Below are 72089 nucleotides of genomic sequence, written 5' to 3' on the forward strand. Positions count from 1 at the left end.
CCTACACACGCAATAATCCATGCTAAATGAGCTATGGATAATACCTTTAAATTCTAACTAACATTTTATTGAATACATGCATATTCTTTTTCTATAACCTAAATGCTAAAATTGATTTGCTGAGCTGGTGTTATTGTTAATTTCAAATATCATATTCTTTTTGCAAAGTAAAGCTAAAAAATAGGGCATGTTAGGATGGAGTTTTGCTCTCTCACCAGATCTGTCATTCTAAATTTTGTGTTTCGCTCTTAAAGTACAATTAGGGGCCCTGAGTGGTCGAGTGGTCTAGAGCGCTTGCCGTTACGGATTACTGCCATCTCACCTCGCTATGCCAGTGTGTGGCATGTGAGAAAGTTTGCCAGTAGCTTGCCATGTGTCGTTGGTTCTTTCTGGGGTTTTCCCGGGTTTTTCCTCCGCAGTTTATACTGGCCGACATGTATATCCTATATTGTGCTGAAAAATGGCCTTAAACCCTATGACAACTATAACAACAACAACGTATTATTATTAGTAGTAGTAGTAGTCGTAGTAGTAGTAGTACTATGTTCAATATTCATTTGATATAATATTGCATAACAGTATAAACTTTAGCTGTTAACTTACTCTAGCTTTGTGTGAAACTCGAGTACATTATGTAATATCTAAGGAATAAAAAGCCACTTGACAAAAAAAATGCACGAATAGAAATATACATTTTAGTAGTAAAGGTACCTTTTTATTTCTATCACGTTCATTTATATCGTTTAAATAATACGCGCTTGTAAAGATCTATATATTAACACCGAGGCGTGAATCTGTACCCTTCCTTGTCAAAACACCATAGATAAATGAGGAGAATAAATCAGAAACAATCAGATTCAATTGGTAATAACTTGGACATCCTACAAACATTATGATTGCAGGAATCGCAGAAAGTCTATTTAGCCGTTGGTTAGAAAGCATGATACAAATATACTTTTATGACCCGAGGTGAAACGGATTTCTAAAATATATTGCAGATTAGCTGATGGGTTTTGTGGCCTAATTCTGAGATTTGCTGTTGTGTATGGTTTAACGCTATTTTTCAGCACAAGATAGGCTATACAGGGCGACCAGTATAAATGGTGGAGTAAGAACCCGGGTAAACTCCAGAGAGAACCACCGACTCACGAGAAGTTACTGGCAAACTTTCTCACATACCCACATTGGCCGAACCCAAAACGCCAACCCACGCAGACAGAGATGAGATGGAAGTTATCCGTGACGGTTAGTGCTTTAGACCACTCGGCCACTCTGGGCCTCCATGCATTTTCTAATGCTCAATTAAAATAATGAAGACCACAAAGGTTGGATATACTTCTTTCCACGAGTTAGTAGTTTACAAAGAAATGATGAAATAGTGAGCATAATATATATTATATAATATGTAATGTCTATTTTAGGTGATCAGAAACAAAATATACAATCTCTAACCCAATCCAAATTGTATGTTCAAGACACATTTATAAACGTTGTAATATTAATTTTAGATGAAGAAGGGTTATGACACTAATGAAAACATTGTAATATAACGTTAACAATATATTTCACGATTTAAAAAAATTATACAACAATATTTAGTCACTGGTAACGATGTATAGTGGATACCCACTAATATGGCGATGAAAATGGATACTGTAGTAGGTGATGACAAATGTATTATATTAATTTTAAACTAGGAGCACATTTTTCTATGAATACCAACGTGGATACGAATAAATCAATACAAACTGATAAAAACTATGCTATAATCTGAAAAATGACCAATAGCAAAGATGATAAAATATCTATAATAATCCGCCAAAAGACAGAAAAATAAAAAACGTTTCTAACCATCCATTAGAAGACAGACAACAAAGATAATTATTTTAAAAAAACAATGCAATAACCCGCCAAAAGTCAGACATCAAAGATGATAAGTAAACAAAACTGTAATAATTCGCCAAAAGCCACATAACATGGATAATCAAATTAACAAGACAAGCGAACAGTGCCTACTGATATCGGATCCCGAAAAAAAAAAATTATTATTTATTTTGATCTATATGCTTGCCATTGCTGGTGCAGTTTATGAAATGCATTACCTAGCCAGTTAAACATTAATGCTATTCTCATTTGTTTTATCCTAGAAAAAAAAACAACAATTTTTCGTAATATTGCAGTGGTACATTACAATTAATGCAAGTGCTATCAAAATGACATTATGGGCTATTACAGAATAAAGAATTCCGGGCGATTTTAATTGTCAGAGTATTGCATAACTAATTTTAAGTGACAATACTGCTCCGGCGGCTGGGGGCCCCGAGTGGCCGAGTGGCCGAGTGGTCTATACTACTGGGGGGCCCCGAGTGGCCGAGTGGCCGAGTGGTCTAAAGCGCTCTTCGTTACGGATCACTGCCATCTCACCTCTGTCTGCGGCGGTTCGAGTCTAAGATTCAGCCAATGTGGGCATGTGAGAAAGCTTGCCAGTAGCTTCTCGTGGGTCGGTGGTTCTTTCCGGGGTTTTAACGGGTTCTTCCTCCACCATTAATGCTGGCCGCCATGCATAGCCGATCGTGCTGAAAAATGGCGTTAAAAGCCACAATAACAATAACAATGCTCCTGCTTTCTTTTGCTAACTTGAGCAAATAGTCGGCAATGTTTTTCATACCTTTTTAAATTTATCACTGAACTAACTTGCACCACTATTGCTGTCGCCACTTAAACTTACAACCGTTAGGTTTAGAGTACCTGTTATAATATATTTAGGTAAAACAAACAAAAGGAGATGCTGTACAACTTTCCTTCAACAGTTGTTTAACCATTCACCTAATGGTAACTTTAACTTTTGACTCAGTATCATTAATTCTTTATTTGAAGTTATTTTTTTTGTTTGTTCAATGGCCAACCATATATAGTAGTTTCCTAGAAGTTTTAGATTTTTTAGCAGCCAGGGTCTACCTTCTAAACCTCATAACTGTACCCATTTAGCACAAGGAATGCAACCGGAGTGAATTCCAGTGATTGACACAACACTAGTTTGGCGTGATGATCGCTCGTGGGTTGGCAGGCTCGTGCTCGACAAAGCTTATGGTCGCACTTCCTGGAAGTTGAGATCGATCGCTGGCATAATTTCAATCACTGGTAGTGGCATAAAGGTATTGTTCTTGTACGCATCAAACCACTGATTCTTATTTTCTTTTAATTCTTATTTTCCTTTAATTCTTCGTGCCTATAATTCTCAAAGAGCCATTCACACCTGTCCATTTTATACGACCTCCATCATTATTTTGGATAGTCATTGCACCATACATAATTATTGTGTTCGACAGTGACACGTCATGAATGACAATTCATAAATGGATTCGATTTCATATCGGCTACACGCGTTTACCAAGAAACGCTGTTGGGTTTGCACACGAGTTCTTCTGTCCTGTGCACCAAGTATCTGCGTTGCTCAGTTATACTCTTGATTGAGACATTTCACGTTCGAATCACTGTCGTAGAAAATTATATTTTTCTTGATTACTTAAAAATGAAAGTTAAATGTTACAAAAATCTTTCAGTGTTCGTTACTTTCCAGGTGTGCGTATTTCTTTGATAGGAATTGTTATCAACACTGCCAGAAGCCCTCGTTTGACTATAAGAAACAAGTCTACATCAGCCTCTAAGAGCGCAACTTTGCGGAAAGCTTCCCTGATATGGGGCTGCCAAGTTTTGTTTCTGAAGAAGTCAGTGCTAGTTTTCTACGAACAATCTTCATTCTTAAACTATCCACCGATTGGAGGTGATCCCAACTTGGACCACTCTTACCGGAGAGTTTTCCATATCTTTGTACATTTTAAACTGTAAATTATTTTGAAATACACAGTTCTTTGACTCCTTTGGAAAATTTCGTTTTCTTCGTTACCAGTCTTGAATGAACATAGTTTTTCCTTAAACCAATTAACTCTCTTGTTCGTACGGAATTAGCTTATCTTTGAGAAGGCATGATATCTTATTTATTTGTATGTTGTATATGAACCCAATGTCCATTGGACAGGAACTAGATAGACCTTGGAGAGGTCTAGGATAGCCTTTTGATAGACCTTGGATAGGCTTTGGATATACCCTTAATAGGTCTTATATAGGTCAAGAATAGGGTTTGGATATACCCTTAATAGGTCTTATATAGGCCAAGGATAGGGTTTGGATAGGCTTTGGATAGGCCTTGAGTAGACCTTTCATAGACTTTAGATATGCCTTGGTTAGACATCGGACAGACTCAAGGTCCATTTATATGACTATAGGTCTTGGATAGGCCTTGGATAGGATTTGGATAGGCTTTGAATAGACTTTGGATAGACCTTGGTTAAACCTTGGATATATCTGGAATAGGTCTTGGAAAGGCCTTGGATAGACTTTGGATAGGTTTTGGATAGACCTTGGTTAGACCTTGGAAAGGCCTTGGATTGGCCTTAAATATGTTTGGATAGACTTTGGATAGACCTTGGATAGGCCTTCCTTAGACCTTAATTAGACCTTGGATAGACATTGAATATGTCTTGGATAGGCATTGGTTATACCATGGATAGACCTTGGTGTTACTTTGGAATGAGCTTGGATAGGCCTTGGACAGGACTTGAATAGGCTTGTGAAAAACCTTGGATAGGCATTGGTTTTACCATGAATAGGCCTTGGAAAGGCAATAGTGTTATAAAGATCGATGCAGTCCTTCTCGAGCAGTTTTCTGTTTCAACATGAATGCACAATGAACCTGTGATGATTATAATTATTTTCATTTGTTAACAGCACCTGCTTTGCATCATCGTAAAGTATAATTAATACATCACCCAACTGAAATGCTATAACGCAGAATAACCACTATAGATATATGTGGTTGGTCTGAACATGTTGTTTTTCTTAATAATTAATACCAAGTAATCATCTTTTAGTGTCCTCCTTACAAACTAAATATATTTTTCACATTATTTCACATTATCTTTATTTATCCTCCGGATATAATTTTGCTGTGGTCTGTTTCATGAGATTTTCATCTGAACGCTGAATTATTCGTGAGTTTTACAGAACCATTTTCGAACTCTGTTTCCCTCCACCTGAAATGGCATCTTTTGTTTTGCTTGATTCAGATGTTGACATAAAAATACATCTTTGACTTTCATGTACAAGTAACCGTTAGTCAGATCGATTTAATCTTCGGTTGTCCATTGATTTCAAATTCAGTAGGTCCTGAAGTAGTTAGGGACGACATAAGATGGAACACTGTACATTGGGATTCTTGCATTGTCGTCATTGTTGATGTCATGGCAACCATATCAGGTCTCAACTTTAAACATTCGCAAGAATCTTCAAACACCTTCTTGTTAAGTAATACAGCTAAGTCCACTTTTTACTGCTGATGTGAGTTGTTATTCCGGACGCATTCATGGGATTTTAAGGGATTTTCATATTTCTTCTGTATTGTACTAGTTGTGACGTATAAGAGGAATCAACGCCTTGGAAAGGGGCGTATGCGAATTTATAGTTGTGTCTCAACGACTCAAGAGATTTCGTTGTACAACATGTTTGAATCAACACATTTGTTTTATTAACGTTTCTTTACGACTATGTTAGAGGGTGAGTACGTTTTGGCAACATTCTAATCCATGTTAGAGGGTGAGTACGTTTTTGGATACATTCTAATCTATGTTAGAGGGTGAGTACGTTTTGGATACATTCTAATCTATGTTAGAGGGTGAGTACGTTTTGGATACATTCTAATCCATGTTAGAGGGTGAGTACGTTTTTGGATACATTCTAATCTATGCTTCAATACGACATTTAAAAAAATGGGTGCTACCGTACCCAAAACAGATTTGAACATAACTAATAAACCATGTCCTCGTTTTCGAGCTACACTGTCATAAACAATTCATCCTATGCAAGCAAAAATTTTCAACTAAGATGGCGGCTGAATGTTAAATTCACGTTTGGGCCCTGTAAACGTTTTTACCCGGTTTAACGTTGGATCCCTCTTGTTTCGCCTCACTATGCATTCCTTGACATCATTATGTAAATGAGTTTAATTTCCCAAGACCTCCTTTAGGCTCCACCCTGTTTCATTAACATCACTACCTTCAAAATGTATCATTGTTTCCCCCATCTGAAGATTATTACCTAGATGTATTAGCGATTTTCTTTCACGCTTTGATTTGGGATCTTCCTAATACCAACCCTAAGTCTCACTGAATAAAATCATGTTGTAGGTTAAAGGTTAAACTTGTCAAAGGTTGAAGTTTTATATCTGATATCTTTACGACGGCATCATCAATTAATCCAGGTGCACGTGTAATAACGCCTTGAGTCATGTTTGTGGTTTTATATACTTCATTTCGGGACTCTTAATTAAACTTATCACTTAGAATTAGTATGTATGTATTCCTTGGATGTCACTGAGTATGTAAGGCGACACACCATTCGATGGAGCAAAATGAGGTTTTCTTATTTCGTGCTGATATAACGGATACACTTAATTCCTTTTGTACCAAAAAGAACAATAATATTTTTAATCTCATTGGAGTTTGGAATTTTTAAAATAATAAAATTCGAGGCCCATTCTGAACATTAAATGGTCGGTCCCACTGTCACTGGCAATCGTCCCTCTTCTTATGCTCAGAGTACACATGAAATAACCATCATGAATTTTCAAGCGATTACTTATTTTGATTAAGTTATACTATAACATTTGATAAGCTAAATTTGAATATGATCTTCTTCTTCTTCTTCTTCTCTCTCTCTCTCTCTCTCTCTCTCTCTCTCGTTCTAAATTAACCATCAGCACAATCATCACAGTTCACTGTTTTTTTCAGAACTTGAAACATACTTTCCATCAATGCATTCTCTCTAGCCAAGGTTATGATAAGCAACCAACCTTGGATGGCGAAGATGGCATGGTTAAGTTATCCGTCCAATGGGAGGTAAGCCATGAAGAGTAGACAGCAGCTGCAGTCAAGCGCCGACAAAAAAAAAAAAAAAAGTATAAACAGTTGTTTCCCCTGAAAGCTCTCTTGCGCAGGAAATAAGAAGCATTGCCACATTGACACCTCGTCAGAATATTTGGGTGTTGTGCCTACAAAAACTGCAAATATTTGGTAATATTTTATATATTTGTGTAGCTGACATCAAAATATGTGGAGGAAGATTGCTTAAATTAGAAAGAGTTACATTTATTATTAGGATTGGAGCGTTAAAACTGGAATTTGAAACATTTTGATACAAACGCTGGTACGGCATGCTCGCCCATTGCTTTTCGAGCAAATGTCGGAATACATGCCCTATCACGTGTTTGGTCTCACATGTTGACAGATAAAATTGTTTTGTTAAATTTGATAGTGTATCATTGATGTAAAACAAAATTAAGATACAAGTTGTTGTTCCATGGTTTGTTTGGGTTTTTTTTAGTTTTTTTTTGTAAAGCGCAGAAGTGTAAATGTACACCTTTGTTTGGAAATGTTATCTTCGCAACAAACGGGGCGTCATACCACATTGTCATTGCATGTGTAATTTAGACATATTTTTTCAGATGAGCAGAGTCAGAAACATACATTGTAATGAATTCTAAATGCCGCGTTGTACCAAGATTAAATTATAGTAATTGACAGTTGGTACAAATATTAAATAAACTTTCACTAGGTATTAAAGAAACTATCGTTAAAATGGCGATGTGAGGTTGAAGTCACTCACCCACAACATAAATAACCCATTTGGTGTGGATACATGACTGGGTTTCCTTTGCATTAGTTAGTTGCATTGAAATCGTTAGAATTTGGACTTTGTGGATTATTCTTAAGCATTTAGATATGACATGAAAAATAACAAATGTTTTGATTACTTAGCAATACAGCTTCCACATGTGCGGAATGTTGCACAAATTGTACAGAGTTGACAAAGATAATGCTGGATATCCTCATTGTGACTATATGTATGTGTATGTAGTCAGAAAGCTGCATGTAACTGCAGACCATTTAATATTTGCATTTAAAAGTAACATTAATTAAAAGGTTCTTCAAATCTTGAGAATTTACTTATTTCAAGTGAACATACAGTAATAGTTCTTGATTTTTAAGCCGAAAATATGAGTGGGGGTGTTGTTGGTATGTGAATTGCACAACTGTTTTAAAAATGTCATTCATATCTTAGTACAAACATTGCTTGGCATTTAGAATCTCTCTACATTTACTACAATTTCCCACTGTTGCAGAATATTCTTCTCATCTGTTACGGTGCTTTTTATTGAGGGTTTTTTCAACATGAAATATTTTAGCAGGAAGTGATGAACTCTCCCCATTGTTCAGTCCAGTAACTTCTAAAGTAAGAATTTTCCATTTACATTATATGTTACAGATTTGTTATTTATTCCTATGTTAATTATACAGTTATGTATTATAATAGTCAAGATGAAACTTTGTAGAGTAGACATAAGGCCTTGCTTATAAAGGCAGTGATTAGTATATTCTCAGCAGTTCTCTTTGCCTGGGACTTTTTTATATTTCTCATTGTGAACGAGTTTACAAAAGCTTTGTGGACCTTTTTATGATCTTGAGAGTTACTTCCAGTTGTAAGAAACAACAACAGAATACTTGACACATGTGTGAAGACCAAATTTTGATTGCAACATTGTTGAGCCTGTTCCTGTAAATGTCTGCATTTGTAGATCATCGTATATTATCTGTAGTGATACATGTTATAATGTACTATAGCTGATGCTTATTTCAATAACAAAAACCTGACATAGGGAAATAGACATTGGTAGAGATATTTAGATTACTTACCTTAATGTGTCATTTAAATATTGGTTCTGGACAGTTAAAATTTGGCCATTTTTGAGGGGAAAATGGGACAATTTTTAGCCTAAAATGCTGGCCACATGTAGCATTTGAGAGGTGGCCATCTACATTGGGTACTTTGGTACACTACATTAACTCATTGGTGCCAGAAAATAAGCTGTGTAGAGGATGTGGCAGCTGGGGAGGGGGAATGTATGAGAGGGGAACCACTGTATGCAGTTTATTTGTAGGGTCATAGTACTACAGGAAAATCTTCATGTATTTACCTGGCCGAATTTTCAACGCAGACATTTGAACAAAACAAAAACTTCCGTCTTTTTTTGATGATTCATTAATATTCAGATCCTCCAGATGAAATTGCCTTGATGGCTTTGCCACGGTTGGCATATAGAATAATAGGAAATAAGTCAGTAAGGAAACATGACTGAACTTGGAATTTTGTGGTAGCTCTTGCAGTTTGCATCATCTGCTGTTCCATGTAGGGAAATTATGCTGCAGATTTACAGTTTGCATCTATTTTAGAAAGGGGTTTTCTCAACAACAAAAAACATCATCCCATGCTTCTGACCTACATAGTTACATTTTTAGGTTAATTGTCCCTCAGAACATTTAGTCTTTTCTTTGTATGAATTGTACATTTTCCTTAATCTATTTGCCCAGTGATTCAAGAAAACAGACGACCTAAAGAAGCATCGGGCAATGTTTTTGTTTTTTTTTGTGGAATCCATTGAGTGCTATTAGGTCTGGGTTGTCTCTGACATCACTCATTTTTGTGAAAATATGAAAAAGCAGTGAATCAAATACTATTTAACAAGATGTTGCTACAAGTATATACACCAATAATATAACCATAAATTTGCAATCCTATAAATGAATTCTTAAAATGAAGCTAGAAAGTGAGTGGTTATATTTAGAAAACCCCTCTTTTTAAAAATAGATGCAGTCATGTCGTGTGTTGCACCATATTCTTGGCATTATTGATTCAGTTGGAAAGAAGGGCCTTGTTTTTATTCATATAAAGATTTGACTGCTTTAATGGCATTGTCTAAAAAAAAGTTATGTAATGTATTTTCAGCAATAATGATATGATGAAACTATGGTATGAAGACACTTGCATTTGCTCTCATGTACATGTTACAGGGATTATTTCAAACAAGTTTAGAATATCTTTCCAACTGTCAGTTTTCAGAAAGTAAAAGAAAAAAATTCTTGTTTAAGGCAGTTGAATAATCATTTTTTTCTAACTTGCAATTACAGTACTGTAATCAAGGTGCAGCAAAAATTAATTGCATTGTAAGTTTCTGCTGTTCTGTTTTAAAGCCATATGACCAAGTAGACTGCATTTTCTCTCCATCCAAACATACACTTTACAAGTACATACATATATTTTTGATACATGTTCACAGGGCTCTAATTTAACACAAATTTCTTTGTAGCCAGAAGGACTATTATATTGAGAAATTTACTAGTCCTGCCAGATCTTTTACTAGTCCTGTTCACAAAACAATGTCACACAGCTTTCATGTACGTTTACCAATTCAATTTTAAAGATCGAACAACCTGCAACAAAACTGGATGTTTTCTGTGTGCTTGTTTTTGCGAATTGCATACACCAGTTACACCACATAACGTTCCTTGTCTTCTGTCTGTTTCTTCTGAAATTTTCCATATGCTTTGCCCTATCATAAGAATTATTCCTCGTCATTCTCATTCAACTTTTGCTTTTTTTCTATCAAATGCCACATTTTGCCTGTCTTATAAGGAGGGAATTGTGCCTTGTTTTGAAATACAAGATGTTATAGTATAGCTGACGCGAATTATTTAAAGCAAGAAAAGGAATGGCACAGTGTCCTTTATATAATAAAGAGCAAGAAACACGTGTCTTTGTCCCCTCCTGCAATTAAATGGCCTCTTCATAACAAAGACTTAACTTCAGCGGATGTTCTGTATGATCAAAGCAGTGGCTATTGTAAACATTGTTTTAAAATATTTGCATCAGAAGATAGTGTTAGTTTCAGCTTGCAAAAAATGTGTTCCCATCAAACGAAGCTATCTGACACTTGGCACGTATTTAACAGCTCCAATTACAGTATCATAAGTCGTAAGATTGGTAATTGTTTCTAATTAATCGAACCTCAATGTATTGTTGAAATTAAAATTAATAATAAGGCGGAAAATTTTCAAATCTTAGATGCCCATGTTCAGAGATTTAAATTCCCAACAAATGTACGGCATTCTGCTTGGATATCTTCACGTGTATTCAATTATTTGTTCATTCTTGTAAGGGAAAAATATAAAAACTAATCTTATCATCATAGAAAAAGTAGTTGTATGTGAAAGGATGTGTCAATAACGTAATTGTAATAAATTGATCTAATTCTTATAATTATTTTGATGGAAATGTAAAATATGTAGTTTCCTGTTTGTGACTGCTGGAGCATTTAGGTAGCGAGCAACAAAAAAAAAGAACCTTAAACAAGAAACGTTTAAACTAATTTCTTTGAATAGTTTTTGCCCTGTTCTTTTGTGGTATGTCGCTTTGTAGTTTGTTACTGTGGTCGAGTGAATAAAGTGTGATACCACGTCATTTTTTGATTTAATTTGTTATCAGATTAATTAGGATCAATTACCAAACTTCCCTTGTTAATGACGGGACCATAATTTGCGCAGTTAAGTGAAATGCACAAAATCAGATTCTTGTTATAGAAACGCACCTTTCTGAGGCAGAAATTGACTTCTTCATCTTATGCTAATATTTTATGACTGTTTACAATGGCCACTGCTTTGATTCTTCAGAACATCTGCTAAGTCAAGTCTTTATTAGGGAATGGCGTACACAAATGCTGACTATTGATAACCGAAAGTTACTAGTCCGACAGGAAATCTGCTAGCCTCGGACTAGCAGACTACCGCTAATTTTGAGCCCTGTGTTCAGAATAAACATATAACACGGAAATTAAACATTGCTTAAATCCAGTGTTATATGCAGATATACATAATGAGAAACAGATAACATAATTCAAAAAAGAGAATGAACGCTAGCTAACACACACACACACACAGGTTCTCAGTTCTTCCATTTCTGTCCAAATTGAGAAGTCACTTAAAAATTCAAGTCAAGCTCAATCCATGTGATTGTCATTAACATTTGAGCTGAAATTGTGCCTGCCTTTACAGACAAGTATGGTAAATTGTAAATACTGAGTAACACCTGACCCTAGTGAAAAGTTGTTTAACTCCTATCTCTCATTGGATGTGAGTGTCATTTATCGGAGATTAATACTAGTTGGTGTAATGTGAGTGGGTTTTGACAATGTTTTTCACTGTTTTCTCTCAGTCGTATCAGATATGCATACTTCAATTGGAAGTCTTGAAAAAAAAGCCATTCATATTATTCCATGGGTACAGTCAAGAAAATAAAATTAATTAGAATCATAACATAAAACGAATAAAGTAAAATACAATTTTATTAAGATTAAATTAGGAACTAGACCTGTTACATTTGTTTGTTTTTTTTTTAATCCTATTTCTGCAGCACAAGTACCACAACGGTTCCCACCATCAAGCAAATGAATTGCTTTGACCATCTCCAAAATTAAAACAGTTGCCTTGCTTTTGAATTGGAGATATGGACAGCCTGTCTGGAATACTGTGGATATAAGCAAATAAAAATGTTTACACATTGGTTCGCATGACGTGCCGTTACAGTGGTCACCCTCTTGAACTGCCTACTGCTCCAGTAGCCTAGTAGTTACAGTATCCGTCTTGGGTGTGGGAGGTCGTGGGTTCCATCCCAGGCTGAGTCATACCAAAGACTTACAAAAATGGTACTGATGGCTTCCTCGCTAGGCACTCGGCATTAAGAGGCTAGTGTTAGGACTGGTCAGCCATGTGACTGGGTGGGACATCACTAAATGTCTGCGACATGATGCACCAGTGCTAGACATCACTATAAACTGCCACACTGCAGACATCATAGCGATAGGACTGAAAAAATGGTTAAAGCTACGTAAAATAAAAATTCCAAATCTTGAACAGCCCCCTGACCAGTGGCGACCTGCTTTTATGGCCAGAAACCCTTGGCACCGATAAGTTTGTATTCAAAAGTACCCCTCAAGAATGGCCACCCCTCCAGTGCAGCTAGCATAATTAGTATAAAAATGGAAAATGTTCCCCTGACCAGCAGCCACTTTTTTCTTCAGATGTATCCAAAACGAGTAATTAATTGATATTGTGACATGTGGTAAGTAATCAGATTATCTCTTGTCTATACACGTCTCCCAGTGTCAAGTTTCCATTGCTGTGCCAACTATGTTTTTATACCTAATTTGCGCAAGTATTTGTTGCACTGAATTAAAAGCTGACATTGTATTACCACGTTAATTATATTGTACCAAATAAAGGGAGTAGAATAAATGAAAACTTAAAGGCATGCCAATCCAACCATAGTGTGAGCTTGGGCCTCCAGTAGAATGTCAGATCAATTCTTTTCTAACACTTACGGTTTTGGTGTGAACATAATATAATTAAGCTACCTTAAATGAGTATGCTCATTTGCAGCTGTGATCAAAGATAGCAAGACAACTAAGCGAAATGAATACTTTATAACATAAAATTCTGATTCACACAGTTTATAGTTAATATGTAATTATGGAATTGACGCTCAGAGATTTCCTAATGGAAGAGAACAAGTTTCATTATTACTTACAGTGACATCATTGTGTCAGTATTTTACTAATAGAACAATTATAAAAAAATTGACTTTTGACAGTGATGGCTGTTTCACAAACTAAGTGAGCCATTTTTTTTAATAAAATGAATCATGTTTGTGAATTCAACTCAGTAAGTAGTCTGCTGCCCTAAATAGTATGTTCCTTAAGGCATTCCACTATAGTAGAGAGCAAAGCAGGTGTCATATGGATCATGGAACCAGACCATTCAACAAAAACATACGGCAGTTATGTATTACATATTTTAAACAAGTATTCAGCCAATAAACAAATGGGTTTGATTCCCCCCATCATGATTTTTATGTCCAGCAATAATGGCATCATTTCATATTGTTATGTATGTCCATCGATAACTTGCGCCCACACTTACAGTGCGGTCTTTGTTTTTAGACCCCATTTTGCAGGAGTTATCGAGGGAGATGGTAATAATAACCGCTTTAGTGGTCTAGTAGTTAGACCACCTCAGATGCAGGATTGAACCCTAGCCTAGTCATACCATGACATAAAAATATAATACTAGCAGCTGCCTTGCTTGGCAATCTACATTAACAGGTTAGTGGTTGGCCTGGTGTCGGGATAATGTGACTGGGTGGGACATAGTGCTTCATCACTCTAAACTATCACAATGCAGACATCCTAGCAGTAAGACTGAAAAACTGTTAAAGCTACATTAAAAACCCAAAACACGCACATGTTTATGGGTATTCAAAATGATATAAGCCTATTCCTGACTTGAAGGCTTGTTAGAGTCAAGGAATGGTGATTGCTGTTGTGTTTGGACCAGAGACCTTATATAAAATGACAAATTTGTCTTAACCCATTACCTCATGTAAGCACCTTTGGATGCCTCTACACCATTCTAATGGAAGCACCTTTTGGATGCCCACTGTAAACATCGGGGCCCCGAGTGGCCGAGTGGTCTAAAGCGCTCTTCGTTACGGATCACTGCCATCTCACCTCTGTCTGCGGCGGTTCGAGTCTAAGATTCAGCCAATGTGGGCATGTGAGAAAGCTTGCCAGTAGCTTCTCGTGGGTCGGTGGTTCTTTCCAGGGTTTTCTGGGTTCTTCCTCCACCATTAATACTGGCCGCCATGTATAGCCTATCGTGCTGAAAAATGGCGTTAAACCCCACAACAACAACAACAACTGTAAACATCAGTCATTTTGAATTGGTTTTGTTGCTCCACCTTCAGGGGAAATCACAGATACTACATTCATTCATTTGAATAACCATTACATCTGATCATGTGGTCACTATTTAAACTTAAATAGTAATGAGCTATTTAAAGTTATGGACTCGGATTCTCCACTCTCAAAAGGAGGCCTCAATTTTTGTTCAGTACTTTCCTGGAGTTGCTTAATTAGAATAAATACTACGAAGGTTCACTAACTTATAAAGGTTCTGATATTGATTTAGGCAACAGTTAGTTTTTATAATTTATCAAATGGAGTGATGTAGACGTAGACAAAGAAATTTAGAGTGTGAGAAAAGGCAGCAATGGTTGGTCACATGGCTTCTCTGGCTTGATGGTGAACGAGTTCTTTTAAGATTTTAAAGCACATAAATTTTTCTATGAAAAATAATTATATAGTTATAATGATCAGATTTTAATCCTCCAGATATATATAATAAATGTGTACAAAAATTGTCAAATGGTCATACTTGATGTTGAATATAACTTATACTGCTATAAAAGTCAACAGGCAGGCCTATGGTTTGATAATGAGATGAATGGATGCATACTGACGAGGTAATCTTGAAACTGGCTAACCTTATTACCACTCTGTAGACAATATTTCTAGTCAGATATTGATAAAAGGCAGGATGCATGCTTACTAATGTGGAGTGATCTTGCACTCATTTGGTGACTTGGTTAGTGCCCTGAAGGCTCATAAAATAGTATTTTGTGCTTTTATTATTGGGATCTTTGATGGTGTCGGTTACAGTGAGATACAATCATATAAATGGAATGATCATGCATCTGATCAGCTGAGCTTGTTACCATCTTGAATCCAATTTTATGATCCAGTTTTGATCAGTCATAAAATATTAGTTTTAAGAATAAAATATTGGATGGGTTTAATAATGAGCAAGATGTGCACACATCTGCATTCTCTCAAAATGGGTACACATGTTCTTGTGATTGTTTTGATATGATTTATTCAGTTTCATTATTATTTGTAAATTTCTCAAAAACTTCGCTTCATCCTGCAAGGATGGTCAGGATTAATTAAAAAATGTGAGTAATTTTGGTTTCCTGAGAGGGTGGTACACTTATTTTGCAGCATGCTAAATGTATATTTTCAAGTATTTTTTGGTGTATTTTCAGTAGCTTGACCAGCGCCTATTGCAGCCATGGCACCGACACAAAAAACTCCTGCAGAAGCAGTAAAGGAGATGGGTTCAGGTAAGTTTGATGCATTTCTCGAGTCTGCTGTCTTAACTATTCAGGTTTTAGAGTCTGACACTATATTTGATTAACCAAAGATTTTGGAGTCAAAAACAAAGTCACATAAACTTGTGAAACTATATTTTATCATGTAAATGACAGGAACAGGTGCTCAATAAAATGATACATTGCAGACTTGTGTATCTCGTATATGCATCAATGTATGTGCATGCACGATAAATATTTCTTGAGATTTAATAAACTTTCATGGAGTAAAATGAAAGATAATTCATCTTCTGGAGAACAGTTAACAAAAATACAGTAAATCATTAGGCATTGTATACGTGTTTTATGTAAAAGTGTTTATTTGGCAAGAGAGATATCAGCTGTGTACTTAACATACTTTTTGATTAGTCCGACCCAAGCCCTCTGTTTCTACAAAAGTTTGGCATAAATTTACTGGGAATATCTTTTCTGGTACTAGGACCAGGTTTGAGCGTCTCCTTGTCTCGTCATATAAGAAATTGTGCATTTGTTGACCAGGGAAGTGATTGATATGTTAGTGTTTCAGAAATGTGCATATGTTTGGTACTATACACAATCTTCATTAAAAATGATTGATGTAAAAAGAAAGAAATTCAAAATGAAATGAAAATAGTTACATTTTCTTGTGTGTTCATGGTTGTGCCTGGTGTGTCAGGCAAATTTTAATTCTTTGTATAATAAGAGCAAAATACTTAGTATATTCATTTAATTAGGTAGGGCCATTCTAAGATTTTTGTTAAGCCTTTTACAGGGTTCCCATGCTATTGGGGAAAAGTCGGGAGAAACGATATTTTTTTCCCCAGGGGTGAAAAGTCCTTGAGATTTTGCAAATATTGATGAACGTCTGGAATTTTCCTCCACAACTTAATGCCCGAAACAATTATGTAATAGTCATAACTGAACTGATCGTGAGTTAAATTTATCAAGTTCTAACCAGAATATAGTGTGACCCAGCTATAACACGGTAGCTGGGAGCCATAGAACCTGACCACGTTATAGACCAAACCGTGTTATAAGCAACCAGGCCAGTTAGCTGAAGAAAATTATGCATGTACCCACAAAAGAATTGCAGGGAGGGGGTGTAGGTAATAAATGCGGACTGTAAAATACATGCTTCATCAGCACATTTACCATCTTAAATCGATACATATTAAATGAGAATTACACCTGTAGTGAAAACAGAAGACATATAATAGTTTACTTTATTTAGAGAACCATGAATTGGTACATATACGTGAATCTTGGGGTTTGGGAAGTGTCATCTTATTGAAAATTGAGGTCTTTCTGACCTATATTTTATCCATCAGTGTCATAATTTAAATTTTGTTTAAAATGTATTTTTTGGGATCATATATATGTTCAATCAAGAAAGATGAGAATTGGATGCATCTGTGTTAGTACTACATCCTTACAACCAAACAAACAAATTGTAATGCTCAGGTATGCTATGCTGCTGTTGGTTGAATATTTGTCTTTAGCTCATGACCACACCAATTTGTCCTGATTTATACATCCTAACTACATGACTACTCCAGTGGCCTCTTGGCTTGAGCATCCTCCTTGGATGCAGGAGTTCTAACCCTGGGCGAGTCATACCAGAGACTTTGCAAAATGGTACTAACAACTGCTTGACATGGTGCTCAGCATTAAGAGGTTAGTGTTAGGACTGGCCGGCCTGGTGACAGGATAATGTGACTTGGTTGGACACCATGCTACATGTCTGCAGCGTGATGCCCCAGTGCTCGACATCACTGAAAACTTGTTAAAGCTACGTTAAAATTCCAGATCACTCATCCTAACTACACTAAGGCCCTTTCTAACCATTACAGTCAGAAGCAGGAACAGTTATGCTTGTTCAGTGGTAAACCTTAAGTATTAATGACTGTTCATAGTATATTGTCATGGTTTGCCCTCGGCAGGTTATATTTGAGTCGTGCATGTGAATGAGTGGAAGAGTGGACAGCAATATTTCATGCCATATTATGTCAGCAGTGGTAGCTAATCAAGTTAGATACTGATGCATGAACTAAGCTTCCCTTGTTGGACATGATAGCTGTCACTCAAAGATTTCTTGAAGCAGAATTTAAGAACACTGATTTTTTTATTTAAAAAAACAGGTGAAAACGAGAATGTCTAGATTTTATCAGCTCATTTTAGTACCTATACATTGATAAAAAATATTTTTTTGGGCTCTACAGGTCATAGACCATAAGAACTTGTGGGATGGTACATCAATCTTTCCATTAGCACAAGTTGAATATTGCTGCTAGTTCTAAACTGCTTTGATTTTTGCCATGAAATTTTATACTTGGCCTATGGCCTATTTGGTCCTAGACATTACATCTACAGTTACATTTCCTTATACATGTTTTATTACCGTTGCTAGTCTCTAGACATTTTGTATTAGTTACGTGTCTCTGAACATTATATGTTATATTGCAGTTACATGTACCTGCATGATAATATATTTGACAATATTTAACTATTTATATTTTTAAACTGTCTAGATGTTACCAAGTGGGATATAAGAGAGAGAGTATGGGACTATATGGAAGCAAACAACCTGGTGGTCTTTCCACGTCCCTGTCATAACCGCATTCCGAACTTTAAGGTATGATCTTTGCTTACTTTATTTTCCAAAAGGAAAATTAAAAAGGACTTCAGAAAATGTTGCCTGTTGATAGAGACCTTATAAAAATTTCAGCCTTGAAAGAAATCCTCAAAATTAATATCACCCACTTTGTGTGTGGGGCGGGGAGGAGGATGTGATACCCTCTGTTCATCCATCTTTCAATCCAGCCATCTGTCCTTTGGTAGCTATGATAGCTCAGTGGATGAGCATTGGATGTGTAATCTAAGAGTTGAAGATTTTGTTTGATGCCTATCGAGTAGAATTGCTTGATAATATCAAGTATTGGTATATTGTTGTATACAACCAGTAGCACAATAATAGTGATATAAATTTCTTATGGTTGGCATAGTACAGTGTTGACATGCATTTTGGTAAAAAGTTGCAGTGAAAATATTATTTTGATAAATAAATATTAGGAATATTTCACCACAAAAAATAGTTTGTGATTGGCAATGGCCTATTGAATTCCATACCTATACCTTTGTAAAATGCTTCAGTAACATTCAGATTTTGTTTAACGGGGAAAGTAAAAATACAGGTAATATGAAGTTACATAGATGTGAATCTTCTCTTTGAAGCTTTAATTTCTTTTTGTCAACAAATAAGCACCTTGCTCACATTGATGACTATCTGACGTTAACCAGAAGCAACAAGTGTTTCATTCATGGCTGAGTACAACTGGTGAAAAATTCAAAGCATGGTTGGCCATGTGGACTTGTTTGCTTTAAGAAAGAGTAAAATGGATGGGAAAATTTATAAGGCAATTGCTATATGCAGTGTATTTTAGTTTTGCGATGGCAGACTTTCCAATCTTTATGATTTTGCAATGAGTCTTGAAAAAATTACCCGTAAAATATGGGCTTATGGAATAAAAGCAAAAACAATGGAGTAAAGGCTATTTGCCATAAAATCTGGACAAATGGTTCATCCATGTTTGTTTTGGATCCAGGTTTCATATTGGATTTAGTCGGGGAACAAGAATAACTTTACAGCAGTACCTCAGACACTTCAAACTGCGCATATTTTTTCTTTTCATGCAAAGTGTCTGGAAGATCAAACTATTGATTATAGAACTTTTTTTTTATATGGCGTCTAGTAAATGGTGCACAGGGATGGTCCTGGCTTTTAAAAAGCTGTCGCCCAAAAAATCGCCAACCTCAATATTTTGTCGCCAATTTTCAAAAAGTGTCGCCAGAACAAGTAGTGTACATTCTTCCAAGTGTTAATTTAGTCTATTAATGTAACAGGCAATGAAAATTACAAAAGATGGGTTAGTTAATTCTTTAATTACAACAAGCATTAACAAAATGTTAGAAAGTGTTACATGAATATCCTTCGCAATTTTAGGGCTGCCCACTTGTTGAATGCAGTTTTCACATCTGTACATGCTGATTCTCATGAAATTCTCGAGAGATGAGATACAGAGTTTATTTCTGATGTCAGTTTTTATGAGGTTCATCTTACTGAATCCACGTTCACAGTCCACAGCACTGACAGGTGACACCAGTAGTCTATCAGCAGCCCCCCCCCCCCATGGCTAGCTTCACAAAGCTTGTAGTGAATTGCTTCCTAAATTCCAAGAATGATCACTGAATGCTGTATAAATTTTCTCAACAAACAAAATGGGATCTCCATTCCCACGAATGAAACTTGCATGAGTCAACACCTGGCAATATTGGACCGTATATATAAGCATAAATTCACACCCAATTTAGAGATTCTTTCACTCTTGTATTTTGAGAAATAAATAATTATAATTAATTATGCAAAACTGGTTGTTGTTTTTTTGTGCTATTTCTTGTTTCGGAGCTTAAGTCTCAGCAGCCATAACATGGATTGATGGCAAAAGGAAAAGATCAATGAGTAAAATGCTGCACTGGCGACAGACATAATTGTGATTGAGATTTTTTCCATTTGCTTTGTATTTATACACAGTAGTCGGTACTTCAAAGGTTATCAGTTTTCTATGAAGGTTCAGCAAAACTATTGTACTGGTATATGTAAAAAAAAAAAAAAAACCAACAGAAGATTTAGCCATTCAATTAATTGTATCTGTTCTATTCGCGTCTTCAGAAGTCGGTCAGTTGTAGGTATAGTTTGGTAGCATGATTGACTGTATCACAGCATACAGTACTCGGCCTAGATGTCAGCATAAGCAGATTATGATGTAACAATGCACTGTAAAGATGGGGTTGTCAATACGAACAAAGGATTGTTTGTGTAACAGATTGATTCCAGTGCATTGCTTAGTCAAGTTTGTGGCTTCCTTTCATTCTCCCTTTTAATTTATCCAGTCCAAATCTATGATTGTATGTACAAATTAAATAACCAAAAAAGTCTGTCGCCCAAAAAATCGCCAGATGGGCTATTTTTGTCGCCAATAAGGAAAAAAATCGCAATTTGCGACATTGGCGAAGCCCAGGACGATCCCTGGGTGCATGTTGAAGACTAAAGGAAAAATTAAGGCTTTTAAAAAGTGTTAACAATTAGCACAGAAGATTATAAATGAATAATCATATTCTTGTAAATGAAAGCAGGAAGGGACACAGAGTGAATCCTGGTCAGAACTGTTTGACGTATGTTGATGTGGTATTTGCAAAGAATTAATAGCCCACTCCTCTTGCACCCCCGGTTTTTTTTTTTGTTGGTATGCTTCACATAGTAAAACTCTGTCAACAAAGAGAATGATCAAGCTTTGCATTTTATATATGCAGTAAAATCTGACTTTAAAGAAATGTTGCTTCTGTTCACAAACTTATCAAAAATATAACACATGGCTTAAACATTATCATTCAAGGCAATATTATGATATAGCTTTTGTACTTGTACATGCACATAGTATCTCCTTATCAGTTTTTCACTTCCTGATCCTACCTTTGCAAGATATCACAATGGGCTGCAACATTCAAACATATCTCCCTAGCTATTGTCAGCCAGTTAAGTAATATGTGACATGGAGGTTTATATTTGACCTCTTTGTCTTTAATTGCAACTATTTAAACTGCCCAAAGGATAGTGCTACATCAGCTCCAATCATGACAGTTTACCATTTATACATGCTACACGTAACGGGTATATACTAAAAGTGGTGGCGCATTTTTTGGGGGAGGGGGTAATTAAGAATACTGAAAATTGCGCTTTCTTGAAACACGACCAAGTTAGGAGGTATGGGAGTACAAAATCATATTTTCAGCATGACATGTCATGCTTCAATTTGATTAAAATCAGATCTCAATTTCACGTAGTCACAGTGGTGATCTGATTTATATCACTGGCTCATTGCTGCTTACAATTTACCTATCATTCATTTATAAAGTATAAAAAAAGATACTATATACATGACTGACAGTTAAGCTGTAAACAACAATAAGAGCCCCTGTCATATAGATTGCAACATGTCAGGTATGTCAACATCGAGAAAATATATTTCGACATATCATCAGCACAATCTAAGTTTCTTCAGGCAATATAAAATTTTCTTTCAGCAAGCCCAACAGGCACCTCACTTGGAATACAGGACGGGCCTGATCCAAGATCAGTGTATCTCCCAGGGATGTAAAATTGAGGTTAAAAAAAAACAACCTTGGTGTCAGAACTGGGGGTCAAATACAAAATGTGGGGGGTCAAAAATGTACTGACACATTTTCATATGACTCATACTTTTTCAGCTTGAAATAGGATATTGCAACTTGCAGAACATACTCTCTATCTCTCTCTCTCTAAACATACAAATAAACCAACATACACAATTAACAAACAAATGCATTGTCCATTCAAAGAATAATTTTATTAGTTCATTTTTCTTTTAAAGTCATACTTTTAACAGTGTCCAATATGAAGCAATATTATAGCCCAACACATTACATACAAGCCAATACAAAAAGCCAAATAAATCTTTTTAATCAAACGGCAGTTAATTTACTGCCTTTCATAAAATGTCTACTATCATTGGTTTCATTGTACTTCGTCCTGGAACACATTTGTCCAAAACTCAAGGAGGCTAAAGATTCGTCTTCTTTCTAATAAATTACACTTGAGCTTTTAAGATCTTTCTTTTATTGCAGAAAAGTTAAAAACCAACAAAATCTGCAATGCCTCCTGACTTTGTAATCCAAATAATGCATTTGTCTCTGCAAGTTTACTGATTTCTTTGTTATGAAAGAATGTTGTGGGTTATAATGTGTTCTCCAGATATCTTGTGGCGAATGAGGGCAGATTTTTTAAATTTCTAAAACCCTGTCACGAAAGGATTAGTCACTTTTGCAGTCTTCGCAATCACCCTATCAGAAGTCACACTGGTAATCTTAATGGATGTGCTGTATTCATGTCAAGGGAATTATTTCCTCCATTCTTCATTTAAGTTAGATCCACAGTTACTCTTTTGTATCTGCTTCTTTCACTTTCTTCGTTAATGATTTCAAGTGCACGATATTTTAATCTGCAGATCACTTTCTAGTGCAACAAGGATTGAGGTTAAAGATCTAGATGACAGCTTGCTGAGCTTGATGGAAATCGCGTGAGAGCTCGCGAGATATTGGGAAGCTACTCCATCATAACATTGCCTATGCTAGTCTGGTTCATTGTTTCGTATGTTTCCTGCATTGCACTCTGCTGTACGAATAGAGGAGTGCAAAGCAGGGAGCAAACAAAGCGGGGAACCAGTCAGTGCCTATGCTCGAAGTATATATCATGTCATCCATCGTACAATAATTTGGGTATTAAATAAATCCTAATCAGTTATGAAAATCCTTTGCTTCAAAAAAATGCACAGCTACAAAATATGTGCATCGGTTCTCTCTAGCGTGCGTCCCTGATGCACAAATGTGTGTAAAGGGAAATGCTGAAGATTAAAGGGGTGTCAGGCCATCAGATTTTTTTATAACTGATATGTCTTGTGACAGGAGATATGATTGCCATTGTCGTGTGTAATGTAAAATAATAGTGAGAATTTTGTCAAGTTGAGAGATGGCAATAAGCCATTTAGCCGCATAGAGTTTGGAACTGAAGTTGGTGCAACTGTTCTATTGGTAATTAAGTTCACTGTGTATCTTCACTGCAGGTTTTGAATGCAAAACTTTTTAAAATATTTTTCATTTATGGGTGAGAAAATCAAAAATGTTACTGAGACAGCCTTGTCAGTTATGCATTGGAACCACAAATCTAAAGTACCATCATGGGAAAATTGCTTATTAGTTGGGTGAAAGCAGAAAGAGTTTGCATTCACTATTTTTCATGAAATTAATTTAAATCTGGTTCCTTTTATAAATCAAAATATTGCAATAATGTTGAAATAAAATATTGCAATATATCACATATGATTTTTAATTCAATACCCACCCTTACTGTCAAGGTGAGCTCAAGTCGGCTGCCTCATCATGTCCTTAGGAAATGGACTTGGCCTCTAATTCCACTGCATGTTCAACTAAAAATGTGTTCACAGTGAAATGGAGAAAACCACCTGTCCTTGACCATGTCTCAAAAACTAGCAAGTGGGAATTTGCCTAACTTTGTTCATGGTGTTCATCTGTAAGTAGATATGTACTGACTTTTCCCATGAGACCCATCTGATGTAGTTTATGTTCAAATACACACTGCTGTTTAAGTGATATTTTTTAACAAATTTTGGGCAGGATGTGGGGTGTGTGTATATATAATGAAAAAGATCAGTGTTTTTCCAAGTCAGAAAAGTAGCTCAAGTTTACGATAAGACATATATGAGAGGGAGAGAGAACAGTTTCTAGAAATTATGAAACAGTCATTTGTAGACATTTGTAGATTATTTGGGTGTAACCTTCAAAGACAAGTGTACTCTGTATTGAAGTATGTTACTGGTCATATTAGAGCTTATAAGATGGTCTCTTGTCTGTTGGCACAAGTTTGTCATTTCTATCTTTTTAAACTACTTGAAGGATTGCCATGAAACTTTCCATTCAATGACTTCTTGCTGAGCTCGATGGAAATCACATGAGAGCTTGCGAGATTAAGGGAAGCTACTCCATCATAACATTGCTTATGCTAGTCTGCAGCATGCATGTTTTGTATGCTCCCTGCATTGCACTACGCTATATGAATAGAGGAGTGAAATGCAGGGAGCATGCGAAGTAGGGAACCAGACTCTGTCTATGATGGAAGTATACATGATGCCATCCATCATCCAAAGCATTGGATATTAAATAAATCCTGATTGCATTATGCAAATCCTTTGCATAAAAGATGTACAGCAGCAAAATGTGCATCAATTTTCTGCATTGCATGTCGCACCAATGTGTGTAAAGGGAAACACTGCATTATCATATATAAACTGGCATTAATTGGTAAAAATGTGTATGTTTGAAAAATTGCTTCTTCAGTGAAACATGAAAATAAAAACGTTTGGTGTTGTGGGGTTTTCATACCATTTTTTTTTTCAGTAGAGGAGCATCCTGGGATGAACCAATGACCTACGGGAAGCTTTTGGCAAGTTTTCTCTCATAGCCATGTTGGCTGAGCAAACTGCTGAAACCCAGGCAGATAGAGGTGAAATGTCAGTTATTGATAAAGACAAGCACTTTGAATCACTTGGCCTCCTGGGACCCCAAATATTGATCTTGAAGTACATATGCATGCACACATGCATACACCTGCACAAACATAATAAATAACACACAAATTTGGGATTAATCTGTTAAACACTTGTTTTCAAAACTTCCAGTCACTCTAAAAATGCACATGTATATTCAACTGTAAATTTGTCGTTTTTAACTATATTAGTTAATAAATCACTCATATACTTTATATGGTATTTTTATTATTTTTATATCTTTTCAGGATTCGATATTAGCTGGAGACAAGTTGACATCAATAGAGGAGTTTAAAAAGGCCAAGGTTGTTAAGATCAATCCTGATAAACCACAGCAACATGCTCGCTTTCTCACGATGGAGGTCAGTTTTTGAAAAGACTTTCACTTTGTTTGTTTTCCCTTTTTAGCAGTTTTTATTAAAGGTGAAGTTTTCATATAGAAATGTTAAATATCGTTGTAAAGTGCAACACTGTTTATATGGACCCATTGGTAGAACATAAACTTATTCTGGTTTTAAAATTATGGGTGGTTGGTTTTTAGCTGATTTTTAGTCAGTGATTTTAATTTTATGGAGACATGAATGATCTATTCTAGAACTGAAAATTTAAGGTGTAAATTCTCATTCCAAATAAGAAAAGAAGGGAATATTTTTCTGAAAATAGGAACAATTTAATGAACAAATATATAAAGCACTTGAAAAAATTATCAGAGTGAATCCCAGTAATCACACATCCTAGAAGATACCCTGAACATGGTGGAGTTATGCAAGTGCCTTCAGAAACAATCATGAAATGAAATTAATTCAGTTAATGAGGAGATCATTTTATGCACGAGTCAAGAAATACCAACCAAAAACAACACATGCTAGCAACTGAATAAGGTAGATGGTGGAAGTGGCAGTTTTGATTCCCAGGTGCTCTCGAAGTTGTTCCATGCATAAAATCCTCAAATGATGGATTAGACTGCCGAAGCCATATAAACCTTTCACGTGGAAGAAAACAATGTGCCACCATGTTTTAAGTCTCAAATTCCACAACATTTTTATGGAATTCTACAGTCTAAGGTGTGTTTGGAATTAACAATGACACTGTAATCATGTCCCATTATAAAGCCACAACAACCATACTGTACATTTGCGTTTAGAGGTAATTAATTTTATATTTTCATATACTGTGAAATGTGGATATTTAGTTTATACACCAATCTTTTAAATTTTTGATGGTCATTATTGCTTTTTTTCTGCATGCTTATTGACAGTGAAATGTATTTTGACAGATTTTCTTGTGAATTTTGGGTGGATATTAAAGTATATTGATCAAAAATTCTATATATTATATAGATATGATTCAAAGGAGAAAGAAGAGGTAAAAAAGAGAAAAAAGGCAGTAACAATGCTGTGTAGTGTAAACATTTGGTGCTGATCATATCATATAGACATAGTTGAGTAAATTTTATGTCATAAGCATTGCTTTAATTCATCTGTCCTATATGCACCTACTTTTGCAACTGAAATATCCCAGGACTTGTGTGGTCATCCAGATTTTATAGTATTTTAGGGGCACTTGTTCTTGTCTGCCCTTTATACTGTCATTCATTTGTCTTTAGTGTTCAGTTTTAGTCCATCTGTTTATACAGTGGGTAATCTGGAGGTCAACTGACATGGATCCCATGTAACTTTTAAGTGTCAGCAGGCACAAAAATGGAATAAAACATAACAAATAAGATTTACATTATGAACGGTAATATGTGAAAATTAAGTTTATTCATTTATCTTGTGACATACAGCATATTTCTGAATAGTATCTCTCTTTTTCCAGCTTCAAAATTGCTGAAATAATTATCTGTTGTACTCTGCAGGCAAACAAGACTCTGCTAGTGCCCACTCCCAGGCTTAGAGAGGGACTCTTCAATAAGATGATCCCACCTAAAGGCAGCAACAAAGACACTCTTAGACGCTGCTCAACCTCTCAGGTAAAACCATCTACTCTGAACAAAGGTTCTGTGTGGCAGAACTTTCTTTGCAACAGTAATTCCATTTAGGGACTGTATCATGACCAGCACAGTTATGATAAGGCCCAGTAATATTTCAAAATGGCACTGGGTCATGTTTGTCCAAGGTCTGGTCATGCAATCCATTTTGTAACATTACCTTATTCTACAAAAGGACCTGGGTTGTTTTGTAATTGAGTAGTTTCCTCTTGATCTAGTACTACATTTGTTTGGTTGGTTGATTGGTTTTAATAGTACTTTAAGCACATTTTTGGCTAATCAGTAATTCACCTATTTCGACTACAAGACCAGACTTTATGACCAAATAATGTTTACTTCCTTAAATGTTGCCACTATGTTTTGTTTTGCAATTTCATGACATTTATTTTTCTAACATTATTGTTGTACATTTTTGTGTGTGCGATATCTAACATTGTAAAGTGCTTAGAGCTTCTAAAAAATTAGGCGCTGTATATATATGCCACATTATTATTATTATTATTATTATATTCTGCTGAAGAAATGGGGGTAAATTGTCTTTCTCGATGATAATCCAAGGCAGCCAACCTGGGCTGGGATTGGGCATGCAACCCATGATTATGAATTCAACTTTATACAACTCAAATACTATGGCTACAACACAATACATTTGGACTAATTATACTTAGTTAAATGGACAAGAGTGGATGGCGCATTGATGTAGTTTATATTACATATGAAATCATATCTGTTTGACTTTGACCTTCTGTTTTTCTTCAGTATTCACTGTGTTCTTAAAATTCCCACTTTAAGTGCTGTAAAATATTGATATCATGAGTTATCTTGATTTGATCATCTCTGTATGTCCATCCTTTTAAGCAGGAGAAATTACAAAAATTTGTGGACACATTTTTGACCTTTATATTTTTTATATTTATATTTTTCTTAACTCATTTTCATATGCAATTTTGTATTTGTAGATAAATTGCTTTGATTTGCAGACCAATATAGAAATTTTGCAAACGCAAACCGAGTTAGTACATTTCAGCAAACATTGCAAGAGATAGACAAATGAAATTCAACTATTTGTGTCAATGTTTATTTTTTTAGGGTTTGTTTTGGAGCATTCCCATTTTGTTGTACACTGGGGCAGTATGGGTCAAAATCAGGTTAAGGCATATTATTGTAATAATGAGTAAACACTGCATTATACCCGTTTCATAAGGGTTTATTATTACTTTATATTGTTTATATTTGTACACTTTTATTTATTTTTTACACCAGAAAAAGATACATTTGAATAGTAATCATAGTCGTTTTTTAAATATTATGGACTCTAGTAGTCCAAAGTAGTCCATAACCTAACTATTTAACTCATATAGTGTATATTCGAGTGTTATCATAGTAAGATGCATGAGGAGATTTACTAAACCAGTCTGCCAGTTAAAAATCTTAACTAATTTATTGTTTTTAATCAAAATATTTTGACCTTTTAATAAAAGTGCTGTCGCTGAATGTTGGAAATAGAAAAAATGAGTTAAAATTTGTGATGCAAAAATGTGTTCAGATGTTCTTTTTGCATGTCATTTACGACACTTATTTATGCTTGATTGTTGTAGGGGCTGAGAGAGTACAGTGTACCAACTGGGCTTATGGACAAGGTTGAAGTCGATGTTGTTGTACTTGGATCAGTGGCTGTTTCAAAAAATGGTAAGGTCATGTGATCCACACATACACCACAATGGTATGTTCCAAAACCCGAAATTTTGAGGTACCCAATTTATATCAGTGTTCTGGTGAACTATCAGAACAAAGGTTACTATTCAGTATTTTTAGAGATGCCAGATTTTTCAAGGGAGCCTTGTGGGTCTTAGAAACTGCCAATCCCAATGTTAAATTGGCTCAGAGCAATATGAAATGCAGAGGAATTTCTTTATTGAAGAAGTTAGTTATCAAATATTGTAGTTCTTATTAGGTTAGATGATGTCATTTAGAGGTCTCCATCCCTTTTTTTTTTTAACCAAGAAAAGATAAACAAAATATGGAAAGGCCAGCTGGTCAAGTCACAGAGACGGTTATCTACATGTCATTATATGCACACATCTCAAAACTTAATGTTCATATGTAGCTGGTTGAAAAATGTAACCCACCACCTGTCTGTCTGAATTTCATGTTCAGTGAGTAATTTTCTATCTTGTTTTTGGGTGAGATTCTTTTATTCTGTCAAATCCATTAGATATTCCTCATTTCCATTATCAACAACCACCATTGTGAAGTTAAAATGTGTTTGGTGTACTCTGTTAATTTTATTTTAATGGATATAGTTTTTAATAAAAAAAAGAATTCGGACAACAAATACTTGCCTTAGATAAAGTTTAAACATAAAATTGACCACATAAAGGAATTCAATGAGGAATTTCCTTTCATTCAGTCCAGATGGAAAGATGATACTTACGGTGTCCCAGATTCAGTTTTCATTTAGTTGGCAGGTCTGGATTATTGGTGTTGATCAGTTTTAATGGCTGCAGATTGTTATATTGTGACATACTATTAGACTGTTCCACATTAAATACTGGATCACAAGTCAGTGTCTACAGTATATACATACAACTTGACTAATTCGTGAACTGTATAGAATCAGATTTTCCATCACATAATATGCCATTTATGAAGACCTTGCTCAGACGAGCAAGATCCGTGCATATTATCATAATAAACTTGCATCAGATTAATTAACTTTCCAAACGTGCTGAGGGCATATATCAGAAATTTTTTTTCTCATCAAATTCATATGTGCTTTTATCATTAAGAATTTGTATTAGTTAATGAGGGAAATTCATGCATCCTGATAAGGTGATCTTGCATCTGGTTGATTATACTTGTTACCACTCTTAGGGGCTCATATTTTTTATTCATTTGTGATCAAAGCTGAGGTACGTGCTAATATCATTAAAATCTTGGATGAATTTGTTATTAAGCAATGAACATGATCAACTCGCATCGTCGATGTGGTCTTGCATTGGTTAAGCTTATCTTCTTGCCACTGTTGAAGCTATATTTTTTATCAGAGTTTGATCAAATTTCAAACTTCTCAATATTAATGCGGTACCTTGCACTTCATTTGACGAGCTTGTTAACCCATCTAGACCTAGATTTCTCGAGCAGTTTTTATAAAAATTGTTAAATGGGTTTATGTCATTAAGATCTTTACACTCTTCCAAGTAACGCTACAGTTTTCCTGTTATCCTTAATAGAAAAAGATGAAATCAAATGCAACCTTGTGATTTTCATGAGTTTTTCCTGCACCAAATATACTTACTATCACATATAGCCTATCTTGTTCTGAAAAAATGTCTTTGACCCATAACAGGGTGAAATATGCAGGTGTGATATGGCAAACTTAATTAACCAAATTTGCTGACATCTCATTCTATAGAAAACTTTAGACTAACTAATACCAGTATTTTCACAATGATAATTATGTGTAAGGACTTTTTAATTAATAATTAACAAAGTGTACCTGAATCACATCAGCAATTCAATCTGTTCAAACCAATGACCTGAAATGCTCAACTGTTAGGACAATATCATCAGTTCTATACCTTGGATTCAAAGGGTAGAGGACACTGTGTCCCCCTTTCCAATAGAATCTTGAGAAACACTTCAAATGGCCAAAGTAAAATACTAAATATTAATAAATGTTATGATTTTTCTTTTTAAATCTAATTACATTTCAAGTTTTTCTACCTTGACATTACAATCTGCATTCACTCTCATCTTTCCTTTGAAAATTTGCATTTTTGTAATATTTTCTGTGTTTGATGAAAATATTGTTTGAAAACCTAGTCCACCTGGGGAAAAAAATCTGCACTAAGGAATTCTCCATTCCAGATCATACTCTTATTTAACTTGTGTTCATTTATCTAATGGCATTTAACATTTTAAAAAGTTCCCATTTTTTTCTGAATTTTTTTTATATATAGACTAATAATTCATTAAATAAGTGCCAAACTTGTGTCAAAAAGTTTTTTACTCAAGAAATGTATGTTTAAAAATTCCATGTTTTTTTATAAATTATTTTCTTGTAGAAATTCAATAAGTGCCAAACTTATTTCCAAAATATTTTTGCTCCAGTAATGTACTATTGTTTGTCATTACTTCATCCTCAGAAATGTTAGACTAGCAGCTATCTGTGACTTTGCATTGCAACTTGGGAGACAGTAAGAAGTCACTAGTGTGATTATGTGCAACCATTTTTTTTTAATAGTGGATATTAGTTGCCATCAGAGGTGATTATTGCCTTGGCTAATTTTGGACACTGCAAACACCAGCTGTTTAGTTGTGTAATTGATTCTGATAATGCTGCTTGAACTTTATGCTGGTAAGTGATAAAACCTAAATTATAATGATACAGAAACAAAATTGCTCTGTTTTTATTAAATTCCATTGCATTAGTTTTCTTTTTGTTTTTGCTATAATTTCTTGTAGCAAGGTAGAGTTGGTGTTCTTGTGCAGTCTCTGAGTTTGAGAAAATTCATATTATCGTGTGCCAGGCAATAATAGGACTAGGATGAAGTTGGTCAGGATAAGACACTTGTCCAAAGTTGCTTGTCCTGGACAAGTACATATAAGAAAAAAAATTGTATTCATCTTGTTTCTCCATACAATTTTGGACAGAAGAAATCTGCTTTCATCCGATGTGAAAATGTTATATTCTCATTGATGCTATATATGTGCTCATTTACTTTCTTTTAAAATAAGCCAGAATATTTGTAACCTAAATCTTCATTTACAAACCTGTATTAAAAGTTGCATTGACTGGTAAACACTGTAATAGAGGCCAATTATTAGTATTTTGTCACAGGATTTTCTGTCACTGCTGCCCTCTGAATAGATCTGATGCATCTTCCATCATGTCATAAGAGGCAGCTAATGGAATCAACTTTTGTGTCCAAAGATATGTCCAATGACGACGTTATGATTGAAAGGTCTTGATAATTTTAATTAGTGAGGGTTTGGTTTACTATAAAAATTTGAATTTTATACTTAAAGAAATTTACTGTTTTTATCCGACTTTTTCTGTATTGTGTGGGCATTTTTTTAAATGCATAAACTTTCGCGGCTTATAGTAACGTTATTATGTAAAACCAATAAGAACAAAATCTCCTGAGATATTAATCTTACTTGAAATGAATTATGTATCTGGTATATTACAGTAAAAAATAGTGGCACATGGTGATCCAGAACTTACCAATTAAAATGGTAAGAGATCAGCTGACCATGCAGACAAAATCTTGGCATCAACACTGACCTCCACTAGTGAACATTGTTTTTAACTTGGTTTAAACTGAATAATTGTCATCAAAATATGCCAGGGTATATAATGAACATTATATAGGGACCTAAAATAATTTGTATCTTGTTGTGTTAACTATTGTGAGACCTAGATTTGAACTCTTTTAGTAGTATTGGCAATTTTGCATTAATTTGTAAATGTTTGAAAGTCCTAAAAAGTAAACCATGGGAGCAGAATTTGCAGGTGAGAAGTAGCATTCCATGAAATCCCTTTTGTCAAGTTACTGTAATTTTGTCACCATGCTTTCACAGAAGCACCAGGATATTGTGATGCAGACATTCTTTACACGTTTGATTTTTCTGACCCATTTCTACCATCATATTTAGATACATGAAACTTGGGTCAGTGATAGTTGGATGGGTATAGCTTGCATATACTGGAGGAATTTTGATCATGCTCATAGATTCAGTAATGTGGAGATAGAGGGTATGGGTACTCGCGAATTCTGTTAAATCAACCTGTGTGATCAATGACCAAAGTAGCAACAAATGCCAGACATCGACCCTTGGATGATGCCCTGGGTTACTTTCCGCTACCTTGATAATTCACTCCTGCATCTGAACTTAAAACGGTTGAAATCCTTACTCTATAATCATGTATACAGTTTGTAAGAATAAATTTTGTCCCCAGCTGAGCTCTTAACCCTTTGGGACCAGCTCAGGAAGTTCAAACTTTGGTATTGACATGAAAAAGGTGATGCTGATAGACACACAGACCAGCCAACCCTTACGTTTTTGCCAAAAGTCTTGGGAAACTTTACCCATAACCCTTTAACTCATGGGAGCGTCTTTGGACGCCTCTACTCCATTCACATGGAAGCGCCTTTGGACGCCTGCTGTAAACAACAGCCATTGTGAGCTGGTTTTTGTAGCGCCACCTTCAGGGAAAACCCCCCATTAGATACTACATTCATTTCTGCGAAATACAATTACGTCAGATCACGTGGTTGCCGTTTATGCACTGGGTATGGGAGAAAACTTGCCAGTAGCTTCTCGAGGGTCGGTGGTTCTTTCTGGGGATTTCCCAGGTCCATCCTCCACCATTAATACTGACCGCCATGTATAGCCTATTGTGTGCTGAAAAATGGCGTTAAACCCTACAACAGCAACATTTTCCAGCTTGACAGTAGCAGCTTATATTTTGTTACACCTTACTAAAATCTAGTCAATCCTATGGAGAAAAAAATCAACTACTTTACTGAGACAGACTTGTCAGGGTTGGCAGGTCTGGAAACATGTTTTACAAATACCTGATTATGGTGTACTTTTTGACAACTCCTCAACCTTTCATTGGTACCACAGAGTTACCACTTGCTCTTCATAAGATTCTGTCAAAAATAATCGAACCTCTTTTCTTTTTAATGATTAGGTTTCAGGATTGGAAAAGGGGAAGGATTTGCTGACCTTGAATATGCCATGATGTGTGCCATGGGAGCCATCCAGCCGGATACTGTTGTTGTGACAACCGTGGATAGTTGTCAGGTATTTGATATCCCAGAGCACTTGATCAAGGACCATGATGTGCACGTGGATTACATCCTTACGCCTACAGAGGTCATCAAGTGCAACCGTACCCGCAAGCAGCCTTCTGGAATCATCTGGTCAGCTCTGGATTTCAACAAGTTTAGACAGGTCCCAATCCTGCGTCAGCTGCGAGAAATGGATATAGAAGCAGGCCGAGACGTGACCTTGAAGGAGGGTGTGGAAGAAAAGCTGAAATTGGCAGATCAGAGGAGAGAAGAGATGAGACAGAGACGAGAGGAGCAACTTAATTCCCAGAATGAGGATGGTGATGGGGGAGACAGGGAGAGAAACTTGTACAGACGTCGCCGACCACGACAGTTCCGTAGAGACCGGCCCAGAAGACGACCAATGAGAACAGATGATCGGTCTGAATCAGAAACTGAGGGGACTAAAGAAAGTAATCAAGAGGAGAGTGACCGCAGAGCTAAAGGAGACAATTATGAAGCTGATGATAATAGGCGTAGGAGACCAATCCAGAGAAGGAGAAGGAGACAGCGACGCCCACCAACCATTTTTGTGGGTGGACTACCACGATCTCTACGTGTCAGCGAATTCAAAGCTAAGGTGAGGGAAAATTCAGTCCAACCTATACGAGTTATCTGGAGAGGCCCGAGTGGTCATGCATTCTTACAGTTTGAGACGGCCGATAAAATGGAAGCGGCATTAGAGGCTCTTGGAGATCTACATATTGATGACAAGAAGCTGAGAGTTGAGGAAAGCAAGCCACGTAGTGAGAGATTTAATGAAGATTCAGAGCAGTCTCAAGCTGTGAATGAAGTGAATGAGGAGGCTTCTTAAGCTCTTTTTCTTCTTTGCCATTTGATTGAAGAAAATAGTTATTTTCTTGAAAATTGTCAGGTCCGAGATCGGATAAATATGATTATAATAATTATTGCTTTAAAGTCCCACTGGAGCTGGTGATGTCAAGTCCAGTTTACATATTTTTTTGCATTTCAAAAGGAGACACACCAGACATGGGGACATGTTGGTTCCTTTCCTCACAGCAGAGAGCTTCATGTTAGGCTTGTTTGGCCAAAGGTTGCTTGGTATTTTCCATAGATGAAAAGGACACTTGAGACATTTGCATATGATGCAGTTTTCCTTGCAAACCCATCTTTATGGTGGCAGACATTCTAAATTTATAGTATCTCCCTTGATTTTGGAGGAGACGAGAATAGTCTCACCTTGACAGTGCATATTGTAATCTATTGAAATTCAAAAATGAAGAAGCGTTGTATATTAAACACAAGGCAGCAATATAGGAATGATAGGTATTACAGGGCAATGGTTTTTAGAATTGAGCATATGCTACTGTTAGCATCTTGCATAAAATGTTTCTTTATATGTCATTATACCTTTAGAGATATGTATTACGTGTAAGCGAGGAAGGAGTGTTTATTCATGTTTGTGATCAATTTTAGTTCAATCACTATATTTTGTATCAATACATACACAATTAAATTATTTAACCATACAAACAAAGATCATATTTATAAATTGCATAATAGACTATATTTAGGATCTGTGATGTGATATGGTCATTGAATAAGGTCACAAAGGAATGACTAAGAAAAAAAATATTGAAAGTTCAACTCCTATTAAAGAAAATACAGGAATTCACTTCTTTTTTTTCAGAGTAAATGTTCTGTAATTTCTTTTTACTGAATTCTTCCATTAGTTTTTCTAAAATACATGATCTTGGGATAATGATCCTGTATGTTTGATACATCTTTCCTTGACAACATAAATTTTATGTTGTTTTATCCATAACAGTTCAATATATGAATGCCAATTTTCATATTAAAATTACATATCGTTGTGAAATAATGCAATTTTTATAATTTACTGATGATTCCACTACAAAATATCTAACTACAAACAAGAATGGATCATTTTTATTTTTTATTTGGGGATCATTTGTCTGTTTTCTCATTATTTAGATAAAACTTTTTTCATTATGTTCAAGAAGTTTGAATTCAAAAAATTAAAATTGATTTTTAAAAAATGAAAAACTTTTTCTTTGACGGCTTTTAAAAATAGCAATGTTAACTGTTGAACTTCTAGACAATTGTTCTTCGAAGAAACTCACTTCAGACAGATAGTAAAAGAGCACTTGATTTTTTTGAAAATATTGCTTGCCTTTTTGAATGTGTGCCTGCAAAACAGGGTCTCCTTTATTTTCTTTGAATCGACAGAAGAACAAAAAATGTGGACCCTGTTATATTTGAGGGTTGTGGAATGGACGAGTGGACGAATTAAATAAGAGTAGATCTAGATCTGTTCTGTTTGCAGCTGGGTATGTATGATGCATGGCCAAAAAATGGTAAAAAGAAAATGAAACACTCCTTACCTAAACATGTTAATTGTACAAATCCACTATGACCATTTTATTTGTGTAAGAATTGATACTTGAAGTGCTATTCTAATGAAGAAAGCTCAATTCTGATGAAATCCTCAGGTTTATCAATCAACTTGAAGTGATATGAGCAGTATGATAGTACACATATGTAGCTCAGACAGAGCTCTTTTTTTTTTAAAGACTGCACTTTGCATTATGTATCTGACATGTTAGACGTGCTACAGAACATGGCATGCAGTTATTACACAAGTATCATTTTGCACCTGTGATTTGACTTCTTGTAGACCAATGCACATAGTCCTTGTGCTGTTTTGCTGATTTATCAATTGTTACATGCATTGGTCAATCACTTAACGTTTTTTGGTTGTTTTGAATTCTTTTCTTGTTGAAAACATTTAAAAGTTGTTATTTTTATATGTTCAATCCAATTTAACTGTCTTCTCCTGAACATGTATTTTCACACAACTTTATAGTGCTGAATTGGGATAGCTGTGACACTTGATCTATTGTAAAATAAAATTTACCAATATTATCACTTTGTCTTTCATATTGTACTTGCAGAGTAATAAGTAGTTTTGCATATCACTGGAATATGCAACATGTTAGCACAGAAATTATCTTGAATAGGTCACAAGTTTAAACTTAAACTAAAAGATCGATTGCAGAATTATAAATTGGTTATATTTGTCTCCAGAAATACAAGTTTCTGTGTAAATTCTGTGTTCTACTCGAGAAAAGTTTTTCATCACTTCTCTTTATCATGAGCTCTGAAAGTTTAATACATTAAAATTTTCCAAATATTTGCATTTAGTAATGTCAATGACATTATATAAAAAAGCTCTACCTGAAAAACATTGAATAAAAATTGTTTTTCTAGCAGAATGATGTGCACATTTTCCCAATATTACAATCAACAACAAATATTGAACTTGTGCCAACATAACCCAGAAATTGAGCGGTGATGCCATTTCTCATCAATAATACTGGTATCCATGTGACCAGGAAACGTTGTGACTATTAGTATTTTAAAAACCAGCGTGCCGTGTTGTCTCGGTTATCATTTGTTCCACTTTTTTGTCAATTTTCAAGAATGTTGATAAAATCTTCTGCTTCCTTTTTCTAAACTGATGGAAAGAAATTGATTGCACATAGAGGTTAATGCAGCTTCTCAGGTTCAAGAAGTGTTCTCTTTCCCCATGGTCGAGAAAATTAAATTATGTTGCTGTTGTGGGTTTTAACACCATTTAATGGTGGAGAAAGAACCTGGGAAAAACTACCGACCCAGGAGAAGCTACTGGCAATTAAATTTTGAAAAAAGGTGCATACATATGATGGCTTAAGTATAATCAATAGTTATTACTGGTATTTAGAGCCTAATGTGAAGTTGATTAGAGTTCGTGTCCATTTTCATTATGGTTTTTGCAAGAGAACATTGCTTGAAATCGTTAGAATTTCACCAAAATAGAGTGCAGCTACATGTACTTACAAAACAAAGAGTTCAATTTTCCAGTTGTTTATGCATTATCATCAAAAGTGTTTCTGGATCCTTATTGCCCATCTCTTAATTTCTATTCACATGGCATTTGACAGTTTTTAGACTGGTATTTTGAATGAATGAATTGAATTTTCTTTATGGCCTGTAATTTTTTGTCCTGTTTCCATGGCATTACGTTACCAAAGATTGTTCTATTTACGCCAGATTTGATATGTATCTTTATAATGAAAATGCTTTGAGTTTGATTTGCAGATTTTCACAAGACATGTACCTATCTTTACGGTCCTTGAATTCCCAATCTTAACTATTGAGGCATTGCCAAGTAAGATCGTCGTAAACGCCCATTTGTCCGAAAATTACTACGCCTAACAGTAAACACATTTCGGTCTGACACAGTGAGGCCAAATAGTGAATACCCTTAGATCTGACACGAGGAGACCTAATAGTAAACATCCTTAGGTCTGACACATTCAGTGAGGCCAAACATTAAACACCATTAGTTCTGACAAAATTAATGAGGCCAAATAGTATACCTAAAATTTTATATCGTGTGATCAAGACTTGAATTATGGACTTTTCACGTGCATGTACTTCACGCATTATGGATTCTTCTGCACAATTGTTGTCAGTGCACACGTGTATTTTACATAAGCTTGGTTTTCAATTAATCAAAATTTCCATTGTTTATTTTCTCTGTGTAAAATCCTACTCACTGATGACAGGTTACCTCTTGCAAAATTTGACTTCATTAACCACCCACACCCTGACCGCTCTGGTGGCCTAGTGGTTAGAGCGTCCGCCTCGGATGCGGGAGGTCGTGGGTTCGATCCCTAGTCGAGTCATACCAAAGACTTACAAAAATGGTACTAACAGCTGACTCGCTTTGGCGCTCAGCATTAAGAGGTTAGTGTTAGGACTGGTCGGTCTGGTGTCGGGATAATGTGACTGGATGGGACATCATGCTACATGTCTGTGGCATGATGCCCCAGTGCTAGACATCACTATAAACTGTCACACTGCAGACATCGTAGCGATATGACTGACATTTTTTGGGAAGCTATGTTAAAATCAAAATCACACACACACAACCCAGCACTTATCTCAGCATCCGCTTACGTTGACAATATTGCCTTGTTCACTGGGTTATTGAAATAAACTGGTAGTATTGTATTATAGAAACGGCGACAATTTTGAAACTGGGCGACAAAGTATTGAGGTTGACGATATTTTTTGGCCACAACTTTATTAATATCAGTGCCATCCCTGGACTACTAATTTTTGTTGTTATCGTTTTCATATGCATATAACGCAACATGTTATATATTTATAAGGAACAATCAATGACAGGGATTACCTTTTATTATAATAGTAGCCATGTGCATTCTGAGAGTGAACGGTGTAATAGATAGAGCAAAAACAATAGAATGCAAGTCACGGGTTAGCCTCCAGCAGCAGCAAGTGACATGTTATCCAGGTGATGTTAAATATTATGTGGAACACCAATGTGGTTATTCTTCCTAAATGTTTGTACAGTCTATTTCAAAAAGGTCACATTTCAACAATACCTTTAAAAACATCATGAACAATTTATACAGGTGTTTGTTCAAGAATAATTAAACTTTTATTTTGCTCAGAATTGTTTAAATATTGAAATTCTGCCGACATTAAAATTGTACTGCCTCCCAGTGGACTGCACGCTGGCTTTAGATCAGTTATATTGCCAGGAAGTCTACTCGAACAAAGAAACGGCGACTGCGGAAGTCATTATAGGTTAGAGTCCACTTGAATTTTACTGGCATCGTGCTGCGTCTGTGTGTCAAACATGTATTCTTTGTCAGATGGTTCTTCCTCCGCCATTAATACTGGCCGCCATGCATATCCTATCGTGTGCTGAAAAATGGCGTTAAACCCCACAACAACAACAACATCGACAGAAACATTTATCTACGGCTGTAGTACGGCCTAGGTTGTATTTTATCACCCATTTTATTTAATTTCTTTTTAATTTACTTCCAAACATGTCTGACCAGTATAGCATCATCGTCTTAGTCATCATCATCATGTTACAATGAGAAAATTAGTTTGAATTTTCATTCACACTATCAACAAAGATTCTGTCAGAGTGGCAATATGAGCTACCAAACGCTTTTCAAACTCGAGCGATATCAAACGACGCGGACTGGATTGGATGCCAGTGAACGCCATTTTGAACATTAATTTCGAAAGAAATGTATACTAAAATGAGTTGAAAATTATATTATGCAATATTTCCCTCAAACAAAATATGTTACCTAGACTGTTTAATTGTCTTATTGGTACTGTTTTACTCGTATACATTTATGGAAGTGTCAGAAGTCAGTGGAATCTTATAAGCGTACAAAATAGTACATTGTCAAACTGTATAAATTAAAGAATATTTGAAGTTTATTTTATAATTTTCCAATATATGAACATGCGTTTCTCCAATCACTAAACGCAACAAAATATCTTCTTTTTTTTCCTTTCACTTAATTCCTTTCTTAAAGAACGTAAAACCCGGCGTAGTTTAGCAAAATACACAATTCCGTTTGTGAATAACAGCAAACTTACATAAACTTGGAAGACTGTATAAAGGCTTGATAAATCTGTAAATAGATATGAAAATTAGCCATTTATGTGTATTATGAGAACAGTTTGGCAAAATAAAGAATTAGAGTGAAATCCATCCATACCCTAAACAGTATGTATAGAAGTCGTTGTCATATCCATCCTAAAAACTCGAACGAATTTATCACACATAATCGATTTTCAAAGACAAGTGTGAGCTCTTGATTGCAATTTTTCATTAACTAAACGCTTTTCACAAAGTATAAATCATAACTGAGAAAATAAACAAAGCTTAACTCTGATGGATATTGGGACATATTCCACGTACTACGAGTGCAATTCGAGCAGTTATTGTATCCTTAACAATCAAGGCTATACTCGATGAAAATTGCATACTTGCTCTGATTTTAGACTTTTATAAAATGACACATACATCTCCAAGAAAATACTCATTTTCTATGTAGAATTCTGTGCAAGTGCTTTGCATTCTATGTGCAATTCTGGGCAAGTGGTTCGCATTATGTGTACAATTCTGATCCGGTGATTCGCAATCTGTGTGCAAATCTGGGCAGGTAGCAGCACATTTTATACGCCCCACACAATTTTCTATATATCTTCGAATGACTGAATTTTGTCATGATCATTAGGAAAGCTATAATGATGCCCAATTTTTTTGTTGTCTCGTGCAAGTCTGCTCTATGCCGAAATAAATAAATCTTAATGACATTTCGCTTGGTTGTATTTAAACCACCGTTTTGTTTAGGTTTGGAGTGGGTGTTTTGGGTTTTCAGCTTGTTTAGTGGTTTTCTTTGTTTGTTTTTTTCCTCCAGGTTATTTAGAGGGTGGGCTAGTTTTAGCGGGTAGTGTGTAGAAGTTCATATTAAATACTAATTAAAGGCTTTGATTTAATAATGCAAGAGAATACCGACAAATCCTAACAGTTAGCTTGAAAATTAAGGTGATCGATAAATAAATATGACGAATTTAATTCGTCTTTGTTACTCCGCACTCCAACTCTCATCCTCATCATCCTGTCTCTTTTTCTTCACCTACCGCTTCGGTGGCCTAGTGGTTAGAGCGTCCGCCTCGGATGCAAGAGGTTGTGGGTTCTATCCCCGGCCGAGTCATACCAAAGACTTGCAAAAATGGTACTAACAGCTGCCTCTCTTGGCGCTCAGCATTAAGAGGTTAGTGTTAGGACTGGTCGGCCTGGTGTCAGGATAATGTGACTGGGTGGGACATCATGCAAACATGTTTGCGGCATAATGCCCCAGTGCTAGACATCACTATAAACTGTTACACTGCAGACTTCGTAGTGACTGAAAAATTGTTAAAGCTACGTTAAAAATCCAAGTCACAAAAAAAAAAACATTTTATTTACCACCTGCACCTCCTCGTCCTGTTTCTTTTTGTCGTCTTACCCTCATGACATGTGATCGCTTAATATTTCGTGAATAATTTGTGGAATTTTGTTATTTTCAGTGCTCAAAGAAATTGTTTTTAGGCACAGGTCCCGGACTGATAACTTAAATAAACTCACAAGCCCGGACTGAAATTGCACAAGCCCGGACAGTTTATATATATCAACTCTCAAATCGGGAAAAAAACCTCCCCATTTTGGAGGTATTTCCACACGTATCTCCCGATCTCATAATATCTCTTGATTTTGTTTGCAGAGAACTCCCAGTTATTTCATTATGTCTGTCAATCTTCATTTCTCACAACAAATACATAAATAGATATTTTCGTATGCAATCCACAGATGCCATATTATATTGTATCGCTTGTGAATACAGCTGTGAGGAAATTAATATCACATTACAAAGTTGTTTTTCTTCAGTAAATATAATGTTATTATTAAATATTATTCACGTAAATTTCAGATTTTTAAAAATCCCTACAACAGTACTATATTTACAACAAAAATATTGTCACCAATTAGTTTCAATCCCATGAATGATCACTGTGAATGTTGCGTACTTTTCTTTGCAAACATAATCACATCTCCATTTCCACCAAAGAAATTAAGCCAGTAAACACCTGACATTCCTCTACCGTATTTATAAACTTTAATTACCATGATTAAATTAAAAGAAGGAATTGAACAAAATATACCACACAGTGTATGTTCCCACAAAGAGCTAATTCGGAGTAAATATTTTATTTAGTAAACAGTGTTACCTGTCTTAAGAGTTTAACCTAAAGAAATAAGATGGGATATAAAACGTGAGAAAAACAATTGTAACATGTACGGTAACTTGTGGCTGCACATTTGAACTGTTAAAATGAAGTCCTAGGCTTCTTAAGTTATGAATGTGGCATCGTTTATTTGCCAATCAATTTCTGGTGCTTCACTGTTGCACATGGTGTCTTTGAATTATGTCTGAAGGGTAGTCCTTTTTACAAGACAAATGCAATGATAAGGATTGACTGCCCTTATGCTTGTGTACTTAAGTCTAACCTATAGCTATTATGCATTTTAGCCACAGCTGACCAGAATAGGAAAATGGGGGCTTGTCCTGAGAGAAAATAAGGCGTGTCACAGGGAGAAATGGCGCGTCCCATGGGCGCTCGCACATTGGGCAAGGGGTGGGGACAATAGTCGCCTCCCCCAATTTCACCTTTAAACATGTTTTGGCCTACATCCATAAAATTTCATGGCTGACCGCTACGTGTCCCCGACCGCATCCCCAAACAAAAATTGCAGCGGGCGCCCCTGACGCGTCCTTCGAGAATTTCACCCTTATTGGACTTGGAAAATCGGTCAATATTTATTGAAACCGGCGCTTAATAAATGCCGCGTAAAACCGTCTCTATTGTATGTCCCAATATCACCTTTTTATTTGCTTTTCCCCATGCTTGGCTTTTGAACGGTTAACAGGTATGCTGGACTCTAATATCCACAAGCCCAAAATGTACCCCTTTTTAATGTTGTGTAACGCAATGTTGCAATAGCTACAATTCGAATATAAATTTAATAAAAATGAATTACACTTGAACCCTATTCCCATAATTGAAATGACCATGATTTGCATTCTATCGGGGGTTGCAACGGAGTTACTGATCGTAGAGCCTAAAATTACCTCCCTTAGCTCCAATGCGCATGCCCACACAAAATTTCCAGTTCCGGATAGTTCACTGTTCTACACTTGGTTAGCGAAGTCAACAAAGGAAGGAATCTTAGCTGTAGTACAGATCATTATGGTGAAACCAATGAATAAATTATATATGTCAAACATCTTTTGTTCATACTAGGAGAATAATTATATACATTACATCAGATAATTAGATTCTGTGTCCATGCTTATATTATATCAGATAATTAAATAATATTTACTTTCCATACTTAAATGATATCAAATGATTAAATTAAATACACTGTCCATACCTGATAATATAGATTCATTATCCATAATTTCAGATACATTTGTAGGAACATTTCATTTTGCTCTCCGATTTTAAACATTTATTGCACATTTTTGGCTGCATAACTTTAACGAAAACAATCTCAACAATTTGCATTCTTCATATGTTGATATATCCTTCTTTCTCAGTTACTTTCGCAATGCTAATAGTTCGTTTATAGCACGAGTTAAGAAAGTTATAACACAAGTTCAATAAGAAAATTATAACACGAATTCGATACGTCAGCTGATTTGTAATGCAGAATATTTTAAACAAGAATTTTTAAAAATTTTTTTTTAAATGGAACACAGTATTTTAATGTATTCAGAGGAACTTAACAAAGCAATAATTACATTAGTTATCATAACAATAAAGGAGTGTAATTAATGCAGCCGGAATATTTATTCATATTTGGGTGTAAATATCGTACAAAATTCAGATTAAATAACATGCCCAATGCTGTTTTTGAAACATCAAGTATCGGACGGTACATGCAATAACTTTCAGCCTGATTTTTCTTTGCTTATGCGGACACGTAATAACTCTCAAATTTGCTGGGGTCTTTAGACAACATTTCTGATTACCACCAGCACATTCATCTAGAACTGCTTTCTTAAAATTAGTTTCATTCTGTTTAACTTTCCTTGCATCAGATATGTAAGTCTTAAAGATTCAATTATTTCACAGATTCCGTCCTATTACTTTGGTTCGCCTTTTAAATCAATATTGATCCACGTGACCGGATGTTAAATTGCAAACAGTATGCTTTTGCGAACACACATTCATTCGAGGATATACATACCCATGCACCAGTTGAAATGAGACAGACATATATACAGACAGACAGGCAGACTGGTGAGAGCCACAAATGTCCTATACATGCATAGTGTGTCTAACATTGATATTTCTCCAAATTGTATACTCTAAAATTTCCAACCGTTCAAGGAAATAAAATTAAAATAATCATCAAGGAGACTCGTAGGTGCGCCTGCCTGTTCAAGCGTGGTTGACATTTGTGCATTTTTGAAAAAACTCAAGTTATTACATGAAAAATATAATGAACATTAACAGAAAAACAACAGACTAAATCAACAATAAAAGAACCTTAAGAAGTTAGAATTTTATCTCGTTCTCGTTCAACCTGCTATGATTGAAGCTGTAAAAAATGAATATATTTTCATTATTCTTCAAGCGAGATAAATTGCAAGAACTTTTTACGCAGCGATACACTTTCGCACAATCAAATAATACAAACTAGAGCATAAGGTAGTAATGGAAAGATAATGAAGTTCTGAAATGGGCAGAGAATATTTATTGAAAGCTGGGAGCAGCGCAAGTTAGTGAGAAGGAATAAAAGATGTCAAAATTTTGGTCAAATATTGATAGAATTTCTTTTTAAGATAGTGAGATAATCGATCCTGCTTGCATAATGTGAGCAGTCTGTTAAATTTTCTTGATCTACATTTGCCATCTTAATTGATTGAACTATCCGGAAGTGAGTTGCACAGAGATGCCCTCTGGTGTTTTCAAGGAGAGATACTAACCGTTAAACCCCCTATATATGCAGTAAAATCCGACTTCAAAGAAGCATTGCTTGTCTTCACAAACTTGTCAAGCATATAATACATATGCATACTTTAAACATTCTCATTCAAAGCAATAATATGTAATAAATTTTGTTCTTGTACATGCATCTATCATCTCTTTGGTTTACCTATAGTGGGTTGCTTCACTTCTTGATCCTACCTATGCAAATTAGCACATTGGGTTCACCCACTCAAACCTTCAACACACTAGCTACTATCAGTCAGTTGATGTGAAACTTTGACTTTATACTACCTTTTTTCCTTTAATTGCTGCTATTTAAACTGCCCAAATGATAGTTTTGCACCAGCTCCAATCATTACAGTTTACCGTTTATACATACTACATATAACGGACATAGACTGAAAGGGTTTGATATTTTTTTCTAATTTATTGTTTTTGTTTTTAAGATTACTGAAAATTGTTTTTTTGAAGCAGGAATGTGTCAGGGGATTTGGGAGTACAAAATCATAGATTTAGAAAAGTTTCCATTTGATTAAACTCAGATCTCAATTTCACGTAGGACCGAGGTAATCTGATTTAGACTGCGCCGTGTTATGTCATGTATGTCAACATCTTGAAAGTACATCAACTCATTTCATAAGCGCGATCAAAGTTTCCTCAGGCAACCTATTTTCTTCTTGACAAACCCGACGGGTACCACACTTTAATACAGGACGGGCCCTAACTAAAATTGGAGGGGCCCCGGGTGTACGTCTATCGGAGTTTTTTTTTTTTTTTTTTTTTTTTTAACACAGATTTTATATATCAACTATATTGCAGCCAAAAGTGATTGCTGAATCAACGTTTTGTCTTAAGAAGAAAAGAAAAAAGCTGCATTGTATAGATCAAACGTGCTAAAATCAATAAATCCAAATATTAATTTTTAAATGCGTAAGATGCACGTCTTAAATTTTGTTAGATAAATCACAAGCAATTATTAATCTGCGTCAGTCAGCAAGATTTTTACACTCACATTTTAAAGTAGGTGTAGTTATGAGATTACACACTAAGGCATACAAGCTACTAGAAAGGGTTTTCTGGACTTTGCTTTATCCTGTCGTAAATTTTAAATTACAAAACAATATACGCATGTAGTATCATTGAATAAGATCGAAATATTTACTTTTATCACGGCAGCTGGGATTTATTGCCATGGCTTGAATCAAATACGGGAGAATTGGCACTTGGAAACAAGGGAGGCTACCAATGCGGAATATACTTACAACATTCGAATTAGTTATTTCCCTTAGAGCTGTTACTCCGTACACAATTATGCGCTAGAAGTGTGCTCGAGAAAACTCTTCAACGGCTACGTTTTAGTATATGACATTGGCCTGTGTGTCAATTTTAATATGCATGATATTTTAACCTCCCTCATCAGAATTTACTTTACTTACAAAACTCCACCGAGTTAGTTTTTTGTATGGCTAAATGTTCCTTCTTGCCTTAACTATTCCTATTTCTCTTCCCGTTGTTCAACAATAAATATATACTTGTTCATGTTTTAGCGATAAAGAGGTTATTACCTGCTACTATCACACTGTCTCAGCTATGATTCAGTTTCTTTATTATTATTATTATTTGTAGCTTTAATCAGCTGCATAAACGCGTTCTTCTAAGTAGATTCCAAAATCCCAAAAGAACTGATCAATTATGTGTGAGCATGTTTTAAAAAGTATTTTTTTCACTTAAGAGTTTGTGAAATAAGTTTATATGTCCCATTTTTCTTAATGTACTAATAAGTGGTCTGTTATTAGTTATTTTTAATCACCCTATGGTACTATTGAGTAAATGAGTAAAGTATTGAGTACATGTTGATAAGTTCTTGTGCCTTTTAATGTGATAAAAATAGAACAAACACGTGATTGAGTTTATCACTAATAGTTTCTTTTGTATGGATAATGTAAATAAAGAAGCGGTTGATTGTGTTGGATACAGCAGAACAATTTTTTTTAAACAGTAAGTTTATCAAAAGGTCTCAATTTAGTCTTTGACCATTGAAAACTTTTATTTCATCAATTTTGCCGTGATGCTTTAATTATGTAAGTTCTCTCACACTTTGTTTTAAATGTTATGCCACATAATGTGAAAACACTTCCCAGTTTAGTAAATGTTTCTGAGAAAAGTTACCTTTGCAATTCCTTTTTTTTTTATTCCAAGCTAAAGATATTGTTGCTGTAGGGTGGGTGGTGGTAATATTTTTCTAACGTTTTGCTGTAGGTGGGGGTAGGGGTAATATTTTTCTAACTTATTGTTGTAGGGTGGGGGTGGGGTAATATTTTTCAGTGTGCAAAATATATAATTATCAACCTACGACGTCATCTAGCTTGAAAGAAGTAAAATAAAACTTTAGCCGACATAAAGGATATCTTTTATATTCATTCCATCCCTTTCCTGAATATAATGATGTATAAGATGATTGTACGAATGAAGATTTAAATTAGAACAAAACATTATTTAGGAACATGTAGATTTCTGTCTGATCTTACCAGAAGTGTCACAAGATTTATAAAGAATCTGGTTTACCTTGGCGGATAGACGCAAGTTTCACAAATTATGTTACTTTCATTAAATTATAGACGGTTCTTCTCTGTTTCTTATTTTGCAGACCTCATACCACCATTAGTTGATGAGACAAACCTGTATAGAATAATTTTAATCGTGTTTATGCCAGATCAAAATAAGTAGAAACTCATTCCGATACTATTCTATTCATTTTCATAACTCACTCTCGGATTAAATAAAAAAGTGAAACTAGCTATTCTATCTTCAGAAGTAAATACGAGGCCAAGCCAATACAAGTGTCTGCACATGATTTCTTTGGTGATACAAGATTATCAGTTTTGCATAAAAGAATTAGCAAAAATGACTGTATTGATTAACATAATAATTTGTATTTCTAATCACTTGATCGATAACACACACACACACACACATATATGTGTGTGTGTGTGTGTGTGTGTGTGTGTGTGTGTTAACATGTATGGAAATAACTATGTTTAAGCGAAAACACTAATTTGGACCAATCCGATTGATATAAAGTGATATGTTAACGTGTTGACATAACAGAACCATTAAACCGCAAACTATATATGTAAAATGTACCAGTATTGTCATTTTGTCTTCGAATCTCAAAAACAAAATATATGGAGATAAGGAAACACCTTTTCTTCAACTTCATTCATGCGGAAATCACGGTGAAACAAGTATTTACCATGATACTTGATTTAATATCTTTATAAAATATTGATGTCCTTTACTATAAAATATGCTTGCATTATTTTGGAATAAAGGCAATTAGGAATTGTACGCGCAGCATTCAGTTTCTTAACTTCTGCTCTTTTAAAAACAATTTATCCACGTAGAAATAAACTTCTTCCCCTCGCAGTCTGAAGCTGTAGAAGAATATTTATATGCATCAGGTACGTCAGGGTATTTAGCGATGTTTGTTTTAAATTAAAATAAGGTATATTCATAAGCTAATAAAACAAATGAAGTATCAAATATACACACATTTGAAAAGTTTACATCGTACAAAAATTGCCATTGGAAAAATTAATGAGAGGTGAAAGGAAAGTAAAATCAATGTATACATCTCTGCATATACTATTTTTGTTATGAATCATTGCTTTAAGATCTAAATAAACAAGTGTTACCATGCCAGAAATATAACGAGACATTTTATCAGGATTGTTTGCTATATCAAGGATTATTGTATTTAAATAAATTAAGTACTAACATTATTAGCAATACGGAAGACAATACTAAATGCACAATTTATATATTCTCTCTCTCATCAAATACATCCGGTGTATTGTTTTGCTTCATTTATAAATGTCTAGCAAATAATCATACGTACATACATCTATCTGAAATGGTACACTGACCTACAGTTACATATGTTTAGAGCTCATTCAATAATTTTAAAAATGCGATGATGATGATGATGATGATGATAACAATGATGAAAACGATGAAGAAGATATGATTATTAAGGAAATACAAACAAGGTACAATACACTTTTGGAAAGATCAACTACATGTTTGTTTGTTTTTCGGTGGGGTATGGTAGGCTGATATTTAGAAGTTAAACGTTATTTAAAATGTTTATATGGCTTGAACGAAAGCGTTTAAAAAGAGCAGGTCGTCGGTTGACTTTTAAATGACAATGTATATCCACCAGTTGCTGGCTCTTCCTCAATGCAAAGATAACAAAACTATCTTTGTTTGAGAAATCCGGGGGCTTCGAGTCAAAACTACGTTTAAGGAACTAAGCTGTAAAAGCACCATCCAAAAGAAAACATTGCCACGTACTGAAAGGTAATAACGTGTAGAAATGCAAGTTTAATTACTGACTTATCATTTAATGAAAGCAATCAATTAAATTGTAATAAAGTACATATTAATTTTCTTTTTTACAATTAATTGTCAATAAAATTCAGTGGGAGAAATGGTCGTCCTAAGTTTGAGTGGAAACAGTGCTTCCCAACACCGATATCTGCTCATTTGCTTCTGTGTTCGCACAAGTTGTGCAAAATGTTTTAAAATGTTTTAATTTCATTATCTTCTGTGTCAGAAAACTGATCCTTTATACGGCTGAAATTGGAGACGTCATGCGGTATTTTGTCGCACAACTAATGAACTAATTACCGCGCCTGAACTGAGAAAAATAATACGCAAGTTACGGCTTTTATATTTCAAATTCAAAGACGGTGTCATTACAATTTTCAAACACATCATTTATTCCAATGAGATAAAATACCTTTGAGAAAAAGGTGTTTCGTTATATTTGTCCGTAGATAATCCGAACCTAGCCGTCATTCCGAATTCAATAAATGAAATGTCAATCCGTCACTGCGCTTTAAAATACTTTATTACATTATACGATAAACCTTTTTTGTACTCGACTTGTAGACAAACGCTTTTCCGTCTGCAATGTCAAATAAAAAATATCACATATCTGTGCTGTACAAATAGTTCAACTGTCTGCACTGAAAAATAATTTTTCAACTACTCTATACTGAAAAACAACTGTTGAACTGTTTGTACTGAAAAGCTATTCTTTAACTATATATAGTTTTTTTTTTTAAACTATTGTTCAGCTTTTGGTACTGAAAAACTCTTGTTCAACTATCTGTACCGAATAAAAAATATTTTTCGAATGTCTGTACTAAAAATACCTTTGTGCAACAGTCTGTACTGAAATATATATTGTTGAACAGTCTGTACTGGAAGAAAAAAAAACAATTGTTCAACTGTTTGTACTGAAAAAATACTTGTTCAGTTATATGTACAGAAAATTACTTGTTTCACTGTTTGTACTAAAAAAGCTATTGTTCATCTATCCGTACTGATTATGTTGCACAACATACTAAATGCTTGAAAAATGTTAGATGTTTCGACTAGCTGCCTATAAAATGACTGATGATGTTTCGACTAGTTGCCTATAAAATGACTGATGATGTTTCGACTAGTTGCCAACGTTCCCTCTAAGATGTGCGCTCGCGCGGCAGCGCAGCTGCTTAGATATCCCCACCCATCTGAATTGTTCTCCGCACAGCAGATCAAAATTACGAAATATTCAATCCAACATTAATCATAAAATCATCGTAATGCTTGCACAATGCAGCGCGCATATCGCGCACATCTACCATTCGCTTAGAGGGAACGCTGCTAGTTGCCTATAAATTGGCTGATGATGTTTCGACTAGTTGCCTATAAATTGACTGATGATGTTTCGCACTAGTTATATGGACCTTAAAGTCAAAACATCTAACATTTTCTAGCTTTATTCCAGCAAAAATAGTTATATACACTGTTGTAATATCAGGGCTTTTTGTGATTATTGCTTGTCTTGTTTCAGTTTTGTGCTTGCCATTAAAATAAAAAATAATTTAAGAAGACAAATCAGTTAGAGTCAAAAGCGCTCAGGCTAGTGAGAAACTCGTTTGCACTGTTCGTTTGTCAGTTTATTGTGTTGATCTTAATCCATCCCTGACACCCTTGCAGGATCCAGTGCATTTGAAAGGATTGTTGTTCGCTATATATATATATATATATATATATATATATATATATATATATATATATATATATATATATATATATATATATACTTAAGGTTATATAGGATACATTGGGCATTTCATTTCGACTGAGTGAATAATTATTTTATAACATCATATGTTTAATTACAAATAAAATAATCTTCAATGAGACGATTACTATTAAATCTCATTTTCTATTTTACAATCATTTATTTTTAAACAAAGTATATTGGAAACATATTTCTCTTTGGTTACAAAGCTCAAATAAAACTTTACGTTCAATAAAATACATATTACGATCTATATATTTAATTGTATCACAATTTTAGATATTTTGTTTATTTAGTTGACAAGTAAAGTTGTTTCTTCATGGAATCTTCATCAAGGTGACTTCGGTATATGTACACAGCACGATTAAGTTCTAAAACATGTTGACGTTAATAAATAACATTCAGAAGCACAAGAAGAAAGTAAAATCCTGTATGTATCCTGCAATCAGATCCCAGAAATGTTTTTTACAGACAAATGTCGAATGAAAAGAAAATATCAATAGTTCTTTTCATTATCCAAGACTTAACATTTGCCCTCATCGAGTTTTTGAGTAAGCTGTTTAATATGTTAATGAACCGCCATCAAGCGTCGATATTGGACAAATTGAAGAATCAACTTTTTCATTTTCACTGAACTTTTATCTGTTTGTATTTTGATACTAAAGTGGCAAAAGGAGATAAAAGTTAATAAATGCTTTGAATTTTGTGGTTAGTATAGAGCATAACATTTACGTTCAGACGACTGGAGCAAAAATATTATCAACACAGTTTATTATTACCAAATTAAATTCTGCTCTTACTGTTGTCTATATCATAATTTGGAATAATCTTTTGACGCTTGAAAGGGTCCATACTCAAACGTGCTAATTAAAGAAGCCGTATAGCTAGTCATTCTAGTAATTTAGCCAGTTCATAGTCGACTACCTAATGGCTTTTAGCTGGAAAAATGTTTAAACAGTAAATCGCATAGATTTTCAATGCGGACTACTTCGTTTTTGAATGATGATTACCTTCATTTAAAAAGCAAATACAGAAACATATAAAAACCGTCGTTAAAGGCGACATATTTCTAAAGCAAAAGACAACCTTTAGATGGATGATTTAGATAGAGACGTATAGAAAATAAAAATTGTGAAAAGCAGTAAGACTTTACAATAACAGTTGCAACAGTTGTATATAGATATGAGTAATGAAAGGAAACAAAATGATCAAGAAATTAAAACCATTATCAATGTTTGTTTCAAAAGTTTCTGTCTTGAATAGCCAAATAACATGTAGAAGAATGATTAATAGCCAAATAACATGTAGAAGAATGATTAATAGCCAAATAACATGTAGAAGAATGATTAATAGACAAATAACATGTAGAAGAATGATTAATACAGATACCTAAACGATAAATTAAAAGAGATATCCAAAAGATAGAGGACGATAAAAACAAAATAAATTTGAATGTACCCAAGATGGAAACAATGAAGACAACATACGATTTATCTATTACAGATTCGAAGGATAAGATTTAAACGATAACATAATGTATTGTTTTAGGTTTGAATAAGGGTTAACAGAAGATAGTAATGAGGAAATTTAACTAAAACTTAAAAATCGAAAACTGATTATAAACTAGACTTTACAGCGGATACCGATAACGGTAACGAATTGCATTAACTGATTAAATTTTGTACATGTAAAACCATAAGGAATGAGCAAAAGAACAATCAAAGCTGAATTAAATATGAAACTTTGTGTCTTATTTCATAGAACCAGAACATTAAATGTGGAAATCATTTACAGCAACAAGGTGATAAAGGACACTTGAACATTAAGCTCATGAACCTTAAATGTGGAAATCCTTAAAATCAAGAAGGTGTTCTGGCAGCCCGATAACATTAAATATGGAAATTTGTGTCTTATTTCATAGAACCAGAACATTAAATGTGGAAATCATTTACAGCAACAAGGTGATATAGGACACTTGAACATTAAGCTCATGAACCTTAAATGTGGAAATCCTTAAAATCAAGAAGGTGTTCTGGCAGCCCGATAACATTAAATATGGAAATTTGTGTCTTATTTCATAGAACCAGAACATTAAATGTGGAAATCATTTACAGCAACAAGGTGATATAGGACACTTGAACATTAAGCTCATGAACCTTAAATGTGGAAATCCTTAAAATCAAGGTTTTTCTGGCAGCCCGATAACATTAAATATGGAAATTTGTGTCTTATTTCATAGAACCAGAACATTAAATGTGGAAATCATTTACAGCAACAAGGTGATATAGGACACTTGAACATTAAGCTCATGAACCTTAAATGTGGAAATCCTTAGAGTCAAGAAGGTGTTCTAGCAGCCCGATAACATTAAATATGGAAATTAATAATAACAACAAGGTGTTCTGGCAGCTCGATAACATTAAATATGGAAATTAATAATAACAACAAGGTGTTTTGGCAGCCCGATAACATTAAATATGGAAATTAATAATAACAACAAGGTGTTCTGACAGCCCGATAACATTAAATATGGAAATTAATAATAACAACAAGGTGTTCTGGCAGCCCGATAACATTAAATATGGAAATTAATAATAACAACAAGGCGTTCTAGCAGCCCTATAACATTAAATATGGATATTAGTAATAACAACAAGGTGTTCTAGCAGCCCGATAACATTAAATATGGAAATTAATAATAACAACATGGTGTTCTAGCAGCCCGATAACATTTAATATGGAAATTAATATTAACAACAATGTGTTCTGGCAGACGGATACCATTAAATATGGAAATTAATATTAACAACAAGGTGTTCTGACAGCCCGATAACATTAAATATGGAAATTAATAATAACACCAAGGTGTTCTGAGAGCCCTATGGAAATTAATAATAGCAACACGGTATTCTGACAGCCCGATAACATTAAATGTGGAAATCCATAATAATAATAACAATGTGTTCTAAGAACCCTAGAATATTAAGTATGGAAATCCATAATAATAATAATAACAAGGTGTTCTAAGAACCATACAACCTTAAATGTGGAAATCTGTTATAACAACAAGTAATTCTGAGAGCTCTAGAACATTAAATTTGGAAATCCATTATAACAACAATGTGTTCTAAGAGCAGTAACACACGTAATTTGGATATTCATTATAACAACAAGGTGTTCTAAGAGCCATAGAGCCTTAAATATAGAAATTCTTAATAACAAGAAGTTATTCTAAGATCACTAGAACATTAAATGTGGAAATCCGTAATAACAAAATAGTGTTCAAAGAGCATTAAAACATTAAATGTGAAAATCTTTAGTAGCAAGGTATTCGAAGAGAAAATAAAACTAGTTCGAGTATTTCTATTGCTCAATATTTTTATCTTGGACAAATATAATACAATCCCCATCCCTATGTAATCAAACAAAGAATGATGATATAAAGAAGAAAAGCTTTGTTTGTTCAACAGGTGCTACTATCCTGCATCAACATACGAAAAAATAAAAATATTATACGTTATTAATTCTGAAACTAAAACACAATGATTAGGTAAATATATGGATGTTTCTATGATCCATCCAAGTATGGATATATCCATGGTCCAGCCATGTATGGATGTATCCATGGTCCATCCATGTATGGATGTTTCCATGGTCCATCTATGTATAGCTGTATCCATGGTGCATCCATATATGGATGTATCCATGGTTTATCCATGTATGGATGTATTTATGATTCATCCATGCATGGATACATCAATGGTACATCAATGTACGAATGTATCCATGGTAAATCCATGTTTGGATGCATCAATGATCGATCCATGTATGGATTTACCTATTGTCTATCAATGTGTGGATGTATCCATAACAGTAGGTATAGGGGATACCTTAGCGTCAATGGATATCCCAGTCAAACAAATATCGTGGGAACGTTTAACGTCAAGAATTTTCGGACATCCTCCGAACGTTTAGCGTCAAGGGGAATTGAATATGGGGAATACTGGGCTTATATGGCGACAAGGGAAAGTTGGTTTGTTTTATATGGACAATAGGTATGGAACAGGTGAGGTGACATCACGGTACTGGACATTGGTAACAATGTGGCAAGGGATTGATCTGAATACGCACTATTCTAGGGAGAGACAAATACAGTAGAGATATAGACCTAGACATAAACATATACAACACATAGACATATATTAATGAACACCAATATATCACACCTAAAATTGATTAAAACAATTTTAGGCAAAGAGATTAAATATCTTTTCAAGGCATATGAGTGGCAATGAAAAGAACCTTTTGGTTTTTTTCTTCTTGTTCGTTTAGTTTGTTCTTTTCCTCCACCATTTACTTAGTTTTATTACTGATGTTGTCTTCTTTTGTTTAAATGTTCCTCCTCCTGTTTTTTCTCTCTTCCTCTCTTCCTCTTCTTATTCTACTCTTTCTTTTATATATTTTCCTTCCATTCCCGCATTATTGTTTTATCCTCTTCATCCTCCATCTCCTCTTTTTTTTTAATCATTTCTTTAACATGTCATTAGATTTTATTAGATTATTGATTTCCATCTTGACTAGATGGGGACTGTAAGAATCAAAATCGTCATCCAGTTTGACTAACATTTATTCAATCATTCCCAAATTATCCAGAACGTCTTTCAGCTTCTACATTTTATCAAGGTGGTTACTTGCCATCATGGTTTATTCAATGTTGAATGACGCGAATGACAAACGCTCGACTTTATATTTGTCAGACACCGACGTGAAGGAAAACATTCCTTACACTACGTTCACATATTATCTACTATCCACACAAACTTACGCGAACGCATACAAACCCCAAATATACTATCAAAACAAACGTACGCGAACTCATATAATCACAATATATACTATAGCTTACACACACACTGGAACTATTACATAACGTTCATGGACCCTGGCGTCACCTCACCTGTCCCATTCCTTTTGTCCTTATAGAAAAACCAGCTTTCCCTTGTCACTATAAAGGCCAAACATTCCCCATGTTCAATTCCCCCTTAACGTTCCCAGAGGGGTCTGCAAAGTCTTGACGCTAAACGTTCTCACGACATTTATGACTGAGACTTCCATTGACGCTAAGGTATCCCCTTTAACATCAATGGTCGATCCATGTATGGATGTATCCATGGTACATCGATGTGTGGATGTATCCGTCGTCCATCACGCTTAATTGAATACAAGCTAATCAGAATGCAAATTTTACAAGAATATTCCTTTCAAATCAGAAAATAGGCTTATATATAGCTTGTTGATGTGTATCCTGTAACATTTGTTGGCTTTTAGGTACATTGCTTGTATTGAATTAGAAGCAAAGAACAACAAACACTCGTTGAACTCATTAGATGTCAAAAGACCTGACTGTTGGTTGCAGTATTTACAGAATTAAACAAACAGATACACACAATGTAAGAAACGAAATGGTTTACTGATGTCACTGGATTTAGATGTGAAACAAGCCAGCAGCATTGTCACAATTTGTTATTCATAAACATACTGACTTTTCGCTAGTCAAATAACGCAAATGCCTAACGGTGTCATTACCATGGATCTCAACAAAAATATCATCACTGAAAGGATAGGATGATGATATCATTTGAATTCGACAGCAACTTCTATTGCAAGGTCGTTATAGTTAAGCGCAGTAGTCATTATTGCCATAAGGGTTTTCTGAGAAATTTTAAATTGCGATTGGCAGTATTCATAGGAGAGAGAGACAGAGAGAGAGACAGAGAGAGATAGAGAGAAGTCGAAGATCCTAGACCGTTAATAGAAGGACAATCGCAAAGTCTGTCACCATGACACAATGCGACTAATCGAGATAGAGTTCAATATGGTCATTTTCATATGCAATTTCGGTTGAGCACATGCAATTTAAGAATTCATAGTAGTTACATAATTTTTTTAATTGAAATTGAGATTCCTACAGCTTTTGTCCACATAACCAGTAGAAAAATCTTTCAAGATCTAGACATAAATGGAAATGAAGTCTTTTCAAAGAGAGTGAGGATATATATGCACGCACACAAAGGGCTCTATAAGCATAAAGGTAATTAACGCGTCTGAGCAAGAAAAAATAATAAAATTACTGACTTCACTTTTGCGGGTCAAAGATATTATTATTATCTTTGCAAAGCTTCGTGTGTTTCTAATCAGACGGAAACCATTTGTGTTATTAAGTAAGAAAGTTGATTGTCTTGGGGAACTGATTTGAGGTTTTAAAAAAAGTAAGCATTCTTTCTTTGCTATGAATAACTCTTACACTGCCCATGGGGATACAATATCGCCTGATGTTTGCGTGTATTTCATTGCACTCAACAACCTGAGCCAATGTTTGCATGTCTATAAGCTGATTGATAGCAACCATAAGACTATTATGAATTCTTATATAACGCAATGGATTCCTCGTATGAAGAACGCCATCTAATAATCATATAATATTACATACCTCCCTTGTAGTAAATAGAACGATGTAGAGAAACACATTCATTTAATGAAATTAAAAGAATGTTATTAAGCGGTTATTTTGTATGTTATTCAATTTGCTCTCTCAACAATAACTCCGTTTTAGGAAACCGTATTGGGTATTAACCGACTAGTATTTTAAACTTGCACCATGATTTAATTTTCTTTTCGAAATTTACATGGACCAAATTTATTTAGACTGTCTAAATTAGAGGAAACCTTTGCTTGAACATCTGTACAGCGAACCACATCTGCGGATCTAGGCAATACGGTTCGTAGGCCTCGATTACAATTGAAGGCTACATGACCTCTTATCATTCCAGACTATGGATATCAATATTTTATAATGCCTGACTATGGATATCAATATTTTATAATGCCTGACTATGGATATCAATATTTTATAATGCCTGACTATGGATATCAATATTTTATAATGCCAGACTATGGATATCAATATTTTATAATGCCAGACTATGGATATCAATATTTTATAATGCCAGACTATGGATATCAATATTTTATAATGCCTGACTATGGATATCAATATTTTATAATGCCTGACTTTGGATATCAATATTTTATAATGCCTGACTATGGATATCAATATTTTATAATGCCTGACTATGGATATCAATATTTTATAATGCCTGACTATGGATATCAATATTTTATAATGCCTGACTATGGATATCAATATGTTATAATGCCTGACTATGGATATCAATATTTTATAATGCCAGACTATGGATATCAATATTTTATAATGCCAGACTATGGATATCAATATTTTATAATGCCAGACTATGGATATCAATATTTTATAATGCCAGACTATGGATATCAATATTTTATAATGCCAGACTATGGATATCAATATTTTATAATGCCAGACTATGGATATCAATATTATATAATGCCTGACTATGGATATCAATATCTTATAATGCCTTACTTATAATTATAAAAAAGTACGAATTAAAAATTCTCTAACCTGTTTGATAGCATTATTTGTATTAAATATTAATTCTGCCTATTATTATCAAGCATTCTTCTATAGGAATTCATGGAGCACTTTCTGTTCTGTCTGGTGTATATTTATAATTCTCCATAGTTAAGTCTGTATAACTTGAATTCTTTCATAGGAATCCGGAATGACTGTGTGAATAGATGAGAATTAATTACTGGGTCGTCCCTCGTGAGTGTCTGCTACACACGAGTGCATATAACATCGATTGAGTAACATCACTTTTGGTAATGTGTGCTTAGTCGTGAAGGAATAAGGGCTCGTGTGTGCAGCAAGGCGATGGGTGCCGTTTACAAGCGGACCTGGGTTCGAATCTCCGTACAGTACGAATCAACAATCCTCTAACCTGTATGATAGTATTACTTTATATATATATATATATATATATATATATATGGATAGCAATATTTAACCATAGCTAACTATATGATCACCATGGATATAAATATTGTACAATGTATGAACCTTGGATATAAATCTAGTACCATGTCTGACTGTATGACCACTTTGGATATCAGTTTTGTGTCTGATTGCATGATCATTAATGACATCAATCTTGTACCATGTACAACTGTATGACCGCCATGGATATCAATTTAGTACCATGTCTGACTGTATGACCACTGTGTATCTCAAGAAGAATCTCGTAACAGTAAGATAGTACGACAATTTCATTTGAATTCATACATCATTTCAATATAAAGCATTTTGCTTTTCTTACAGGGTCATTACAGGTTTTACTGTCCTTATTGTTCTGAGACAATTTAAAATATTATTGGAAGTAATCCGGAGAGAGTTAGAGGGGAAGCCAACATACTTTGGCAAATGCACGAATACAACCACCGAATCCACCCATTTTAAATTAAGGATGTAAATTTTACTGCACTTACAAACAAAATGTTTAAACATGTTGTTATTTCTCTCTTTCTTATCTTTTTGTAAAAGCATTTTCCTCTTTCTTTTCCTTTTAAATATCATTGTAAGTGAGATGTCGAAGATCCTCGGTCGATAATATAAGGACAATCGTACCGACCCTAACCTTAACGTACTGAGGGGATACACTGATAGCATATTTGAGCCTTACTTTGTGTACGTAAAAGAAACATAACATCATGGAAGAAAACAAAATAATTAAATATATTAACCATAACATATAGTCATGAGAGACATTTGTATGTAAAATGTTATACTACATATGATGGATAAAGACATAAATCAAAAATTAGTAGCAATCGTAACCAAACAGCTCGAAGATGTATATAACGAGGTTATGAATTTAAAAAAACATAAATTATGCATTGCTAAAAAATTAAGATGAAGCCATAGAAAATTAAATCTCTCTTGTAATTAAAGTAAAAATTTACTTAATAAATAATGCATAGAACTCATTTCAAGAACATTACATGCCTTAATTGACGCTGGTCATTACGTTCTCAAGTTTTACATGTAATGTACGTTTTGCCAGTTATCCATATATCATGTCTGAAATGAGAACAACATATAGCGAGTTATGAAATGTGTATATAGGTTTATCAAAAATGGTGCAATTGGAATTCACTCTTTTACATTTTTGCTGACACAAACATCGTTTCAAGGTATTAAGTGAATAAACATATTGGCATGGATTGTTGTTTTTACAAATGCTTCTGATTATACATAACGTTATGTCAGACTCTTATCTGTCTTGAAAGTGAGCTCAATTTTGATGTAAACACTTTCTTCAAACCGCTTCCCACGGCCCACCCACCCTCCAGCTCAAAGGAAAAAAAAAATCGCAAGTTTTGTCTGATACATTCAATGCTAGGGACAGTATATTAAGCATCTCGTGTGGAAATGTATAACTCGAGCAATTTTATGGCCTGCCATGCAGCGGGTAATCCCACCCCGGTACAATCCCCATTATCACGCAACAAATAATTTTCACGTGTATATCAATATATATATATATATATATATATATATATATATATATATATATATATATATATAACAACTCCTTCAAGATCTAGACATACATGGTAATGAAGTCTTTTTAAAGGCAGTGGGAGAAGTGACAGGATATATTGTTAGATTTTCTTATTTGTGCACAAATACGACTAGGTCTATTAGTAATATGTTAATTGTCGCGTCTTAGCAAGAAAAAATAACAAATTTGCTCTCTTTAAATTTGCTTTTGGAAGATATTATCAGTAAAATGGGCAAACCATAATGTGTTACTAATTACTTATTAGGTAACAAAAGACATTTATTAGGTAACAAAAGATATTTCTATGACCATAGAGTACTACCATGTTCAAATTGAACTTTGAGATAGCGTTCGTTTCTTGTTATGAGTAATTCCTACATTATCTATCAAAATGCACGTATCCCATGATGATTAGATAGGTGCGCTTTCTTACTCTCAGCACGCATGACCGTTTTTGCGTACATATACATTGATTGAAATCAACTATCATATATCTGGAACTATTCCATAACATACACTTTGTATAACAAAAGACATTATGAAAACCACAAAATATGCCTTACTAGCGTTAACATAAATGGAACGATATACAGAAAAAAAAAATGATTTAAAAAACATAAACATAATTTGTTATTCAGCGGTGCTTTTGATTGCATTATTTTAGTTCTAAACAACGACTTCGCTTTGGGAATCCATGTTGGGTATTAATAGGTTGTTTTAGCATGTTCTGCAGTTTAATCATAGTTTAAACTTATGTGAACATACATTTGCACTTTTTAAGTTAGCGTAAAACTTTTTTTTTAACCTCATTCCAATGAAGCCTGGACCTCAACAAGATGGCCCAATCATTTTGAATCATGCACGATAACTTTAGATTCCATGACAAATCTCTTTACTGCGCGATAGAACGATGGTCTCGTTTGTATTCAATCATGTATCTGAGTAACTTATTAGCTTATTTACATAATGTTTACCTTTATATCCAGAACTATATGTCTGTTTTAGAACTATATGTCTGTTTTCGGACACAAGGTTTTGCTCTTCTTTCATAGTCATTATAGGAAAAAAAGGGCAGAAATAATTACTGTCATTATTTTTCTGAGTAGATTTAAAACATGATTGGCGGTATTAGTAAAAGAGTGATGGGGAGGGAGCCAGATTAAAAGATGTTTCTGAAAGTCTTAGAAATGAAACCTCTGATACAGATTATTTTTGTTATCGTCCATTACAGATGAAAAAGCAAATACCTGTTGCTTCTTTCCGTCTTACCATTGTGGAATATTTCAAAACAATTTTGTAAATCTCATTGAAAGGGAGATTTCGAAAATCCCAGGCTGGAAATTTAAAACAATCGTACCGAGTCTCACTTGAAAAACCTCAACACAAAGAGATAGACAGAGAGTTTAGTTTGAGTCTTATTTTTGAAAAATAAGCAAGGACTAAAACGTGCAAAAAATCCAAATGAAATGTATCTCTGGCGTGTCAAATGTATCCACTGATAAACGTATAACTACTAAATGAATAACATATTGCCCAACTTTCAATATATGTACATGCGGTAATTGAACCTGATCAATATTTGCTGACAATGGAAATTTTACATGCATGTATTATCACTTAACCATGAATCACTTCTGAACATAGAAATGAACACTGACGCAAATTATGAACTGTGTAAATGGAATGGGTTTTTGTTGTGTTTCTAAAAACCAAATAAGTATAGTTTACGTCAAGTTAAACTTTCGTCCGCCTTGAAAGAGTGCGTAGGTTTGATGTAAATATTTTCTTCATATCCCGGCCCCACCTCTTGGTCCATGTGTCGGTTTTCAGGTTTATCCCTAATCACTTGAGTTCATGTCCCCAATCATACACTATCCATACTCCTAAGTATTTATATTTATTCAAAGACATCAAGGTTACAGCAAGATATGATGGACTTTTTTGCAAGGCATACACGATTCTAAGCTTTATAGCAAAGTCCGACGGAAATATAACACACCGAGAAAACCACAGTGTGTGTGTGTGTGTGTGTGTGTGTGTGTGTGTGTGTGTAAATATGATTTTTAACGTAGCTTTAACACTTTTTCAGTCATATCGTTACGATGTCTGCAGTGTGACAGTTTATAGTGATGTCTAGCATTAGGACATTATACCGCAGTTTTAAAAAAAAACAATATCATGATGTCCCACCCAGTCATATTATCCTGACACCGGGCCGACCAGCAATAACATTAAGCTCTTAATGCTGAGCGCCTAGTGTCACGTTTACCCCGACCCAGAGTAGCCCCAGTTTGAAACATGTATAATCAAGGTAATTCTGACAAGCCATTGTTTGATGTTAAACATTGCCGAAGGCTAGCACTAATCCATTACGTAAGATTGCCGTGGCTAGAAGTGGAGAGCCAGACCTAGGAGCTGCGAGGACGCCAGATAGCCAATTATCACCTAAATGTGGAAACGTTTGTCCAGATCAAAAGAAGTTGCACGAAGAAGTGGGAGTGTCTTAACTTTTTTCCCTGCAGACAGACAGCCAGGTTAAACTGGCCACTAAGACGATTGGACAGGGTCACAGCGCCACCCAATCAGAATCGTGATAGGGGAGAGACCCTGATTTGGGTAGAATGATATATCCGCGTCTTCCGGCAAGAATTAATTTGCTAAGAGAAATTACCCAGAGGAGGTTAGCGTAACTCCGAATAGCCATTCGTTATTGGCTGGAAAATCTTAGAACAGGAAATTCTAAGTACAGACAGCTTCAAATAAGGAAGCTTTGAGGGACAGACCAGTTCCTTTTTGGTCCCGTAGTCTCAGATAGAGAGACGGAGGAAAGGAGAAGAAAGGAGAGAAGTCAGGAGAAGCTGAAATCCAGGAGGAAAAGGGGAGAGAAGGGATGAAGAGGAAATTGGGAGCGGAATTGGAGGAGGAGATAGTCGAGAGGGAAACGGAGTCGAAGGAGGTGTTGGAGGAACGGAAGGAAAGAAGGAATTAGCGGGAAAGAAAGAGATGAGTAGACGCAAGGACAGGGGGAAAATCGAACTCACACTGTAAATCACGGGATGAATTAGGTTGTCACTTGGTCGAGGGAAAGACGGGTGATTGAAAGTTTATCGTTTTTAAATTATCGAATTTATTAAATTGTTATTGATTGAATTTCATCTTCGTGTTCTCTATAATTTAGCCGTCGGTATTGCTGACTGGGGGCTCAGAGCTGTACATCTACCTCGTCACTAATTTAACTTTCTAACCCCACGAGCCCGGATGGAACTTCCATCATAATTTAATTAATATATATTGGAAGAACCCCACCCCAATGCGTGCAACCGTCACACCTAGCGAGGCAGCTGTTAGTACCATTTTTGCACGACCTCCCATTTCTGAGAGGGACGCTCTAACCACTAAGCCTCTGGAACGGTCGAATTTGTGGATAGGCAAAAAAAATTCAGGAGTTAAACCGAGTAAAACATTTATAAATATAAAAGTAAAGGAATGATTTAGGCCATAGCTATTGGCACTAGTAATTTAAGCATCTTTTCAATATTCATTCAGTCGTTGAACTATTCTGTAAGGTGTAACAAATATTTGTTTCTGGCGCTGTTCTATAGACTGTGTTCATTATATTTGTTTTCTTTCGCAGACTTAAGGATCAGAACAAAAGTGGTCAGAGATGAGCAGTCTACACGTTATTAGTATTGCTAAGCCTGTAATATTTCAGAGATTTAATAGTTGGTATGTTTGATAAGATAAAATCGTCTCTAGAATTTGTTGTTTATTTGGGACTTGTGTAGCTTTCTTTTGGGGGTGGGGATTGAGTTCGGTTGAGGTTTGTCTGACCGTTGGATGCCCTACGTGTAATAGGGTCATTAATCGCATATTTTATTAGTTATTACACATGCAAATGGGGTTCACAATACATTACTCTCTGATCTCGTGCATGTACGTATAATCTCCGTACTTACAGCAATGCAAGTGAGTACGTATGTTAGCGATTACATCCGAATCAACCTTGTCTAGCATCGGAAACAGCCGAAAGAGGTCCGGATAGGTTCATTGGCAAATTTAAATTTTTCTCGTTTATGAAAACAGTGCCTCCGGGAGTTCGTGTACATGTCAGAAAGTCTATAAGAAAAAGCTTTAAAGAAAACGATGTTACAAAAGTTACAATGTTATTTGTAGATTTTTGTAGCACGTCTATTTCTAAAATTCATTATTTGGGTGGGCTTCATTTTATTACTTGGCTGTCAGTCCGTCTGTCTTGTTTTTCTACAGACAATATCGTACTTTTGTTTGCATGTTTTTGTTAGGGTATTTTAGATGGAAATCTTAACTTCCATTACGCTACTATAGATATAATGTTTGAGAGAGAGAGAGAGAGAGAGAGAGAAGAAAAAGATGAAAAGAGATGGGTAAAAGATACAGGTTTCTTCGTGATAATTCATATGCAATTTGTGCTTGACAATAAAGCCCATGACCTTGGGATCTTCATAAATGCAGATAACAATCATTTTGGTTAATGGTCTATTTATTCAAATCAGATCCCAGAACGAGGATAAGATAGATAGATGTGAAGATCCTAACAGATATGGATACATTAGTGTTTAAAAAAACGCAGATCAAGAAAATGATAATAGTTTTTGGAGGAACTGATGTCTTTCATTTTTAAGATAAATCAAAACACTCCATTCCATTATGTGTGTGTTTTTGTGTGTGCGTGCACAGGAGCACCGCGAGGAGGTGTTTGGGAGGAAGGAAGCAATTGATAACATGCGCCATCAGGAGTTATTCATGCATCTGAAATTTTCATAGTATTTCACCTTTATCTTAATGTAATGCGACAAATTCTTCAAAAACTATATTTTGGATGAGGGGAAGGGAGAGATAATGTTTAAATCTGTTCTATGTCGCTTAGTTTGGCGAAACTAGAGTACCTCCCCATTCCCCATCGGCGCCTTGAATCCTCGCGTCCCTACCCTGTGTGTGTGTGTGTGTGTGTGTGTGTTTATATCCGTCTCCATTTTCCAACTGTCATATCATGTGATGATTTTGAAGTACAAATATTACCATTTCACATATTTCTCTACAAATATGCCCACAGGCGAAAAACAGCTATTATATGTACACTGGCAACACTTGTCTTCAAATATCGTAATTCGCAAAACGCTAATATCATCCACGCATACCCCTACGAGGAACTGCAATATGTTTGAGACTCCCATAGCGCCTCCTATCAATGGGCTATTGTAATTTGATGACAATGACAAGATAATGATGAATCGACAATTTTCGTTTTACGAATGCTTAAATGGACATCGAGTGAGCACCACTTCGGGATATGCGGCTTGAAGAACCCCTGCTTAGTAGTAATTGAATATCTCCAGTTATAACAATTTGGACATGACAGAGGTTTCGTATTTCAGAGAGGGGTAGAGTAAGAGAAAGAAAAATGCACAGATTATAATTATGGATGAGAACAACTGTTCATCGACACAAATTACATACAAATCAGTATTTGTTTCACATAATATTTCTTACGCATCATCCAGGACAAACCCTGGATGAGTATTGTTTTCTTCTTCAAAATCCATATAGGGCACAAATGAACATAAACAAAACTAAACATGCCTTTACTTTTGTAAGGTCATAATCAGGCTACTTTAAACTTTTTTTCTCATATTTAGCCCATTTGCCCCCAAAAGTGATATTTTTTATTCTGTTGCCCTATTATTGTGCCTGATAAATTGTCAGCTCCATGGGTGGTGCCCAGTGATTTCAGCAACATGGTATATCCCAGTTAGTCCTTAGTCACCCTCCCTTGTGTCCCTCCCTTGTGTGTATCTTTCTTATATCCTTTGAACTCTCTGTGCTGTTTATACTTCCTGAGAGAGACCAACAGGGAATTGTTGAATAAACGGGCTTTACCTTTATATAAAAAGTGGCATTATATATATATATATATATATATATATATATATATATATATATATATATATATATATATAAAGAATACAAATCACATGGCGAATTGATTAAGATAAATGCAATAAATTGACAATGAACAGTGCGAAACTAGTATCTAGGTAGCATGAGCGCTTTCGACTCTTTAGTGAGTCTTTTTCAAAGGCAAATACAAAATATAGAAATGTATTGTACTTCAATACAAGTATTTTCCAGTATCAGCAACAAGCTGAAATAAACTAGCTGACACATAATAGAGCTAAAAGGTTGAATTCCTGTAGAAACAGCCATGTTAAATTTCGCAAACATAAACGTTTTTTTTAAAATTATTTTTATTTGTTTGTCTTGTCTATATTGTGTATTTGCCTTTGTCGATTTAAGTAAGGACAATATGATACGAGATGAACTGTTAATGACTTAGGCACGTAATTGTGAAACTGAGCTGATCAGTCACGAGATCCTAAACAGTGGCATGGCCTAAGAAAATTATTATTTCATAATAAGATGACTGCATTTGCTTGACGTGATCTTGCATTTATGATTCTTGCCATACCTTAGTCATTATGTACTTTTAAATATGGTGTTAAGTTTCTTCAATAACGTGCCATTTTTACATTGTCATCCACATAAGGGTCAATGGAGCATGTGTTTGTCTCATGATATGTTCCATATATCTTTACAGAGGTGATTTTGATGTGAAGATTTCTTTTCTTTCTTTTACATTACTGGAGCGTTGAAAATGACCCGACTACATACTTGTATAGCATATTATCTGCCTGGTTAACCATCTATCTACCAGCCTATTTATCAAGTTAACGAGTTAGCCGTGCGTCTGTCACCTGCTCGCTTGCCAACTTTCTGATCTTTTTACCTACTCGCAGACCGCTCAGGTGGCCTATTGGTTGGAGCGTCCGCCTCGGAAGCGGGAGGTCGTGGGTTTGAACCCCGGCCGAGGCATACCAAAGATTTACAAAAATGGTACTAACAGCGCCTCACTAGGCGCTCAGCATTAAGAGGTAAATGTTAGGACTGGTCGGCCTGGTGTCAGGATAATGTGACTGGGTGACATGATGCCCCAGTGCTAGACATCCCTATAATCTGCCACACTGCAGACATCGTAGAGATATGACTGGGAAATAGTTAAAGCTACTTTAAAACTGCAAATCACACACACACACACACACACACACACACACACCTGCATATTCCACAAGTGACCAATACACATATCAACCAACATAAATATTAACCTCGTGAATGACCACCTATTTACCTGCTAATTGTACAAGCGACAAATACGTACAACAAGCAACATAAAGGGAACCCCTTGTGAGCGAGTTGTCTATAGCGCTAGCCTTTACTGATCACTTCGATTTAACCTGCGTCAGCGTGTGTTCGATGCTCGGGAATGACTACATATGTGTCTTTCTACCTACCTAGCTACCTGTTTATAGCAAAGTAACTCCATTTTTGACAAATGTGAGTTCTGATCCTATTGACCGACTAAGTTTAAAATAATTCCCATCATGTCGTGCCAGTGTTGAAATGTTTTACTGATGCCATGAGGGAATCTTTGAAGCGGCTTTTATCACCACCTCAAGATTGCTTTCTCTCCTTTAGCTCATCGCATTAAATGTTTGGTTTTTTTTGGAAGTGCGCTTCGGACATCTTGCTAACGTTTCCTGCCCATGTCGTCGGTGATTTCACCAGCAGAGTGTGGATGCTTGGAATTCCTGCCCATGTGAGAGTATCAGTTTCTGATGGTCTAAATATGTTTGTAAGTACACCTTAAATTACGGACGTGCTGGAAGTGATAACTGACTAACATATTACTTTTGCTTTAAGCTAGAAATTACAGCAATGAATTTAACTGAATTGCTTTTAATTGGATTGGCTAAGATTAATGCAATGAAGATGACATATTCCTTTTCTAAATAACTTAAATTAAAACAAAATCTTTGGCTTGTATTATTTTTATACAAAGCTACATGCTTCTTGCGAATGTTACTTATCAACTTTCTGGGGGCCCCGAGTGGCCGAGTGGTCTAAAGCGCTCCTCGTTACGGATCACTGCCATCTCACCTCTGTCTGCGGCGGTTCGAGTCTAAGATTCAGCCAATGTGGGCATGTGAGAAAGCTTGCCAGTAGCTTCTCGTGGGTAGGTGGTTCTTTCCGGGGTTTTCCGGGTTCTTCCTCCACCATTAATACTGGCCGCCATGTATAGCCTATCGTGCTGAAAAATGGCGTTAAACACAACAACAACAACAAATCAACTTGCTGCTTGTAATTAGACCGATCCCCAAAGAGAGAGCTATATTTTGATGACGTTTATCTATGGACACTATGACGGTAGACGTACATCTGCCGACCTCTCATACCTGTATATATTCTTTTGGACAACATTCACGTGACCTAGTTCTGACCAGTCATCGCATATTCCGCATCATCTGCAGATCGATGTGCGCCGAATAGATAACCTAAAGCCAGTGACGTAAACCTATCATGCAGGTTAATTAACAGGGATTGTCTGCTTCCATTAAAACAGCAACAAATAAATAAAACTTCAACATAATCGATGTCTCATTAAACATCAATACATAATATCGTGACTGAGATCGCTAGGAATTTTTGGAGATTAAGTAAATAAAGTTAACGCATGCAGCATTATATATATATATATATATATATATATATATATATATATATATATATATATATATATATATATATATATATATATATATATATATGATGTATTTGGTGTATTTGGTTCCGGCACTAGACAAGAGAGAAGCGAATAACCCCAGTAACTGCATATACATGTTTAGCGTCAGGTGCAAAAATGACATCGAGTTTTGTAATATCTAAATACTCATTTGAAGCTTAATTAGGTATGATAAACACGCGACTGACTATTTCAGATGTTTCTACGTAATTGTAACGATGTATACGATGTATAACAAGAATGTGGATGCTTTCCATGAGACCGGAGATCACAAGTGACACATACTATGAACAACTGCATACATATAGTAGGGTAAGTAAAATTGTCCTAACTCCAATTTGCGTATGAATGTTTAAATAGATTCAAGCAGGACTGAGCTACTAATACCACAAATGTTGTATCAAAGAATGAAAACGCTTTAAAAATCATCCTCTGAGTTAAATGTGGTCAAACACAGCGTCTTGAATATAAAATGATTAATTTCACCATATCTGTGTTACATCCTTGAAAAAACAATTTAGTGACCTACCACGCCCGGTGATAAATTTTTTAAGATACAGGTAAAATATTATCGATCGGTGCAATGATTTCATGATTAAAGAACAAAAATCAAAGCGTCGCGGATTTTATACCATACAAGACATACATGTCTTTGGAACCAGCACTCAACATTCTGTCGGGTATAGAATAGTGATTAAACCAACAATCCGACAATCACCCAACTTTGTTCGATCACGATGTCAGGTATTATACTTCCACGTTCGTGCTAATGAACTCAGCCCACGTTGCATGAACAAATGCGAATTTAAAACTTGTATAGCAGGCTTCTTTGTCATATGGGTGATAAAAATATCATAAATTCTTGTAGGTATCATGGCCAATATTGATACTCATATCTTTGAGGTGGTTAACCACACATCATCACACGAAAGGCTATTTTGTGCCACGTTAAGAGTTTTGTCCTGGAACGTGCCATAGGCAGTTAACTGGGGCTCAACAGAGCAGGATTCGACTCTCCAGTCCACTAATCTCAAGTTCCGTACTCTAAGCCATAATTCACTGCGGTTTCCTTTAGAGAAATGGTTTACTCTAAATTTAGTTTATATGCAGGGAACCGTGTAGGCTCAGTGGTTAGCATGCAAGACTTGCAATTAAAAAAGTGCAGGTTCGAATTCTACCATCGGGACAACCTGTTTATGTCCCTCGAAAATGCACGGCACTCCAGTTTATTTGGCACTAAATAAACCCACTTTTGTCGCTGTACCATACCGAACCAATCCGTATTCTTCTCAGATTCCTATAATGGTTGTGTTTTCTTCATGTTTTAAGAGTAAAATGTATCCCTGTTATAATGTATGTTGACGTTTCCTTCCAATATTTGCAGACATAATGCCACGATTACTGCACAATAAAATTTGGGTCACGCTGGACGATAAGACATGAGCAAGTTGAATGATTTCACATACCTGACACGTGTCTGTCGACCGTATATCTAAGGTATATTGATTCGATAATGTTTGACCTGGGTCGTTGATACAGATATTGACCATAGTATCGAGTTAACCACAGCTTGTGTCAATATTAAACAATGTATCAATAGAGTTCGGTTTCGTTTTCAATGTATAGCTTTCATACCAATGTTATCTTGAAAGCATTTGAAGTGATGCCAGAAACGGCTTTTACAAGCCTCATGTTGCATGTATTGGAACATGAAATATTGTTTTAAGTAGAATCATACCACTGTTATATTTCTTGCACGCAACTAATACTATATTAAATGTAGACATAGAAACCCAGTTCAAGTAGTGACATCACAGGACTAGACTCAAATAATACGTATTTCACTATAAACATAAATTCATTTAACCAGATTGTTTTGTCAAGGAGCTCTTTATAAGGTTATTTATACAAATCTTAACATATCTTCTTTCCAACTTGGCGTACTTATCAAGGTAAATTGGGCCATAACATAAACTCCTCTCTTCCAGTTAGAAATTATGCCTCGCGTAGCTTTCATTCTTTATTAATTATTTTGTTACATCATTGTGGCCTCCATGATACGTTCTTTGTGCCAAATATTTGGCTTGCTTTGGTGCTTTACGACACAGCAACACAAGTATGTTATTTAGTGTATAGGCAGTTGGAGTAAAGCGCCTAGCCCAATCATACATGACAGTTACTTACCCAGGCTGGTCTCATGGTAGGAGTTGAAAAACGCACTCTTTCGGTCCTTAAGTTCGGCAGACTAACCACTGAATCACCGCAGCTCCTATACCAAAGATGCTACAAGCAATAAGTAGCAGTCTAAAGTATTCAGTGTTTCACAACATCTCAAATTTGGAAGAAATTCAAACATT

The 72089-nt window shown here is 35.1% G+C and overlaps 1 protein-coding gene across 2 annotated transcripts; it reads left to right on the plus strand.

Annotated features, from left to right (window-relative positions):
* Positions 1–7017: 7017 nt before the first annotated feature.
* Positions 7018–36917, plus strand: LOC149772638 (methenyltetrahydrofolate synthase domain-containing protein-like). 2 transcript variants are annotated; one of them, XM_089947542.1, is made up of 7 exons: positions 7018–7127; positions 15883–15960; positions 18495–18598; positions 25427–25540; positions 27037–27150; positions 28767–28857; positions 33872–36917. In XM_089947542.1, exons 2-7 carry the CDS (start codon positions 15909–15911, stop codon positions 34822–34824), a joined length of 1428 nt encoding a protein of 475 aa, XP_089803668.1. In that variant the 5' UTR covers positions 7018–7127; positions 15883–15908; the 3' UTR covers positions 34825–36917. The 2 variants fall into 2 exon arrangements, with proteins under 2 accessions (XP_089803668.1, XP_089803669.1); XM_089947543.1 differs by having other exon boundaries at positions 7060–7127; positions 15886–15960.
* Positions 36918–72089: the final 35172 nt, after the last annotated feature.

This window comes from Sinohyriopsis cumingii, unplaced genomic scaffold (genome assembly GCF_028554795.1).
Source record: "Sinohyriopsis cumingii isolate HCF-2022 unplaced genomic scaffold, ASM2855479v2 utg001328l, whole genome shotgun sequence".
Classification (NCBI taxonomy): Eukaryota; Metazoa; Mollusca; class Bivalvia; order Unionida; family Unionidae; genus Sinohyriopsis; species Sinohyriopsis cumingii.

Coding starts and splice junctions, on each gene's coding strand:
- LOC149772638 (XM_089947542.1), top strand. CDS start 15,909: ATGGCACCGACACAAAAAACTCCTGCAGAAGCAGTAAAGGAGATGGGT. Junction 25,541..27,036: donor CTCGCTTTCTCACGATGGAG/GTCAGTTTTTGA, acceptor TGTACTCTGCAG/GCAAACAAGACTCTGCTAGT. Junction 28,858..33,871: donor AGTGGCTGTTTCAAAAAATG/GTAAGGTCATGT, acceptor TTTAATGATTAG/GTTTCAGGATTGGAAAAGGG.